Here is a 72,089-nt window from a genome sequence, read left to right as displayed (position 1 = left end):
GGGGGAAGGGGAGGATGGGACGAATTGGGAGATTAGGTTTGACATAAATACAGTACCATGCGTAAAATAGATAGCTAGTGGGAACTTGCTGTATAGCACAGGGAGATCAGCTTGGTGCTCTGTGACGACCTAGATGGGTGGGATAAGGTGGGGGGGGGGGAGGTCCAAGAGGGAGGGGATATAGGTATACATATAACTGATTCACTTCATTGTACAGCAGAAACTAACACAACATTGTAATGCAATTTTATTCCAATAAAAAAAAATAGAATGTTGCCTACAGCCTAAAATATACAGGATAGACCATTCCCAAGGCTCTGACCTTTAAGGGTATAACACTTTTCTATTCATATAGAGATAAAAAGTTGCAAAACAGAAAATAACATTTTTTTAATTTATTTTTTTACCTTAACATTTGTCTTGTTGGAGGTTTACAGGAAATCGTGACCTGACCTATGTGGACAGATGCAAGAACAAAGGATTCCGACATCAAGACGTTTGCAACAACTAACCACGCCCCTTCTTTACCTTGCCTTTAAAAGTGCTTTGCTGAGACCCTTCATGCGAGGCATGAGCCATCCATCTCCTTGCATGGCTCTGAAATGAACGTTTCTCTTCCCTAACCTCTGACATTTTGGTATTGTTTGGCCTCACTGTGCATCGGGCACAGGAACTTGCGTAAAACTTGCAGTAAAATCGTGGCAAAGAATTCCAGCTGCCTTCTGCTAAATAACTGGTAAAGGTAGAAAAAAATTCCTTCTTCAGTCAATATAAAAAGTTAGTCAGAACGCATCAACTAGTGAGATTTGCCCTAACATCTCATATTTGGAGACATCTGAGAGCATGCAAGAAAATTCTGAAACAGTCAGTTGGAGCTACCATTTTCAGACCTTGTGAATTTCTCAGTTTATGGTATCCTAAGAGATCACAGAAATATTTCTTTGGGGTAATCATTATACCTACATTTTTACAGAACTTTTCCAGTTTGCAAAGAGTTTGCATACTTATCCCCTTATTTAATCTTCACAACATCATGAACTATCAATTTTAAAGAAGAAACTGAGGGTCAGAAAATTTAAGTGGCTTTCCACTGGTCACAGAGCTGGGAAACAAGAGACACAGTTGAACCACGTGGAGTAGACTTCTGTCATGTTTTGCTTACAGCATTCACCATCCCTAAATGAGGAGGAATGCACTATTGTGAGTTTCTTGATAGAAGGTGTGGCCCCAATTCCCCAACTTTGTGCAGCATAGTGAAGTCACTAGAGAATTTTATATGTATCAGCATGCCATAAATGACAATGCCCTTTGCAAAGCTTATAAGAATTCCTTGCCTGGTTGGCCATCATATCTGATTACTGCCATCTTCCTCCTGCACTATCACCCTCTGGTCAAAGCCCTATCTCTCACATTGTTTAAGTAAATGTCTATAGTCATGGACACCAAGGAAGCAGAAGGGGGTTGATCTCCATCTCCCAGTTCTCTGGGATTAGGGTGCAGGTCCTTGACAAAGACTTAGGAATCGTAAGCTCCTCCTATGGCCCCTAAAACTTGAAGAAGGAATGAAAGGCAAAGGGAACATCACCAAGTACTCAGAGATGATGGAGAGCTCAGCACCCAGCACAGTAGTGGTGAGTGTTAGGTGGGGATATCTCCAATAACAGAGATGCATCCACCCAGATCCTTGGTGGAGGTTCCCTTGGCTACATCCATTGTGGAAGCTACCCAATAGCCCTTCTATAATTTCTTCTCTGCTAAGTTACAGGATCACTTTCTACTGCTTGTTGTTAAGAAGGCTGCATGACACCCAATTATCTAATTTTAATATCAGTGACATTTCCAACACCCTCAGCCTTTTATAGTGATTAAATTTGATGTCTGATAGGTTCCAATTACCTAATACACCCTTTCCTGAATATCAGAAAAAACTACAGTGTCATTATTGTAACCTGAAGTGTGTATACAGTAATTTTTTGTTCTCTACCATTACATAATATGGAGTTAATCCAAGAATAGGCTATAAGGAGCAGTTATTACTATTTTTTCACTAAAATTGTCCAAGACCACTCCAGCATACAGTAAGTACTTCCCCCCTGGAACTCAAAATACGTAACTTATATAGCACCATTTGGCAAGCAACCACCTATTGTCTTATAACAATTCTTGCATTAGTTGTTGTACCTTAAATATATCCTTAAATTTGGCTCTTAAATTTTTCATATACGTTGCCCAGTTTTCCTAATTAGAATTATGGAAACTGGAAGAAGGCAGTGACTGGATACTAATTTTTTTTGTATTTCCTACCAACTACATTATAAAAATCAAGAGCTTATGCCCATAAAAGATACCTACTCTTTTGTAAACTGAATGCAAAAATGTTTCCTCTACTTTGACACTAACCAATTATTTTGTTTATTTATATACTCTGCTTTTATATTTTCCTATCTACTAGTATAGTGACATATATAGTAAATGAGTAATAAATGAAAGTCAATGATTGATTGGTTTAGAATAGATCTCTGATATCAATGACTTCCCAATATTATTGAGGTGGTAATGACCAAAGAATGAAATGACTAAAGAGTAGAGAAAAAGGATAGCAATAATTATAGGCTAGATAGTAATTCTTATAATAGGATTTTGTTAAATATGAACACAGATGTACATATATAGTATATTTCTACATTTGAAATACTCAATGTCTTCACATTTTGTACGAAGAGATCCCCTTCCTCCTTGTCTCCCTGCCCCTGCCCCTGCCTATAAGAAGGGACCTAGTACAGAAAGCTGTGAGAGATTGTCATTTTTGCCATAGATCCAGCTTTTCTACTCATAATTATATCTAACAAAACAAGCCTCTTGAAAATGCAGACAGTAGAAGATAGGGAGAAAGGTTAGTGGGAAATTGGTGATGGTACATGCATATTTTTAAAACATTTCTTTCAACTGCCAGTCGCCTTGTCTAATCAGGGCACCGCTATTCTGAAGGAGCAAATATCAAAGTCAAGATGGAATATAAATGCAGCATTATAATATATGGCATGAAGAATGAAGATATGGAAAGGGTTGACATTGATGATGATTAAACCGTTTGGGAATTGGTCTTAGAGACACGAGGATGGAATCCATAATCACCAGCCCTCCTCTTCTCCTTACACAGTACCTGCTAATATACGCCAGCTTTGTAATTACCTACTAAAAGATAGGTGGGGAGTTCATTAACCACACTAATTACAAGAACAATTTATGCTAAATCATCAGCAGGAATGTTAAAAACACTCCTTGAAAACCAAAACAATGTAAAACCGACCTCAGCGGATACCGAACATCTGTTCTCTAGGGCAGAATAAAAGAGAAAATCACAAGAAAACAAAAAAGATGAGAGAGGAAAAATATTTTCTTTGTCATCCCCAACTGAATGACAGGTGCAAGTCTATTATGTGAAGAAAATGGTGTGTATTAGAGATGATGACCTCACAGGTAAAGAGGATCAGCGGCAGCTGCTAGCTCCTCAAGGCTTCACTTGTCACCTACTAGCCCAATTTGTTATTGCTCAGAGGGATGCCATCTCCTGCTTCCTCCTTTCTAAAATGTGAATCAGATGGAGGAGAACAATATTCCGAAAGTTTTTTGAGATGTGTTTTAAATGTCATGTCCATTTTTATGTCACTCTACCAGATGTTCCAAAACCAGAGAACAAAAGACAATTGCCAACTAATGACTTAACAGAGCCTGAGAGAGAAGTTTAATTGGGAAATTAACAAAAAAGATTATCGCGAAAGATATTTTAGAACATCATTTTAGTAAGTACATATCAGCATCAGGAGCTAAATTTGACTGAAGGATTTCTTTGAATCTAAGAGTTTTAGGGCTATTATTATTTCATGACTATGAAATAATTCCTTGTGATTAGGTAAGGTCAACTAAGGATTTTTTTTTTTTTTTTTGCAGAAGCCATCCATAACTAAATGTATATAATTACTTTTTTCCCTGCAGGAATAGAATTTTTAAAGGGAGAGCTGATTCAGATAATGTTTTAAGATCTCTTTAAAATGGAAATGCTTCTTTGGAAATGTTCCACATATTTGGCATCAGAAGTTTCCTGCGTGCGAGCTGCACTAATTAGAGGCCTGCACACATGGAGGTTGGGATGTAAGGTGTAAGGATAGAAACATTAATGACCCAGGCTGTGATATCATTTGTGAGAACTTCTTTGCAGTGATCTGACACCCATTGAAGTTCAGCTTTCAATTCTGTCTTTGAAGCCCAGATCAAGTGGTACCATGGACACGTCTTTTGTGTTACACACTCATGTGTTTTTTTTCCTAAATTGCTATGGACTACCTGTGAGAGAAGGCATCCACCCCCATGCTAACAGTGGACACCGTTTCAGATTCGTTTTCCATTTGACATAAAGTCTACTGTGGCAACTTGTGTGGCTTTTTAGTAGCCTTGGACAAGGTCACATCATAAGGGGAAAATATGGCCTTGGAAATGATAAACAATGACTAGAATATTCATTTTTACCCAACTCTCCTTTCTTTCCCCAACTCATGTTCTCCTTTGAAATAGACCAGCAGATGCGCCCAAGACTGGTAGACTCTGCTAAGCAATATGTATGATTCTAATACAACAGGTCATTAGAAAATTTACTGGGCGCATCAAGTTATTGCTGTTGCTTTCACTACAGAAAAAAAGGAATTGGTCATCTTTTGAAAAACCAAAGTGTTAGTCGCTGGCAATGCCCTGTCTTCTTGGTTGGCACCATTTCCATTTCAACATCCACCTGATCCCTAGACCCCTCTTACAGCCTGCTTTGCCTCTCTACTTATTTCAGTAAATGACTTTTGATGTAGAACAGACAGTCCCAAACCCCACAGATGGGAGCTTCTAAGAAATACCATTGCCTGGGCATCAATCTTTTTTAAAGATTTCTCCAGGGGATTTTAATGTCCAAATAAAATTTAAGAACCACTGGAAACTTGCTGCTGAAAGTATAGTCCCCAGAACCAAACACTAACGCGAGAGCTTGTTAGAAATGCAGAGTAGCTGACACCTCGCAGACCTACTGAATCTGAATCTTCATTTTCACAAGAAGTACTGCTCTAGAGCAAAGGGGCTTATTAAGTTAGTTACACGTAAGACTTCAAAGAAACCTGTGATCAGAATATTATGTTTGCATTCTTGCATTTTTTTTCCTGGGGAAATGTCCGGTGGTTCTCATGATATTCTTCAAAGACTTTGTGACTCAAATAAAGTGGAAAAAAAAATGCTAGAGCCTAAACCAGGACTCATAAACTTAAATACTGACAGGAGATAGCCAAAAGAAGTAAGAGTGATGTGGATGGGGAAATGTCAAATAAATATGTAGAAATATTTGGCACAAAAATGCCATACTCTTTCTAATTTTTTAAAACACACTGCCCTTTCTCTCCATCTTTAGTTTTACCACTTTGGGAAGAAACATGAGTTCAAAACAATAACTCTCTAAGGGGAAAAACGCACCTGTATGGTGGTACATGGCAATTGACACCACCTTGGAAGGCAACAGGACAAGATGAGGTTGTGGAACCTGGGAAAGCACGTGTCTGGCGTGAACCAGGAGGCAGTATAACTGTTCCCGCCAACCGCTGGCATGGAGAAAGGTCTAGATATTGTTGGATCTTCTGCCTTTTTTTTTTTTTTTTTTGCGGGACGCGGGCCTCTCACTGTTGTGGCCTCTCCCGTTGTGGAGCACAGGCTCCGGACGCGCAGACTCAGCGGCCATGGCTCACGGGCCCAGCCGCTCCGCGGCATGCGGGATCTTCCCGGATCGGGGCATGAACCCGCGTCCCCTGCACTGGCAGGCGGACTCCCAACCACTGCGCCACCAGGGAAGCCCAGGATCTTCTGACTTTTAAAGACAGTCCAGAACTCCAGATTTTTATGGAAAACAAAATCTTTAAATGTTGCATCAATATTTTTTGAGACTCAGTAGGCTAAATAAAACTCATTTATAATTATGGATAGTTATACATCCACTGGTACAGACCCATCTCTCATCTCTTACTTCCAAGGCACCACCTTTCTAGAGCTCATTCCAACCAGAATCAAATGTTATAAGCGAGATGCTGCCACCCCATCTTCTCATTTTCAGAATGAGAAGCCAGACAGCTGAGATGTCTTGACAAAGGTCACAGTGAATTAATCTTGGTTAATTCACTTGGTTAGCTTCCGGGTAGCAGTGAGAATTTGTTCAGGGAAGACTAAGACAATTTAAGCTTTTCAAGACAGAAAAGATTTAATACAGGGAAATGAGTGATGAAAAGAGCGAAACAGTGAATATCTGGGGAAACTGCTTCTAGTTCTCAGGTTGTTGCTAGCTTTCAGAACCAGGAAACTGCAAGAAACTGTAGTCCTACCAGGTATCAGGGGCAAGGGTGGGTGCATATATTCCAGGACACCTGAGGATACCCAAATCCACAGATGCTCAAGCTCCTTGTGTAAAATGTCTTCTAGCAGGCCTTCCCTAACTGCAAATGCGGAACCCGCAGATGCAGGACCCGTGGATGTGGTGGGCCAATTACCCTAGCAAGAGATCTCTGCCTGCAGCAATAAGGTAAGTGATTCATAGGGAAATGTCCAGAGGCATTTTCTGAATCCTACCTGCCAGTTCTCTGCTACCTGAGGAGCAATAGGATATTTTCTGCCTCTCTCCCACTTCTATAAATCTCTGGCTAGTGCCTCATTTGCAAAATCTAACCTAGGTAATGGGTTCTGAAGAAATGTAGTTCACAGGCTTTCAAAGCCTGCCATGCAGAACAGAGCACAGATGAGCAACCGAGATAGTGCTGAGTTGACAACTAACAACCGGGCACAGCTAACTAACCAGACATTTAATCTGTACTGATGTCTAACTTGCTACAAATTCATTGTAACATAGGTCGTCCAGAGATAAAACCCTAGCTGTCTGTTCATGGGAGGCTTAATAAATCTATTGTCAAGAACAAACTTTAAGGATGGATAGTTCAGGAAGCAAAGGAAAATCTTTATTCTATTCTCTTTGTAGCTGCAGAATAAAGAAAATATGATGGGTCAATTAAGAAATAGGTGGCGGGCTTCCCTAGTGGCGCAGTGGTTGAGAGTCCGCCTGCCGATGCAGGGGACACGGGTTCGTGCCCCAGTCCGGGAAGATCCCACATGCCGCGGAGCAGCTGGGCCCGTGAGCCATGGCCACTGAGCCTGCGTGTCCGGAGCCTGTGCTCCACAACGGGAGAGGCCACAACACTGAGAGGCCCACGTACTAAAAAAAAAAAAAAAAAAAAAAGAAAGAAATAGATGGTAAAAATAAATTTATCAATAGGAAAAATCTTAGGATGCATAACTATTTCCATCTTAATTTTAACCTCGTTACTAAGCTGCACCTTATGGACAGTCTGTATTTTGTGTCAAGGGAATAAATAAAAACATAGATGCATATGACTGTTAAGAAGTTAGAGCACAGGGGTAATAGATACAAATCAAGCTCAAGATAGTCAAAACACAGAAGCAGAATTTGTAGTTCTTAATGAGTTTTTTCTTTATATCACTTACATAAGTAGAACACCCTTTTTATTGCATTCCTAAACGAAAGCGAAAAAATAGTTTCATAGATTGATTGATTTCTTTAAATGGATATATTACTAACTCACCAAAAAGGTGCTCAACCTGATTGTATTAAAAGGCACCAAAAATAATAGGAAGAGCAGAGGGGTGAAGATTGACATTCCTTTAAGGTCACCATACTGAAAAGATGTCTGAACCCTGAGTCAAAGTTCTTTTCCCAATTCTGGCACAAATTCACTTTGTGTATTGACCTGCAAGTTCCCCTCAGGTAAAATGGGCACTAACCACAGATTGGTTATGGAATTATTGTAAAAACTGTCTGTATAATGAAGAGATAACAGGAATAGAGACATTCATAAGAGTCTCAGTGGACATAAGCCAGTAGTAAAACAACTGAAATCAGTGCTGTCAGGAGAAGTGCATTTTGTCTTATGCCAAATAAGAGCTTTGCTGAGCTGTACACGTTTGGGAAAAAGCAACCCAGAGACTGCTTCAGAAAGGCAGTGTGATACATAAACAACTTCTCAGTTTTCTGGTAGATTCAGCCCTTTTCTACTGAATAAGGAGACAGAGTGATAAAGGGTATCTGACCTAATGTCAAGCAGACACAGGATATTTGGGCGATTGAACAATAATAACTAACATTTTCTGCTGCTTACCAAGTTCCGGGCATTGTCCACTCAAGTATTAATTCATTTAAACCTCACAGCAACCTCCTGAAGGAGAGTCTATTTTTTTTTAATTGAAGTATAGTTGATTTACAATGTTGTTTTAGTTTTGGGTGTAGAGCAAAGTGATTCATATATATATATATATATATATATATATATATATTCAGGTAGATATCTAGTTCTAGGTATAGATATATTCTTTTTCAGACTCTTTTCCCTTACAGGTTATTACAAGATATTGAGTATAGTTCCCTGTGCTATATAGTAGGTCCTTGTTGGTTTTATCTATTTTATATATAGTAGTATGTATATGTTAAACCTAAAGTCCTAATTAGGAGAGTCTATTATGACCTCCATTTTATACGTGAAATAACCAAGGCATAAAGAGACCAAGTAAACTTCCCAAGTCACATAGCGAGAGAGTGACAGAGTCAGATTTGGAACAAAGTCTATGTTCTTAACCACTCAGCCATTCTGTCACTGACCATGTTTCAGTGGAGTTGTACCAGTTTAACCATTAGTGGAATTTTCCCCAAGGTTTTGGCAATTGTGAATCTTAGTTCTTAATTTTACTGTGGATTTCACCTTTTCTAATAGTGTGTATAGCTATTTTAACAGAAATTTTGAAGAAATTACTAGCCAGAAATCATTTTAAACAAAACCCCAACATTAAAACATCATGCCTTTTACTCCAGGCCAAACCTCTAGCATCCCTTACTTCCATTCAAAGATTCTGACCCACCCTTATAGCCACGGATATCGTACAAAGAATAATAGCTATCGACTCAATCAGACACGAAATGAAATATCTAAAAGATATGTCCTAGGGATTTTAGTAGGTCCCCACTCTGCAGATGCAAATGACCCTTTGTTTTCAGAAACAAATAGTTGTCCTGCAAATCCTGGCAGAAGAACATAATGAACAATTTGGGAGCATAAGTTCCCTTGTCAGTACAGAAGACAAAAGAATGCACAGAAAAAATGAAAACATCCATGTGATTGGAAATACCATTGGAAACACTAAGAGCATCACTTCTAGGTACCCAGATCAACTTAACCACAAACATTTTCAAGGTGGGAAGATAAGGACTCTTGACTATTTTTTAATCTCTTTCTAAGCTGAAGTGATCCTGATTTGCAGACTGCGTTACCAACATGAAAATGCTTAAATCAAGGTTCATCAGGGATATTTGATTACTCTCTCACACAAAATTATTTTTTAGAATAATATATATGTATATACATATATATGTTAACAGTATATTTTGAAGATATTGAGAATGTATTTTAAAGGAAATGCATTTATTCACCTATATAAAAAAATTCAGCCTTCTGAATTTCAGAAGGCTACTGCTTTCAGCCATTACTTCCAGGCACGGCACATGTTTGTAAAAGCTCTAGCTGAGGTTTTCAAGAATCTCTGATACTCTCAGAAAACCATTCCTTTGGTCTATAAAGTGGGAATATTTTAAATCAGGGATAAATCACAAATCAGAGGTGGAATTTGTACCCATATGCCATCTATGTTCCAGAATTTACAGGGTCAACTGTTATCTGCCTGACCCCTTTGATCAGAACAGAATTCACGTTCAGAGGAAAAAAGAGAACTGTGTTTAGAAGATGCTTCACCCCAAATCACACAAGTAAAAGCCACTTCAGTCTTTTCACCTGCTTTCAAATCCTTCAGCTAAAAATCATTAGGGAAGGCTAAGAGATAACATACACAAAACCAACATCTCCAGTTGAAAGAGCCTTACTCTAAGGAATATTTTTTGCTTCCAGTTTCCAAAATCAGTAATCCAAAGAACAGAGAAATCGATTCAGAGTAAAAAAAGATTGGATTTAAATTATAAAGTTCAAAATTTACCAAACCCTGTGGATACCAGTCCTAATAATACTGAAAGCAAGCAGAAAAACAGTTATATAAAGTCTATTTTGGTCATATTGCTGCCAAAGAATTCACTATTTTTATTTTCACAAGTTGAGGTAAAAGATTATTTTTATTTAGCAAAAAAAACATGTATAGAACACCTCCAACTTATATAAATGAATAGGTAACTAAATAACCATAAAACCATGATTTCAAAAAATAAGAGTTTTTCTAATGATGTAGCTCTAAGGGAAACATATTTTAAAGAAAAAATTAATAAACATTTATTAAAGACTATCAAACAAAGAATAAACATTTTTTAAAAATCAGAGTTTCCTAGTATCTTGATTTTGAATGATTTTCTGGAAATACTTTAAGAGTTCAATACCTATTCCTATTTTCAACTCATCAGGGTAATTCAGACGGGCCTTTTTGTAAAAAAAAAGAAAAAAAAAAGAAAAGGTATACTTCCCTTAAATTACTGGATAAATGGTAATTTAAGGGAAATAAAAGCAAAACAAACCAAAAAATCTGTTTGGAGGCCTAAACCATCCTATATCTCTAACATTGCATCTATGTCATACAGAGCAAAGGAGAAGTTTGTTAGCCACCTAATTTATTTAAGCTCTGTTAACAGCTCAAACAAATATTTCAATTGCAAAATTGAAAATTCCTCAAAACTTATTTGGAGCAGAATTGTTTAGATTAGTTATTTAGAACTATGAAATAACAAAATGACTAAACCTCATCATCACATTCCATTTGCAAAATATGCCAGAGGAGAGGAATTAATTGAAAAAAAAAAATCTGAGAAGCTCAATTTGACACACAGCAAATGTAAAATTCTACTTTTACACATGCAAAAGCAGGGAGATATAAGCATTATATTCTTCAGGGAAAACCACAGCCAACTCTGTAGCTATGAACTGAATCCTCATTCAGGCCACTCTATAGGGCAGTGCCAAAAATATAATTTTGCTTTACATAACCAATTTTGGGGAGAACCAAGATTTTTGGCCTCATTTTTATGGATCAGTGTCTCAAGTCTCCATTCTGGTTTGCCGTTATAGACCCCTAATTTAGGTGTGTGTTGGGGGGGGGGAAGAGAGCACATGAAGGCACATGAAACTATTCTGCTGAAATGTATTATTTTTGAAGGTGGCTGAACTTGTAGGCAGTGGGCTTTAGTCTTCTGGATAGTTAGAAAATGTCTACTTTTCTTCATTTTATGTTTCAACTCTAGTTGAAGAAATAGGAAAAATAGCTTATTGATCAATTGTTAATGACATTCATCATAGGCTGAACATATCAGCAGAATGACTAAAAATCCTGCTCTCCTCTCTTTGGCTCTGATTCCTTTGCTTAGACCTACTCCTTTGATTAGGTTTACTGATTTTCGTACTGAAAGTAGACTCATTTTTTTGTAGAAATGCACTGAACTCCTCTGGGGAAGTTTTACATATTTACATATTGGTTTCTTCTGTTATTCACAATGTAACATCTTAAATGCATCACCAAAGCATCCATTTATTTCCAAACTGCACCCATTCATTGACACAATCCCAAGCCTGGTTGCCTCCCAACATTGTTTGAATGATTTGTATTGCTCTCAACAGTACAAAATTAATCCCATAAAAAATGTTTTCACAAGTAATGAAAAAACGTCTTCTTCCCCATTGCCTCAGCCTCAAAGTTGATACCTGTGTAAAGATGCCCCAGCTGCCCAGGTAAGCTCAAGACATCTTCCTTACATCCTGTTACCTGGGAACATCTTGTTCTCATCACTGGTTTCCAGGGAGAGGGATTTTTCCTGTGATAATAACTGCCCTTTTTATTCCCTCCACCAACAGAGGAAATAAAGGGACCTGATTGTTAAATCTGGGAGAAATAACAGGCTTGTTTAGCTTGCTTCCGCCAACATTCTTACTCATTGGAGGAAGCTTCAACTTAGAGCGAGCAGACTTTCCACAGCCCCTCCAGAGGCTCCGTCCTATTGGAGTGGGGAGGCCTGCCCTGGACCAGTGTGCTGTGATGGATGGCTGAGTCTGCCTAATTCCATTAGCTAATTCGTTTGGCAAATAAACCTAAAGTCACATCCCTCAGCCTCTACCAATAATAAAGGGATATTTTAGCCCCTACTTGCCAGTCTTAGATTTACAGCTCCATTTGTTCAGGAGGAGATGAAGATTCTGCTTTGTAAAGGCCCCTTCAAAGAATTCCCCCAACACAACCTGCAGCTGGTAATTGCATCTCCTACTGAGACTGCCCACAGCACTTGTCCATCTCTCACACATGGTACTGCCTGTCTTCTGCATCAAATCACAAGCACCATCTCACAGTCGTTTATGAACCTAAGCTCTGGGGCCAGCCTGCTGCCCTCCCTTCTTTCCATGCAAATTTGGGCATGTTTCACTCTCCCTAAATCTGTTTCCTTCTGTATCAAATGAGGAATATAATCTCTTACCCACTGTTATTATGTAGGTTAAATAAATTAATCTGTATAAAACACTAAGTTTCAGGCCCAATACTTAGGAAACATTAAATAAATATTTATTATTATCATTGTTATGGTCTGAACTGTGCCCCCCTAATTCATATGTTGAAGCCTTAACCCCCAATGTGACTGTATTTGGAGATAGGGCCTTTAAAGAGGTAATGAACGCTAAATGAGATTGCAAGGATGGGGCCTTAAATACAATAGAACTTGGATCCTTATAAGAAGAATAGGAGACACCAGGGCAATGTAGACAGAAAGAAAAGGCCACTTGAGCACATAGCAAGAAAAGGGCCAATTGCAAGCCAAGAAGAGAGGCCTCAGGAAAACCAAACTTGCCAATTCTTTGATCCTGGGCTTCCAGCCTCCAGAACTGTGAGAAATAAATGTCTGTTGTTTAAGCCACCCCATCTATGATATTTTGTTATGGCAGCCCTAGCAGACTAATACAGTCACTGTTGCCATTGATGTTATTATTACTCTTCATTCACTTTCAAAACAACTAGGCAAAACACAGTTCAACTGATTCTTTCATTCAGATCATCCATAATTACTTTGTGAATAAGGTCAATATCTAAAATGTTGTGAAGATGATCAGCCTTACTAAAGGAACATGATGCAATAATTTCAGGGTCCTCACACAGTTAACATAATTCTATTCTACTTACTTCTACCCTTTCTACATTTTCTCCCACTTATAGATCCTGACGGGTGAAATTTTCCAATGCAGAGGTGATTTGTTGCCAATATCTCAGTTATCCCTTCCATTCATAGGAATAGAACCACTATTTTTTTAGACATACGTCCACCTGCAATCAAGGTTGTATTCCTCAGAATGTTTTATATAAGGATGTAGCCATGTAACTGAGTTCTGGCCGATTAGATATAGATGGAAATATTTTGTTGTTCCAGAATATCTCCTTAAAAGAGAAAGACAGGTCTTCTTTGTCCCTTCCTAAATTCTACCCCCTGGGATACAGAGATGATTACTAAAGCTTTAGCAGTCATTTTGGATTTTGAAAATGATCCCACCCTAGAGATGGCAAAACAGTGGACTGGGAAGAACTTGGGCATCTGGGGATTGTGAAGATTCCAAAATAAGTCCTGGACTGTCTACTTCTGGACTTCTGGATTTATGTGAAAGTAGCCCTCTGCCCTTCCAAAGCAATGTTATTTTCTAGCTTACTCTTTATAATAACAGCCTTGGTAGATAGTTTCCCACCCAGCAGCCTGTGTTTCTACCTATCTAAGGCCTTTCTCTGGCCCCATGGAAACTCCTTCATGGGTACAGTTCAGTACCTGTGAGGCATTAGCATCCTTGGGGGCAAATGTCCACTAATGAGGAACAGTCCCTGTCTTTCCAGGAGACAATTTCAAGGCTGTTCTTCTTCATTTCTTGGAGGTTTCTAGTGGACTTGGTTCCAGGTACCCAAAGAAGTAATCCACTCTTTAATATACACTTTACTGGTTTTTCTCTCTTCCCTGTCTTACTCTCTTTCCCACCTCACTTATGCTGCCTAGAATCACTAGAGTCCTGATCCTGGGATCTACCTTTGGAGGAAATTAGCTAACATACTATGGCTTGTAGTCTAACCAAATTCTAATTGCTACACCTTGGCTAAGAATAACTCAGATATGGCTGTACAAATACCAGGCCCAACTTGGCAGAATACAAGAATTTCAGTTAAAAACAATTAGAAATTGATGCAAATGTTTGGGTATTAGAAGCTCAATCTGAGAGCCAAAGGGAATAAATGATGTGTATATGGGAGACTAACATCATCCTTGACTGAGTTTGATCTTGTTCACTGGCCAGTTCTTGACAATATATAAACAAGGGAGATGGTTCTTCTTCTGCAGGAACCATCACATCTCCTCAAATGGGTTCAATTCATTCTCACTCAGACAACATGGACAAGAACAGCATTTTTATTTGCATACCAAGCAGAAATGGGACTATGATTCTCAGTATGGCCTAAAAGGAAATTTCTACACAATGGCAATATTCAGATAGAAACTCAGGATAATTATCAGATTTTCCAAATAAATGAAACTTTAATTCAATGATTCACAACTTTATTGTAATGCATTTCAATAATCAAACTCTCTTTCTCCATAATAAATTTTCCATAACATTAAGACTCACTTTTTCATATGCTGGCTGATAGTTTTGACGTAGGCAAAATGTTTTCAGAGAAAAATGCTGTTATGAATCCAGTGATTCATTGGAACATCATTCTAAGAATTAGTTCTTTCAAAATTGTGTTTTTCAAGGAAATGTATGTTTTCAAAATAATTGTTCTTGGATCACTAAATCTGGATACGTAACATCCTCCCTGCCACAAGGCTGAGAGATTTTAATGTTGTGAAAGGAACTGGTGACAGTGGTAAAGTTAATAGGGTCCTACTTAAGAAATAACTGGACAGCTCTCTTGTTTTATGAGGCAATAATTTTACTCCCTAGTGAATAAAGACTGGAAAAAATTGGATCACTGCCAAAAATATAACCTACACTGTATCAGAGAGTGCCATTACATTTCTCTTAACTGCCTCCTGGAGGTCATATGGCTGCTTACAGGGGAGGCTTTTCTGATTTTCCTGCAAAATCACATTAAACAAATACCAGCCTAACAATGCAAAGATGTCATTCTCAGTCTTCCATAGAAGACTTATGTAGCTGACTTTCCAGCTTCCAAAATTCATTGCCCTCTTTATTGCCATACTGTATCATTGCCTCCAATGTAAATAATCTAGGAAACATCCAAGTCATTTATACCATTGTTTGTAAACAGCAATACAGGAAATCATAGAGGAGGTTTGGGATTCCTGACCTGAAAAGAGAATAGCTTCTATTGAAAAGAAGGGATTACCATGCATTTGTTCTGTGTTACTCCAAATGAATAAGCATTAAAAGGAAGTATTTCAAAAGTCAATGAATCAAGTGTATTAACAAATACATTTCTCACCCAAATACAAATCCTAAGAGAATCCTTCTTAGAAATCAGCTATTGGATTTGTTTCTGCTTATCTGACTTAAAACCACTAACCTGCCCACATTAAAAAAAAAAAAAAAAAAAGAATTGATGATAAAGAAACAGGCCTTAAAAAGTATACAATAAAGTGGCATGATCTAATAAAGCCAGTGGCCAAGTCTGTCCCCTAGAGAGGGATTTTGTGCTCTCCCTTAACAACTTGTTCCTAGGAGACTTCCCCTAGTCACTCTCAAGTTTTCTGATTTGATTTGTTGACTCTAACCTTAGAAACATCATCACCAAATTTCTAAAGTAGCAGAAAATTCCATCAGTAAAGGAAGTTTACCTTATATGTAAGTAGCCCATCTTACTCAGAATAGAGAAATCAACTCATTTGAACCAGGCTATATCTGGGCTTAAAATAACTGCTAAAAATGTTCAATATGAATTAATTTTGCCCACAAGGATATTCTATGGGTAATTGTGAGTCTCTAATTATAGTGGCATGCTTTGAATTTGCTGATTGACATAAATTTAAACTCATGTAACAGTTTTAACTCATTTGCCCTATCAAATAGGTTGGGGGTTGATATTATTATACTCCTACATGTCTAAATACTTGGTGCTGCCGAAAGGTTAAGTAACTTCATCACCAACTCTTTAGTTTCATTCAAGCCCATTCTCCTTCTGCACCTAGAGTGAATTTCACTCTCTTCTATGTAGCAACTGTGTCTCAATGCCCACCCTCAATCTGGACTCAAAGAGCACCCTGGTCCATGTCTGTATTGCCAATAGAAGGAGAATCTGGGCATTTCTTAGAAACTCAGAGTGGATGCTGCCAGAGAATCCAGGAGGCTTTACGTCACTCTGCCCATGACACCCCCATTTTGTAGCAGGAAAGTCCTCTAACACTGAGCCTTGAGAGAGCCCATCCTTTTTCTGCTCTCCCTCTAGCCCACCATTTCCATTATTACTGTAAACTCACAGAAATGCCCAGAACGAGGCCAAACCAGGAAGGTGATGGCATCATTTTGGGGATGCTCTTAACTCTCCTTCTGCTGCCTGTACTTTCCCAACAAAACTTCCTTTTCTCTCCCTTACTCAAAAATGCACTCTATCTTGTTTCCAATGCTTTTAGTATAGATGTTACTTTAAGGTATTTTGTAGTTGTCATTAACATCCATAATCAGTTGACGTTCAGTAAAAGAGATTACCTTTAAGAATGTGGACGAGTCTTATCTAATTAGTTGAATTAGCCTCATCTAGCCTGCTGCTCTGTCCCAAACTTGCCAGCCCCAGCAATCCTGTAATCCAATTCTCAGTGTTTTTAAATGTCTCTTTACATGTGTGTGTGTGTGTGTGTGTGTGTGTGTGTGTGTGTGTGTATGGTGTCCTATTGGTTCTATGTCTCTGACTGACAGAAAACTAACATGGTTGGAACATCTACCATGTGTCAGGAAGCACGTTCATCAAGTTATATATATCAACTCATTTGTGGAGGCAAAACGTTCCATAACAACCATGCAAAAGAGCCTGATATATATTTTTCAGTTGCCATTCACAACGGATTATTCCAAACATCCCTCATCCATCTCCCATCCCTCCTCACTAACGCTGCATGATGTGGTGGCCAATCATAAATGCTGCTGCTGCCCTAGGGGAAGAGTTCAAAGACAGCAGTGGGCAGATGAATAACACAAGCCCATAAACATTTGAGGCCAACTATAAAAATAAAAAAGGCAACTCTCTGATAGTCTCCGATAAACACAATATTCAGGAGTGAAACATAAAAAGTAAACACTGTGTACTGCTAAATATTTTAAAAGATAAAAAGTGGCTCCACAGATTCCATTTTAGGAAGTGCAATTTTATACTTTTTAGAGGGAAAAATAGGAATAATGTAAAATGCTAGATTAAAAAAGGAGGCATTTTGCAATTTATGTATTCTCTGAGGTCAATTCCTATTACTTCCAAGAAAAGAAACAGTCTCAGTGCCTAGTTAGAAAAGAAACTAAAGATGTGGAGTGGTTTGCATGCTGTTATATATGTGCCTGAAGCATAAACTACATTTGACTTTATTCCAGGGAGAATAAAGCCTGGAGAAAGGATACAGATGAAAGATTGTAAAATCAACAGCGTAATTGGGATGTATCTTGGTGAATTTTTTCCAGTGAAATAGAGATACATTTTTCCTAATACAGGCTGTTTGACCCCAGGCAGTGCCCCCTTTATAATTTTTTCTTAAGTACAAGACAGCAACTAGCAACAGGCACAATAATACCAACGACCACAACAAAACAATGACAATATCAGTAAGAATAATAACTTCTACCATTTATTGAGGGATTGTTTTGTGGACTCAATTTCATTGTCTTAAAATTTCTACAAAGCAATAAAGTATAAACTCCAATAAAAAGTGGGGAAAGGACATTAAAAATGCAGAAAGAAAATACAATTGCCTATAAAATTAGAAAAAGAGTGTTCAACATTGCTAATAAATACAGGAATGTGAATTAAGGCAAGACTCCATTTTCACTGTATTTGTTAGTTAATGAAAATATACAGTGTGGGTGAGGATGCAGGGAAACGGGTGATTTCATCCATCACTGAGTGTTGGAAACTGCTAAGACCTTTCTAGAGGACCACTTGGCAACCGAGATTAAACCCTTAGATAATGTGTATACCCTTTGTTGCAGAAATCCCTTTTCTTGAAACTGATCCTCAGTAATGATAAATATGTATACAAAGGTTTATGTATAAGAATATTTATCACAGTATTCATAGAATTGAAAATATGAATATAAATTAATGTGCCCAAAAGGGATTCAGTTTAATTAGGCCACATCCATATGATAGAATACCCTACAGACTAAAACAATGTGCTTCAGCAAAATATTTAGCAAAACAGAAAAATATTAAAACATTTTCAAGGAATAAAACAAATTTTAAAAGATATGTTGTTACAGTGAGTATGGCTTTGCACACCACACTTAACCTTCCCTGGGCCCCTATTTCATTACCTTTGAAATGAGAAAGTTGAACTGAATAATAACTGGATCTCTTTTCTAATGCTATAACTGGATTTACAGTTATATGATTCAAAATGTTTTGGGTTTGACCTGGAAAGTTTTCCCTTACATTTAAGAGATAGCCAATAGTTTCTGGCACTTTTAGCTCTAAATCAGATCGATGATTACTCCAATTACTCCATCAATATATGCTGTTGTGCAAATTTCACTCCAGGTGAGAGCCGGTTTGAACAGGTGGTACTAAGCAGCACCATCCATTCACCGTGAAGGCAAATTTAAGTTTCTCTTCAAAAAAGTTGGTACCATTTCACAAATGGTGTTGAGACCCCCATTTAGCTATGGGTCAATCATATCACCATGCAAATAACTTGAAAGAGCTTGGATCGGTAGGGTTCCCTAGAAACACTGAACTGGTGAGAGAGAAAGAGAAAGAGAAAATGATTTATGTGTTTTGGGGGGAGCAAGCAAGTCCAAACTCTCTGGGGTAGACCAGCAGGCTAGAAACTCATCAGGAAATGATGTTGTAGTCTGGGGACAGAATTTCTTCCTCTTCCAGTAAACCTATTTTTGCTTTTAAGGACTTTCAACTGATTCTAAGAGACACACCCACATTATCTACAGTAATCTCCTTTATAAGTCACTGATTGTAGATGCTAACCACATCTACAAAATACTCTCACAGTGACACCTAGATTAGGATTTGATTAAATAATTTGGAGCTATATAGCCTAGCTCAGCTAACATAGAAAACTAACCATCAAAGAGCTTGTATGAGTGTTTCCCTTCTAACCAGACTACAATCAATCTCTCTAAAAAAACAAATAAAAATATTGCTTGGACTTGCAAGTAAGCAAAGATTGGAGAGAAGTAGAGGCCTTAGCACATATCTGGACCAAGACTCTCAAGCTATCTATCTCATCAGAAATCTCTCTCCATTTCTCACCTCTGATGTCTTTACCTAAGATTTACTTTCAGACAGTTCCTTGTAAGTGGTGACTGATAGTAAAATTACCATGTAGGGAGGCAGACGAAGGAGGCCAGTGTGGAGATCTACACAGATAAACATGCATAAGCGGAACATTTTCTTACCTTGTGTCTGTAGCCATTGCAGGGTCTAGAGCTATTTCCCACTTTGTTTCTATTACCAAAAATGGGACTTTGTCTAAAGAGTACCACCCTGGTTGTGGCACATTAAGACCAGGCATTTGCTCTGGTTTTCCCTGGCTTTTCTAAATCCATATACATGGGCATATGAACCAATGTATTTATTTCAGGAAGCTGTTATTTGAGAATGATGTACATAGTTTAAAAATGCAGTTTAGAACAATGAGAATGGTCTGAATTCTTAGAAACTTGTCTTACTAAGACAATTGCTGTCACTTATCTCTAGTTTTTCTAATCCAACAGATGGGAGGTTATTCAGCTTTCAAAAGTCTCATGCTGTAAAAAAAAAAAAAGTCTCATGCTGTAGTTTGGTTACCTTGGCACTAGGTGAAAGACATTTTTAACAATAATGATCATACTGTGCAAACCATAAAACATAAGCCCTCGTGAATTTTGCTGATATCTCAGAATGGATCCTGTGATCAAACTTTGAAGTTAATCATTCAATGTCTTCCCTTTAAAATATATATATACATATATATGCACATATATATACATATTTTATATATATATATACATATATATTATATATAGTTGATTCCCTTACTTACTAAATAACCAATAAATTAAGAAAATAAAGTCAGAGGCTCCTAGATTTGATCATTTCCTCACTATTTCTTACCTGTCTTACAATTTGGATGATTTTCTAGAAATTTGAGTTAATTTAACTTAAAGAGGTAAGTTGATGAAGAGAGATCAAAGGAGGCAGATTTTCTCAACTAGAAATGAAAGATTGACAGAGAAGATTCCCAGTTAATAAACATGGCCACCCAGAAAGGAGAACACATACAGGTGATCAATTTAATGATGAAACAGAAATCATGGAATTGACCTTCTTGAGCTGTCACTAGTGTAACTTGCCTTGCAAATGATTACTAATACTATTTCAGCCCAGTCACTTTTCTGGGCCACAGTATATTCATTGATTGGTCTTACTCTTATTGACATGACAAGAATATAGCATCTTCTACAATAACTACTGAGTCCTCCCCATGAACAATTTCCTGGTGGACAGACGGTGTTGGGCTTTCTAAGCTCATGCCTATCTGTCATTATGTTCACTTTGAATAATTTAGGTGCTGGACTCAAGGTTTACTTCCATGGGTAACTTAGATTATACCTTCACACATTAGGTGTTTCCAAACTGAACTGTATTAAATTGATTTCTCACCACTTCTCATGAATTTTTATTCATTCAAAGAAAAGGCTAATGTTTAACAGGATTTAAAGTAGACTGTGAGTTGCAGTGACTAAGTAACAAATTAATAGAATGTCACATAAAACTTTTCCTTCAACAGAACAAAATTTCCCTAGAATAAAACTATTTCTCCCTGTTGCCCTTGGCAATACAGATAGGAAAACTGAGGTAGTGGACACACGAAACATTTAATTTATTCGTGCTCTGTTGAAGGTTGTCAGGAGGTAGGTAAAACTTGTCTGCAAAACATGGGGAGATCCCATGCCATCAAAGCAAGTTTATTCTTCTCTTCATGATTTTATCTGTGTCTGACACATAAACTCATCCAAATTTCTCCCCAGACCTCACCCCCATTCTTCCCCATCATTGGAGGTTGCTCCACTTCAAACAACTACTTACTTTATTTGCACATTTTAAAAACATTTTTATTGGGGTAGAGTTGATTTACAATGTTGTGTTAGTTTCAGGTGTACAGCAAAGTGAATCTGTTATCCATATACATATATCCACTCTTTTTTAGATTGTTTTCCCATATAGGTCATTACAGAGTATTGAGCAGAGTTCCCTGTGCTATACAGTAGGTGTTTATTAGTCATCTATATATATAGTATATATAGTAGTTTATATATAGTAGTGTGTATGTGTCAATCACAATCTTCCAATTTATCTCTCTTCCCTCAACCCCCAGTACCTGTGTTTATTCTCTACATCTGTAACTCTATTTCTGTTTTGCAGATAAGTTCATTTGTAGCCTGTTTTTAGATTCCACATATAAGTGACATCATAGGATATGTGTCCCTCTCTGCCTGACCCACTCCACGCAGCATGACAATCTCTAGGTCCAACCACACTGCTGCAAATGGCATCATATCGTCCTTTTTCGTGGCTGAGTAGTATTCCACCACACACATGTACCACATCTTCCCCATCCATTCTTCTGTCAATGGACATTTAGGCTGCCTCCTTGTCCTGGTCACTGCAAATAGCACTGCAATGAACATCAGGTGCACAACATCTTAGTGCCATGAGCACCCAGAAGATGGAACCATAGTTCAGATCAGCTAGGATCTCAGCTTTGCCTGGATGTACTCCAAATGTGTGCTTCTAGTGCATTTCCTCCTGCAGTTGCAAAAATACAAATATCCTTTATGCTTTTTCTTCTCCTTATTAAATCTATTTCTTCCCAAGTGCCAATGGACCAGCACTTTTCCTAAAATTGACCCACTTAGCTCAGTTTATTTCCACCAGCTATGCTTGATCATTTCTGCTCACCCAGCACAGCAGCTTTCCTCGTTTCAGCCATATTGACATTCACTGCTTGCAGACATAGCAATTAATATACTATTTCCCAAATAAAATACTGGAAATGTTAACATGTGTTCTGGGGGAAGGAAGAAGTGTTTGTTTTTTTTAAAAGTTTGCAAAGTGCTGGGTTAAAGATTTTTAAATGCCTTCACTGCAGGTCTTTTCAGAGTTTTTAAGCTGTAATGTGTACAGTAAAACCCCTAAAAAGTGGAATAGAAAATCTATAACTCCATGTACTATATGACCTAGTTCTTAACTTCATTTACTATCAGAGAAGCATTGCATATAGAAAATAGAGTACTAAGTTCAGCAGCAGTTAATTCAGGATTACTAAGCAACACTCCTTAAATTAGCTTCATTAATGACCTGTATGACAGCATTTTTTGCTGTGGTTATTATATTTATTTATACTATGCCTTCCTTATACCAAAAGAATTTATTATGACTTCAAAAGTACTTTAAAATACCAAAAAATATAAATTAAATGAAAGGAGAAATCAGAGTGGAAAAAAAAAAAAAGAATGTTAAAATAAAACCAGAGTTTAAAAAAAAGCATAGTGGGTCCAAACCCAGCTACACATTAATAGTCAATTGGAAAGGTTTGTAAAATACATCTTCCCAGCCCCCACCACAGAGCTACTGAATTAATATTTTTAATAAGGTCCCTAGGTGATTTTTCAACCAATCTGGGAGATCAGAAATCAGAAATTCCTGTTTTGATAGACAGCATCCTTAACAATGTTCTTGTTAAAGTTATTTGAGCAGCTGCTTTAGCCCAAGATTCCACCTCCACAAGGAAATATATACTTGGTCAATTACTTGAAGATATTTCTTTAATGTATTTTCAATTGTCTCCCTATTCAATTACAGGAATTTCCTATAAATAAATATTATATTTGAGCTCTACGTCTCTGAAAGCCTGTGATTCTATTACCCAATTGACATATTCAATACAGTCAGTGAATATTTATTTGGAAAACACTGAACTACAATAAAACACAACTTAAAAACAAAAACTTTCATTTATAAGCATACCCCCTTCTCTCTAACTCAAAACCATCAGCATTAATTGGTGACAGAATTCTCCACTTCTGAAAGCTATATAAACAAACACAGATGTCAAACAAGAAACAGATTGATAGGATACACAAAATTATCTCAGTTGTCTTACAAGGAGACACTGAATATATTAAACAAGAGTTGGAAAGAAAATTTAATTTACAAATCTCACGGGAATATTGGCTTCATACAGTAACAGTTAGTTCTTATACTATGAATTTTCCCTCAAGGAGGGAACACCAATGAAGATTAATCTCTAGAAATGTTCACATTCTAGTACAAAACAATAAAACAGATCAGAAATTATCTAATCAATGTTGGAAGAAATGTCAAAATAAAAGCACAGATTTGCATTCCTTCTGGGGCTGCTTACAATTGCTTAGTTTTGAAAGAGGAGGAGTTGAGGTTTTTTAAGGATGTGCTCAACAGACAGGAATAAGAAAAGAATGGCTTCAAAGAGTGACGAGAGCTCTATCAGCTTGGGGTCGGGAGGGCTTGTCACCGCAAGTGGCTGCTGCTTATTGGAAATGTTAAGGACCACAAGGACATGGTTTTTCTTTGTTATCTCAGGTCCAAGAAGAGCAAGGAAAGGAAAAGCCAACAATGGTGAAAGGGACGGGAAAATAAAATGTGGCTCAGTGAAAGGAAGAACTCTATGACAATTAGAAGCTAAAGTGAGTTACCTGACAGTAGACAAGTACAGAAAGAAGGTATTGGACCATTTGACTGTGTCAACTGAAAAAAAAGAAAGCACAGACTAAAAGCTGAGGATTATGATTTATTCGGTGGACTTACTGAGGACTTAAACTTAGAATACAGTCTTCCAGGTAGCTCTGAGGGACTATTCTGAAGAGGTAAGGGACGGCCCAAGATATACAGGAATTTTTGTAAAACGAACAAAAAACAGTCAAACATCAAAAGGTTACTGCTAATTAAAGAAAACAAGACATGGCAAATTAATGAATTTTGTACTCTTCTGTAATTGGGAAGATGCAAGAGTCTGGGCGTATTGAAATTATTCCTTTGATATGCACCTTAACTATCTAGGGCCAGTATTCTGGTTTCCTCCATCCTCAGGGTGCACCACTGAGTGTGGCTGTGGTGGCTGATAGCTTGGTGGCCCCAGCATCTTTTGTTTACTGAAATGGCAGGTGACATTCTTTGTCCATGACTGGCATGTTGTGGAGCAGTAGATTTCAAACTCCAGAGTGTATCTGAATCACTGAGAAACCTTGATAAAACAATCTGCTGGACCATAGTTTCAGAGTTTCCAATTCAGTAGATCTAGAATGAGGCCCAAGAGTTTACATTTGTAAAATCCCCAGGTGGTGCAAACTCTGTTGGTCCAGGGCCACACTTTGAGAATCTTCCCTTGTAGAGTATGGGCAACAAATTCCCATGCCTAGAGTATCCAGATAAGGTGACTCTGTTGGGACTGATTGCTGCCCTGGGTGTACACAGGTTAAGTGTTCTTGTTTCTCAACCTCAATCAGAATGTTAAATTTCTATAACAAACCTCTTGATTTTTAAATACTAGCAACTGATTTTTTTTTTTAATTTTGAAAACTAAGTGAGCTAAAAAACATGTATCCATAGGCCAAATGAAGCCTGTGTACTCAGAGTTTGAAGTCTTTTGCAGAGGAATTCCTGCAGCAAGTAAGAGATTTTGTTTTAAAAATGTATAGATTTAGAATGACTCTTCAAAACTAAAGGTGAAGTTCAAAGACCCAAGTTGTCCAAAATAAGAAGTACAACAAAGTGTCAAATAGTAAAAAATGCACCAACAATATCTTATTTTTTCCAGTGTCCTAAGTACTTTTATGTATTACCTCATTTTAGCTTTAAACTTATAAATGAAGTGAGGAATTTATTGTCATCTCCATTTTCCAGGTTAAGAACCTGAGACTCAGAGAAGTAGAATGTCCAGAATTTTAAAACCCTATTGTGAAACATTTGTACTATTTTCCTATAGCAGTAGCTGATGCTTTTAAAGGTTATTCACAGCCATGTCTACTTATAACACTTGAGGAAACACCTCTTTTAAAAGTTTAGGTGTAGATTGGGATGGGATCCATGTTGGCTCAAGAGCAGGTAGGCTGGGCAACCACCAAGATAACCATTATCAACAAGAAGTAATTATGAACAGTACTAAATTCAAAGTACTGTTCTTACTAAAATAACATCTGTGGAACCTATAAAAAATATAAATGCCCAGGCCCTAGTCCTGAGTATTCTATTCTAGAATGTCAGAGGTCAATGGGAAGGAATGACTTTCCACTATCACTTTCCATTTAATGCTTAATTGTTTCCCAAGAGGTTGGATTTTAATTGAAATGTTTTTACCCAGCTCTTTTCTTTTGATAAAAATTGTGACCATAAACAGAAAAGCTAATTCGTTATAAAGATATTCAAGGAAGAAAGTACTAAATTGTTCCAACGAATAAAAATCCATTTTCTTCTTCCAGATAACCAGAGAAAGGAGATGATTCCGTTCTTTTGATAAGATATTTTATATTCAATAATTTTCAGTTCAGGAACTTATTTTCTTCCTGGCTAAAGCCTTCAGTCTGGAGCCTCTGTCATCTATGTGTTCTTAATTCATGACCAATGGCACTTTGTCTTTTGTCTAGACCCTTTATGTAATATATTACATACCACAGCCCAAGGTCTATGTGATTAGTAAAGTTTCTTAAGTATGATCTAAGAGAAAAAGCAAAATAAAACAAAAAACATAGAAAAGGAGGAACGGCCATGTTTTTCCAAACAAAGCAAAAGGATAGAAATAAAAGTTTTCCAACTACTTAAAGTTAAAACCACCCTAGAAATGCATAGCTGTCTGGTCATTCGATATAAATATGAGCGCCCATATGTATAAATCTATTGATAACACATACCAGCTCAACCTCCATTCTTTCAGTCTGAGACTTCAATGGAATAGAGTAGTCATCTTATACCTGTGGTTTTGCTTTCCAACAGTTTCAGTTGCCCAAGGTCAACCACAGTCTGAAAATATTAAATGAAAAAATTCCAGAAATATACAATGCATAAGTTTTAAGTTTCATGTGGTTTTGAGTAGTGTGATGAAATCTCGTGCCATCCTGCCCCATCCTACCAGGAATGTGAATCATTCCTTTGTCCATCATATCCAGGCTGTACATGCTACCCTCCTGCTAGTATAGGAAAAAACAGTATATATAGGATTTGGTACTACTCATGGTTTCAGGCATCCACTGGGAGTCTTGGAGCATGCCCCCTGGTGGATAAGGGGGCAACTACTATAATTATCTCCCTGCTCCCAATGAGGGGGAAAGAGGAAAATCATGGGCTTTAGAACTGTACTTGGTGAGTCAAGTGACTTTTTAGTACATCACTTAACTTTTCTGCATCTTAGATTCCTCCTTTGACTGAAGAAAAAAATAAAAGCAAGAACAATTATACTTATTTATTGATAGTTTTATGAGGGGTTAAGTGAAAGAAATGACATACGTGACTAGGGATATGGAGCCTGTAGTAATTTCCCAATTTATTTTTATTTCTTTTCTGTCTTCTTTTTTGTCTTCCACCTTCAGCATTTACTTCTGAGTATGGTTGGTGTAAATCAGGCTCTCTCAACCTCTGCACTCATGATCTTAAGACCAGATCGTTCTTTGTCATGGGAACTATAATGTACATATACATATGTATAATGTACAAGCTGTTTAGTAACATCCCCATTCACTACCAACTAGGTGTCAGTAACAGCCCACACACATACACACACACACACACACACACACACACACACACACACACACACACACACGGTGACACCAAGAAAGTCAGCAGATACCACCAATTACCTCTTGAGAGTAGGAGGGAATCATGCTTAGGTGAGAACCACTGTGTAAATACAGGGACAGCTGTAAGAAATAGACCCAGATTTGCTTGTGCTTCTGACCACTCCACTGAGAGGGAGGAAATTAAGCCTGTGAACAGGCTTAAATCTCTCTATCTTTAAGCCTTAGTGTGAGAGGATAGGAAGCGGAATCATCAAAGTAATGAATGACTCCTTCACTAAGGTATTGTTTATGTGAGAAACACAAAGGCAAAAAAGAAAGAGCAAATCGCGTCTCTGAAAGCCTTCCATATTCAGGCAGACTTTTAGATTATAATCCCAGGGAAAAGTAATTTCTCTCTCTGTCTCCCTCTCCCCCTCTCCCTCCCTGCCTTTCTGCCCCTCCCAGCCTCAAGTACGCTTTTGGCCTCAATAAATTAGTGTAATAAAAACAATACTAAAATATATAGTATTCTTGAGGATATTTCCAAAGTACAGTATTAGAGAGAGAGAATCTTGAATAAATAGATTGTTGTTTTAAACTGAATTCATGATACTATTAAGTTTTCAACCTCGTAGTCTGGAGAGGAGGATTTCAAAGATAAATTATCTTGATATTTTCATTTCAGAAACAGGTAATAAGTGGAACACAACAATTTCCAGAGTCTTCCAGACACACATAATCTACTTTATGCAACCAGTCACCAGTCTGAGGCTTCTCAAAGAGGTTTACTTCACAGTCAGTCGGAGAAACAGCAGGATTTGTGGTGACGGCACTGCCTACTTGGTCAAGATGGATTATCTGATGAATAAATTCAGAGAGAAGGGGATGGAGGGAAGGACAAGGTGAAGTTCAGAACTAAAATTAAAAGATAAAATAGGTAAAGTGAAACATAGTCAAGTTAGGAAGCAAGGGGAAAAAAGCAGACATAATGTTCCATTTTCATGTACCGAATATTTGGATACACTATATTTCTGAGAAAATGTGATTGTGAAAATATAAAATATTTGCTTCTCCTCAGAATGTATTCCTCCTCGCTCTCATATCTTGTTTTATAGGCAACAAATGTCCTCAAAGATATACAACACTGATCTCTCCTGACTACTGTTTATGAGACACATGCCTTTTCAGAGCCAGCATCAGGAAGTGTCTCTTGTACCATGGGAACCCGATGTAATAGGAAGGGAGAAAATTGTTTCTATCACTCCTGTATGAATAAGGAAATTGAAGATTAAACAGGGTACTGCTTGTGCTCTGAAACTTGTGGTTAATTTAATCAGATACCCTGGTGGTTCAGGGTCTTAATAACAAAAAAACAATTTCCCTTGATAATGGATCTTCCTTTTTTTTTTTTTTTTTTTGTAAAGTTAAAGAATTGAGGGCTGGAAAGATGCAGAAGAAAATGCACCTTACATGAGGAAAGGATGCTATATGACAAGGTAGCAGTAGCACTTGGAGATTATTTAAGAGCACTATAGAGTTTTTGACGCTTGTGTAGCATCTTACATTAGAAAACATGTACACAGAGCTCTGGCGTGGAAGACTGGAGAACAAGAGAGGGAAGAAGTCTCTTCCTAGCACTGGTCTTAGAGATAGGAAAGGTCTCTTGCACCCAGTGCTCCTTGTGTTCAAGAAAAGGAACAGTAAAGGAGCCGGTGTGTAGATCCCCAGGCCCTGAGGTCTAGGATTTGAGTATAGATTAGGGAAGTGAGCTAGAACAGCCAGCTCAGGGGTACTGGGGCTGCCCCTGCCTAGGCCCTGTCAATCAAGCCCTCACCAACATTTGACATCTCACCTCCTGTCATGTATATGAGTGATAACATCTGAGTTAAAGAATAATTTGTGGTGCAAGGAGTCCACGTCTCAGTCACAGCCATGCCTCAAGATGCTGCAGCACCCAGATGGCTCCTGATCATTTTTCTTCTTTGGACTCTCACTGCCCTCTACCCTCCAGTCAGGCCTTACAGAGTCTCACATGGCAAAATACCATCAGCAACTGAGCTCGCCAGTGCAAAACCTTCACGACAACAAAAGACAACTGATTTGATATTCAAAACACATTAGGGCACCTGGAGTCAAGTCTCTTGAGTCAGTGCCCTTTGCTTAGCTCCCTGATCTCTCTATTTCTTTGGTGAACCAACAAATGCAGATTCCTGCTGCCTTGACGCTCCTCAGACAAGCCAGCATGGGCAGAACTGTCTTGCTTTGCTGTTTGCTGAAATAGAGGCCGCAGGAAAGATGGATTTTCCTTAAACCACGAACTAAATTAGAGGTTTAAAACACCCTCTATGGATTACACTATGGAACTGTCCTTTTCAAAATGCTGGTTCCTCAAGCATTTTTCCAACTATGAGGAATCTACCATTGACTTACTATCTCAGAAATGAAGGCATAGGGTGTCAAGACAGAGGAGGGTAAAAAGTGAAGTGCCAAGAAGTAGCCAAAGGTGTTAACTAGCATAAACAAGTGTCTCTTGCATACAAATTCCAGTGGCTTATGCTGAGGAAGGCACTAAGATGTTGCCCCATAGAATCATAGCTCTTCAAACTCTCAAGAGCCTTAAGGGTAGTCTGGTCTAACTCACATCCTATTTCTTAGAAAAAGTATGAAACAACAGACCCACAGTGGATGGGTGCACTGGTCAAAATCAACCAAGTTATATTATATTTATCTTCTCATTAGCAAGAACTTTGAAGAAGCTGAGATTTTTTTATCCTACTTGCAAGCTAACAAGTTAGTGTATCCCAGTATCACAGATACTGGCAGAAGACACGAGACTCCCGGTTCAGAGACAAAGGTCTTTATTGCTCACAGCAGTAACAGTAGCCAGAGAATCAATATTTTCTTGTGCCAGTTCCCTGATCCCCAGTTTCCATGAGGAGATTTGAAGAGAACAAGATGACAGCCTCATGTGCAGGAGAGAAGCCCCAAGTTTAGGGAATCTAATTTTTTTATAATGGACCAGAAGCACAACTGCCCTTTGCTCTAGGGAAATAGTCATTATTTTCAGGAAACTATAGTCAAGATAGTCCAGAAAAAAGACAGTCGGTGCCTCTGCTTGCAGGTTGTACAGAAATATCAGAAACCCATGGGATTCACTTCCAACATCATCCTTTCTACATCATCTGGGCTTTCAGCAGATTTTTCTGACTACACCACTCAGTCACTCTGATACATCTTACCGACTGAGGCTGTGACCAAACCTGTCAGTTTGCCTCATATGGCATCATAGTAAGGCTACTATCAATAGGACTCTAAGCAGTGGGATGAGGCCAACCTGCAGTGTTGACCTCAGTCATGCCTCCCCAACTCCAGGTCCCAGACCAACCAATGGAACAAACCCCATAAGCCATCAGGATCTACCTTAGGAAGCAAGTTGATTTCTCCTTCTGTTTTGATATCACCCTCCCCCGCCCCCATTAGGTCCAAGGTATTAGTTCAGGTACAGCACAATATATTTGTGATTGCACGGACTCCACTTTGGTCCACAAGGAAGAAATCTAGGGCAATTTTATAATGCATAATAATCCAGGCCAGCGTGTGGAAGCTGATCTGAAAGTTTACCAGGGTAAGGGGCTAAAGACCAACTCCTACTATGAATGACTTCCATTGTAAGGATAACTGCCCGCAGAGTGTATTTAAATAACAAGTCAGTTATCCCCCTGGGAAGAGTAGAAGTGGTTTGTGCCAATTTCAACCTGGAGCCTTCAGGAGGGTGAATGTGCCTCCTCCATGTTCTTCCTACTTCTGCCAGCTGCATACAGTCCATGAAGAGCTGGAGATGCTGTTGGAAGGAGGCTGAGTCCCTAAGTTCCCTCACTGAGGAGACCCATCCACTGACATAGCACCCGCTCTGGGCTGTTATGTGAGCAAGAAGTGTACTTCTGCCTTGAGGCCATCACATGTTTGCTGACTTTCAGCAGCAGAGCCTACATGAAATCATGACTCAGCAATTCCACTTTCAAGCATTCTCCCCAAAGAAGCGTGCACATGTGCCAAAGTAGCTTTACTGATAGAAAACAAATGAGCCAAAATAAACCATGATTGACTCAGACAATGAAATGCTAAACAACAATTAAGTGAGTATATTATACAATTAAAGTGAAGATACTCAATTTACACGCATCATGGTAGTCTCAAAAACATAATTGCTGACTACAAAAGCAAGGTGACATACACTCTGATGTCCTTTACGTAAAATCATATACCACATGAATAACAGCATATTTTGTTCCTTCATATCTACATAGATGTTAAACATATAAGTATTCATGGAGATAATACAGTTCAACTTCAGAATAACAACTACTTCTGGAGACAAGGAGGAAGTGATGCAACAGGGAAGCTTCAGTTGTACTGATAATTTTTTTTAAGGAGAGAGATATCTGAAGAAAAAATTATGGCAAAATGTTAACATCTATTAAATCTAGGTGAAGGGTGAATGGCCTTTATTAGATTATTTTCTATGCTTTTCTGCATGTTTGAAATATCCCATAATAAAAAATAATCTTTAAAGCAATATAGGAATATTTCTCTATCCCCAGAGGTCTGTCACTATGAACTCCTACAGTTTATCTAATCTATTTGCATGTGAAAATCTTTGGGAAAGAGGCATAATTTGACTAAAAGCAGGATGTTACAGAATTCTTGCTCTCTAGGGAAATAAACAACTCACAGTAAGCTGCTTTAGATGCATAGTCAACAGGGAGTCATCCAATTTTTCTCATCTTCGGCAAATGCAAGGAATCAAATGCAAAATTTAACACTCTGGGGCTATGTTGTGAAGCCATAGCATTCCCTGGAGGTCTTCAGGTACATGAAATAATTAATGGACTATGCTCACCCATAACTAATTTTCTTATCTTTAAAAGAATGTATGGGAAATTCGTGTAATTCATGTAATAATCAGAGTATACCAGTACAAATCAAAATATTTCTTGGGGTTTCCCCGGTGGCGCAGTGGTTGAGAGTCAGCCTGCCGATCCAGGGGACACGGGTTCGTCCCCCGTCTGGGAAGATCCCACATGCCGCGGAGTGGCTGGGCCCGTGAGCCATGGTCGCTGGGCCTGCGCGTCAGGAGCCTGTGCTCTGTAGCGGGAGAGGCCACAACAGTGAGAGGCCCGCGTACGGCAAAAAAAAAAAAAAATTTTCTTATATTTTTAACAGTCTCATATCACTGTTCAAACAATAGGTTAAGTGGATTGTAACAGTTTATGACTAAGACATAGGAGTGAAGAAGCACGTGCCTGTCAACACTGGCCAAGTTCTACCACCTCCTTCAAAGGCATTCCCTGATTAGCCAAGTTCATAGAAAGCTCCCCTCTTCTGACCTCTTAAATGCCATATTATGTCTACTCTCAGTTTCTGCTCATGTGATTAATGAACATTTACTGCACATTTGTTTCAATCAATTGTATATGCCTTGTTTGATGTATTTTTGTATCCTCCATAGCACCTAGTACTGAACATTACAAAAATTAGATGTGGGGGGAAAGATGCTTGTTGATTAGCTGATAACTGCACTATGCAACCCAAGTTTGATTTTAAGATTCAATTAGATGTCCCTTGGATTGAGCCTTCTAATCCTTCCTCACCTTATCTTCCATCCCAACATCTAGCCTCTGGTACATGGCAAGTGTTTCTACATAAATCAGTCAATCAAATGAATCAGTAAATAAATCCAAATGTTTTACACAGTACAGTGAAAGGAAACATATTCCTTGTAATTTCAAATGTTGAGGTTAGGGGTGGAAATTGATTATTTTTACATTTAACCTCCTTTATCTTTTCCCTCTGTCACTTCTACAATGAAATCAGATTGACCATTTGTAGCTATGTTCCAGAACAAACTGATTGCTCCTTACCTATATACTTAAAATGACAGAAGATTTTGAAAAGTCTTGCCTGGAGAGCAAATTAAGAGGTTACAGGATGTGTTCCATTCTTTACCTGAGGGAAGAAAAGAAATGTAGTCAAAGGCCATAGCTTTATAACAAGCTTAGGCTTCACAAGAAAGGTGTATATCATCTCAAGAATTATGTCACTATATTCTACGGCAGGTAAGCATTTCTTAGGCAGTTGAGACATATTTACTCTGACACATCCATTATTATCCAATGACAAAATAACAAAACGCTTATAAAAGAAACTGAAGAACTAACACCTCTAGACTAATGAGCACAGCATCTCCAGAGGACATCTAACCAGGCATAAGTCAGGATCTGTACTTCATCACAGTCTCACACCCACAAGTCAACATTTTTCTTTTGCCTGTGGTAATTGTGAACATGAATAATGTGGACAATGGAGTCTAATATACAAATAATTATAATGGTGAATTTTAACCAAAGATTTGCACTTCCTTCTCTCCCTCTACAAATTATGTGCCCGAATTACCAAATATGTTGATTTCAGCTTGGACAATGGTGCTCCCCTTCTTTAGAAGTCATCAAAATTTCCTAATTCCTAGGAATAAGGTTCATACTTCCTAGCAAGACATTTAAAAAGTTCTTCATGTTCAGATCCCAATTTATACTTAGAGGCCTCTATCCTACTGCATCCCTCCATTTACTCTGTAAATTGACACACCAATCAATTTGATAACCCAAATACAACATTCTTCCACTTGGTGTCTCTACTTAAGCAGTACCTTGAGGTTGAAAGGTTTCTTCCATTCCTTAGTCACACATTCAAAGTTCTACACATCTTCTAAGACCCAACTCAGATGGTGCCTCTTCTGTGAAGCCTTCCCTGATCCTCCCAGGCAAATTAAATGTTTTACAGTGGAGGGCTTCCCTGGTGGCGCAGTGGTTGAGAGTCCGCCTGCCGATGCATGGGACGCGGGTTCGTGCCCCGGTCCGGGAGGATCCCACATGCCGTGGAGCGGCTGGGCCCGTGAGCCATGACCGCTAAGCCTGTGCGTCCGGAGCCTGTGCTCTGCAACGTGAGAGGCCCGCGTACCGCAAAAAAAAAAAAAAAAAAAAAAATGTTTTACAGTGGAATCACAGTAAATTTCTTGCACATTGATTTAACTCTATTAACAGTGTCTCTTGTGTAAGTAAAGGCTATTTGAATGTCTTTATCACTTCCTATATTATACATCCCCTATGGTCTGGATCCATGTCATGAGTCATAGCGCTTAGCACACTGCTTTGCACTTGATGTGCCGATGCATATTGGTTTCATGAGTAAATGAACAAATGAAAATATACAGTGGTTTAGCTTACATTTATAACTTGCAATGTCCTAATACATAGAGTCCGATAAACTATAAACTCATAACAACCAAAGGGAGTAGTAAGAGGAGGAATCTACAGTGTAGACTTTAAACAGGGCAGAAGAGTAGCATAAAGAGGTTAGGGCGTCTTTAGTGTAAAATTCATGTGGCAGTGACATATAAGGGGAAGAAGACTCATTTGGAGGCCAGGAGATCTGAACTCATACTCTTACTCCACCACTTAACTCATCTGAGTCTGTTTTTTCATTTAGCTAATGGAAGTAGAAATCTCTACCAGTCAGTGCTATTGCAAGGGTCAAATGAGAAAACACGTGTGCATTGAGGGGCAGGGGGAGAGAGGTGGCGAAGACTATTATGAGATATTAACCCAAGGCCTTTGCCTGTATTAATGTAAACTCTTGTCTGCTAGGTGTTTGTTGCCTCAAGGAAGGCATGAGACAGAAAAACAAGAGTAAACAGGTATCAGCTCTTGGGTTTAGAGTTTTAAGAGTCTAAAGTTCAGCAAGGAAAGAAGGCATGTGTATCTATCATCAACTTTGAAAAATATGTGATAAGTACAAATAAACTTTCCTTTTTCCCACTCCTGAGACCCCAACTCCTGATTGGACAGAATTCTCCAGGTTGGACGATGGAGGACAGGTAGAGCGGAATACAAATTGACTGGATGATGCAGCTCTGGGAAAGGAGAACCGGCTGTGGGGACCTACCCCAGGCTGAACTCTGGGAAGAATGGAGTGAGTCAATGGAGAGGTTTCTGGGATTTGAGACCAAAGGAGGCCTGTGCCTCATTTCTCAGGAAGCAACAAGACCCCTGTGGAGAAGTGTTTGAGAAGTGAGCAGAAAGGGCCTTACACAGCTTCACTCACTTCCTGTGACCCCACTGGCCAAGAAGCAGTAGAAGCATTGCATATACCTACAGGAACGTGGAGGCTGATGAGGCTCCCGCCACCTCTCAGAGGTCCTATAACCCCAGCACCAGATAAGAGATTTATCACATTTTCTGTAAGCCCCACAGCGTCAGAGAAGATGCAAAGAGAGGCATATCCAAAGGGGCCTTCAGAATGGGAAGAAGCAGCAATTGTAGCAGGACTTTCATGATTGAGTGCCGATTACCTGACAGGAGTGAGGTTGATGACAGTGACCAGGTGCAGTTCAGCCCAGCCAATATCTTGGCACTGCTCACTTCCCCTCACCCAGAGCTCAGATAAAATCCCAGGGGAGGGAGATGAGAGAACACCAAACTGACTAAGATTAAGTTTCTGACATCCAAAAGGTGGGATTTTATACTAGAAATTACATTAAGCTTTAGGGAAAAAAATGAGGGAAGTTACATTTCTTACTCCCCTGAGTTTATAGACCTGGGTTTTACTCATGTAAAGTACCCAGCCCAGAGTTTGCATAAGGTGCTCAATGAATGTCAGTCCCTTCCTCTCCTCCTCTCACCTCCTAGATCAACACAATCAGAATTTTGAATGGATATTTAATATCACCTACTAGATACAGAAGCTGGCAAACATTTTCTGTAAGGGCAAATAGTAAATATTTTAGGTTCTGCAGGCCACCCTGTCTGTTGCAACCACTCTCCTTTGCCCTTGTAACATAAAATCAGCCACAGACAATACGTAAATAGATGAGTATGGCCATGTTCCAATAAAACTTTATTTACAAAAACAAACAATGGCCTGGATTTGGCCAGCAGGCCATATTTGCTGACCCTGGGACTAGAAAAAGTGAAAGTGACTTAAAGCACTGTTAAAATAATGATGAGAGAATATAGGCCTGAGCTAAGAAGGAAGCATAAGAATGGAAAGGTGTAAGTACTGGAGGGAAGAGGAGGCAAACAGCTAAGAAAGAGGGATAGGGGAACAATTCAAAATGGTTTCTCCCCTAGTAGACTGAAAGAATGGGGCGTTACTGATGAAAATGGAGTACTTGGAAAAAGTTTGGAATCTGGAGAGAGAGGAGGGACTTCCCTCGTGGTCCAGTGTTAAAGAATCCGCCTTCCAATGCAGGGGACACAGGTTCTATCCCTGGTCAGGGAACTAAGATCCCACATTCTGTGGGGCAACTAAGCCTACACACCACAACTCCTGAGCTCGTGTGCCTCAGTGAGAGAGACCACGTGCCACAAACTACAGAGCCCACGCGATCTGGAGCCTGTGTGCCACAACTAGAGAGAGAAGAACTCGCATGACACAACTAGAGGGAAGCCCGCGTGCCTCAACTAAGAGCCAACGCAGCCAAAAATAAATTAAATAAATAATAATTTATTTTAATTACAAAAAAAAAAAACAAAACAAAGAGAGAGGATACTATAAATCCCTCCCTTATCACAAAGGGTCTTGATGCCCCAATGTATGTATAAAATTCAGAGGCAGAAAGAGGCTAGAAAAATGACAGTTTCTGCAGATTCAAGCTCCAACATTCCAATAGTCAGAAAGGTGGAATATAATATTCCACAAGTTCTGTCTTGACTCTATTTTAAAGTCATGGCTAAAAAGTCTTGATATCCTTTTTTGAACAATTTGCTAAGTCCCACCCCAACCAATTGCCTTATTGAACTCATACTCTCCAGGACCACTAGGCAAACACCCCAATTCCCCCAGGGCTAAGGGTACCAAACAACTAGGGGCAGCATCTGTGCTCCAGACTCAGCAGAATATTCAAATTAACCAATCCCCAGGGATCCCAGGAAACCCAACTACCCACCCCACCCCCACTTGCTATACATAAGCCACCTTCTACATTTTCAACCTGCGGTGACCTTGTCCCCAGGTGCAACCCCTCGCGTGTTAGACTTCTTTCCTCTAGAGCTGTAAATAACACAGAGTTCTGGCTTTCATTGATCTGAGTGTAACTGCGCTGTGTTCCACCATCAAAAGAATCTGTAAATCTTATAAAGCAGACAGTTACCTTAAAATGTTGATGTGAAGGGTGGTAAGAGCAGAAAACTCCAAATCTGATTTCCCTCCAATGTCTATTTCAGTCAAATAGTGGATACCCAACCCTGCATGCATGACACAGCACTTGCCCAAACCTTTCCAACGGCTCTCCAAAGCAGACACAAACATTTGGAGAGAAAACTGAGAAACGGAATTTGCCATTAGATTATCACAGTACATCTGTTTTTTTAAAATCATTGCCACAATGTTCCTATCAGGAGGCTGGTGTGCTTCACCTGAAATGCAATCAGCAAATCATGCCAAAAGGGTTAACAGACTCTCCTTGCTGGAAACTGGAGGGAACTTTGTTAGTGGGTACTTTCTGCCCATGACTGTCACACGTAAATCACTGATGAGGGCGGTGAAGTCCCCTGCAAGTAAATTTGAGTGCTGTCCCTGCAGGATAACTGTTCCACAGGCATTTGTGATTTGCTCTCTGTAAAACTTGCTTCTTGCCACCTGTTCCAAATTTGTCACCCTTAGTTTACATTGCCTAAAACTGTAAATTAGATTGACATTAAGCATGCAAGTTAAGATTTTACTTCCATCAATAAATTCCCTCGTAACCACCAATCTAGACATTATGTAGCTTCTGCCTGCCGTCCGTCACCTGCCTCCTTTAATAATGCTCTGGCTGCCCCTCACTTCTGTTTCCTAAGCAATGATTGAAATCTCCTTCATATTCTGTCCTATCCTGTCCCTGTGAACATGATGCTGTCCTCTGTTTACCAGCTTTTACTTCCAGTTCATTTTCTGACCTTTTCCTTTACTGATGCCATCTTGGTGTTTTCTTCCTTCCATATTTAGGGTATTCAAACACACGTCTCATTGTTTGACCTCTTCACTAAAATAACTCCCCAAATGGTGATACCTGGGCCCCCCCTCACATCCTAGAAATGAAAGATTTTATCTTAAGAACTAACAGAAAGAAGATGAACATTAGAATCCTGACCCTATTATTTATCAGCTTAATAGCCTTGGCCAAGTCACTCTAAGTCTCAGTTTCATCTATAAAATGGGAATAAGAAAAGTTACCTACTGTGTAGAATTAATTAAAGGATTAATTGAGACGTAAAGCAACTAACATAATGTCACGTGTGTAATTGGTACCCAATCAATGTTATTTATTGTAAATAGTTATTTATAAACTAATCTATGTTCTAATTTAGTTTAAATTATGGCTTATTTACCATTTACAGAAAGGATTCTCAATACTGTTATTTTTCCCAAAGAATTATTTTATTACTCCATCATATTATTTTATATCCACATGTGTGATTTGAATATATGTTGAAAATCATAGTAATTATAAGGCCAGGGGTAGAAAAAGAAGAAAGCTCTTTAATGTGAAGAGACAACACACAAGCTGGACCACAAACTGGGATCTTTTAGTAACCACCAGTTGAAAGCTAATTTGGAAATCCTGATAAATTATACTGCATTTTGACTCTTCTTGGGGAACTTCAGCCTGAGTTCAGAAGCTGCTGATTCAGCTACAGTGAAGGTGTGAATTTACACTTAGTTTGGAGAGTAGAAAACATCCTTGAGATTATTTGTGTTGTATGAAGCAATGTGGGATCAATAGTATTTAATCTAGAATAGTTTATTGCCCCAGGTGAGCCATCACTGAGGACCCACAGGTGGCTGCAGCCAAGACGTGCTGCCCTTCACTCAAGACAGCCTGCTCACAGCCTGTGAACATATGATCCAAAAGCCCTCTTCTTGGGGCTCAACAGGAGAAAATTTATTTCTACCTTTCCCAAGGCCTATTGACTGCCTAGATTCACTCAGGACTGAAGCTTTGATTTTAAAAAATCACAGTCATTTGTCTTTTGTTAAAAAATCCATATCTTACAACTCTAAGATTTAACCCTAAACCCCAATGTAAATTATGGACTTTGAGGAATAATTATGTGCCAGCAAAGTTTATCAATTTTAACAAAGGTACCACTCTAGTGGGAGATATTGATAAGGAAGAAGACTATGTATGAGTGGGCTCAGGGGTATATAGGAAATCTCTGTACCTTCCACTCAGTTTTCCTGTAAACCTAAAACTGCTCTAAAAAATCAAGTCTATATATATATATATATGAAAATACATATAAAAACGTATCAGTCCATAACAGAGCCCTAATACAATAATTGATTCAGGCAAGGACCATCAACAATGAACAATCCAAAAAAGGAAATTAAGAAAAGAAATCTCATTATAATAGCATCCAAATGAATAAAATACTTGGAATAAACTTAACCAAGGTGAAAGACTTATACACTGAAAATGATAAAACATTGCTGAAAGAAATTAAAGAAGACACACATAAATAGAAAGATATCCCATATTCATGAATTAGAAGATTCAATATTGTTAAAATGTCCATAATACCCAAGGCAATCTACAGATTCAGTGCAATCCCTGTCAAACTCACAATGGCACTTTTTGCAGGAATAGGAAAAACAATCCCCAAATTCATATAAATTCATATGAGATCACAAGGGACTTCTAATAGCCAAAACAATTTTGAGAAAGAACAAAACTGGAGGCCTCATACTTCCTGACTTCAAAACATATCACAAAGCTACATTAATAAAAAGAGTACGGTACTGACATAAAAGTAGACATACATAGCCAGAGGAATAGAATAGACAGCCAGAAATAAACTTAAGCATAAACAGTCAAATGATCTTTGATAAGTGTCAGGACTACACAATGGAGACAGGAAAATCTCTTAAAAAAACTGGACATTCACATGCAAAAGAATTAAATTGCATCCTATCTTACACTATACACAAAAACCAACTTAAAATGAATTAAAGACTTAAGCATAAGACCTGAAACTATAAAACTCCTAGAAGAAAGCATAGGTGAAATGCTTCATAACATTGGTCTTGGCAATGATTTCTTGGCTATGACACCAAAAACACAGGCCACAAAAGCAAAAATAGACAAGTGATACATGAAACTGGAAAACAGAAAAGGACACAATCAATAGAATGAAAAGGCAACTGGTGAAATTGAATATTTGTATCCAAAATGCATAAAGAACTCCCACAACTCAACAGTGAAAAAGCAAGTAACATGTATAAAAAATGGGCAAAGGACTTGAATAGATTTTTCTCCAAAGAAGACATAAAAATGGCCAATAGATATATGAAAAGACACTCAACAATTTTAATCACCAGAGAAATGCAGATCAAAAATCACAGTAGTGAGATATCATCTCATACCTGTTAGGATGGCCATTATCAAAACAAAACAAACAAACAAACAAAAAACAGAAAATAAGTGTTTGTGAGAATGTGAAGAAATTGGAAACTTTGTGCACTTTTGGCAGGAATTTAAAGTGGTGCAGGGATTTCCCTGGTCATCCAGTGGTTAAGACTCCATGCTCCCAATGCAAGGGGCCTGGGTTTGATCCCTGGTCAGGGAACTAGATCCCACATGCCGCAGCTAAGACCTGGTGCAACAAATAAATAAATAAATATTTTTAAAAATAAATAAATAAAAATAAAGTGATGCAGCTGTTATGAACAGCAGTACAGAGGTTCTTCAAAAAATTTTAAAAAAACAACTACTCTATGATCCAGGAATCCCACTTATGGGTATTTATCTAAAAGAATTGAAAACAAGATCTTGAGATATTTGCACTCCCATGTTTATTGCAGCATTATTCCAAATAACCAAGATGTAGAAACAAACAAATGTCTATCAAGAGATGGATGGATAAAGATAATGTGGCATATATTTACAATGGAATATCATTCAGCCTTAAATAAAAGGATATCCTTTCATATGCTACAACATGGATAAACTTTGAGGAAATCATTCTAAGTGAAATAGGTCAGTCATCAAAGGACAGATACTGCATGATTCCACTTATATGAGGTATCTAAAGTAGTCAGACTCATAGAAGCAGAAAAGAGAATGGTGGCTGCTGGGAGCTAGGGGAAAGGAGAAAGAGGAGTTGCTGTTCAATGGGTATAGAGTTTCAGTTATGCAAGATGAAAAAGTTCTAGAGATCTATACAAAAATGTGAATAATTAAAATACTATACTGTACACTTAATTTAAAGGAGTAGATTTCATGTCATGTGTCTTTTACAACAATAAGTTTAAAAAGGTAGGCACAGTTGCTGTCTCATTTAGCTCTTTTGTGTAATATTTAACTATAAAATCTCAGTGACAGGCAACAAAATTATACATGCTGCTTACACATCTGCATATTGGCTGGAATTCTGCTGATCTAGGCAACGCTTGGTCAGGCGGTGGTTTCAAATCAGTTAGAGCTATACATCCCTCAGTTTTCTGAGACCCAGGAAATATTCTTCTCATGTTAACGTCAGAAGCACCAGAGGACAAGCCCAACTGTTCGTGAAGTATCTGCTAACACCCCATTTCCTCAACAAATTACATGGCCAAACTCTAGGACTTGGGTAGGAAATACACTCTGTTAGCTAAGAAATGTTGGTAAGGGGGAAGAGAAGAGTAGTGAAATTTTTCTGGATAATAATTAATTTACCACACTCATCTTTTGTAATATTTCTTCCAAACAAAGGTCTAATTTGATTCTAACCATAAGTAAACAGGCAAATCCATAATAAACAACATTCTACAAGACATCTAGCTTAGATTCTCAAAAAAATCTTCAACACAGAAAACAAACAAACAAAATAAAAAGATGAGGGAATTTTTTCTAAATGAATAAAGACAAAATGCAAAACCTGAAACTAGTTTGGATCCTGGAATTAATTCTTTAAAACACTATGAATGGCATTTTTAGGACAACTCAGGAAATTTGAAAATGGACTAGACATAAAATAATAGCATGTGACTCTTATTAAATACTTTGAGTGTGATAATGATATGGTGGTTAATGGCAAAATATCTTTATCCTTAGGAAATCAATGCTAAATATTTTACGAGTGAAATGTCGTAGTATCGATGTCTGCAATTTATTTTAAAGGGTTCATCAAAAATATATGTATTTATGGATAGAGAAAGGTAAACAAAGGTATATTGACAATTGATTAATATTAGCAACTGATTAATCCAAGTAAAATATGCACATAATCATTGTACTATTTTTTTCTCCTTTGTTGTAGTTTACTACTATCTATATTTATAAAATTTATAAATATATATATTTATAATATATATATTTTTTTAATGTTAAAAGAAAAACAAAGAAAGGGTTGAATTCATTACTTTGAGAATTCATGGAAAATTTAAGTTATGTTGAGAAAAAACCAGGGCCATTACATTGAATTGAACAGATAGAGGGTGGAATTCCCTGGTGGTCCAGTGGTTAGGACTCAGTGCCTCCACTGCCAGGGGTCCCGGTTTGATCCCCGCTCAGGGAACTTAGATGCCACAAGCCTCAAAGCACAGAAGAAAAAAAAAAAAACATTAAACAGAAGATTGGGGGCGATAAGGATTATGTTCACCAGAGGACTGCTTAGTGGACCATTTAGTTTATCCCACGCTGGTTGTGAGGTACTCAATAAACCTGAAAGCAGTGAGGCTTGACACAGAACATGGCCAATTGGAACAATTATTTAGTGATGGGATTAATTTGATTTGGAGGAATAATTACTAATGATAGAGATAACTAAATATTAGAGAAAGAATTGTAGTTAGAAATATTTGTCTAAGAATCCCAACGAGGGAGAAAAATAACTTCTAGGCCATAGAAGGCAGAGCTTTGGGGACCACAGCTATCCCACACCTCCTGGTAATTCTGACCCCTGGGAACCCCTGAGGAGTGCTTTCATACGGTCATACCTCCACCCCATGTTACACTGTCTGGAAATAAAGACTCCTGGTTTCTATGAATTACTTCTCTTAGCAAAGGCACCCTTGAGTCAACTCGAGTTTGTCACCAAGTCCCCAAGAAACCACAGCTCATGTTTCTTGTAAATAAGTTTGATAAGGCTCATTAAGAATTTGATCCTTTTTAAGTATTAAATTCTCACTTTGCTTCTGATCCCAGAAGAGTTTATCTCGTGGCCCTGGGTCCCTGCTCAGGGAGGAGCAGGTGCAAAACAAGAGAGAAGCGGAGCAAATGCAACCTTGGCTGTTAGCAAGTGCATCCCTTGGGTGACTATTTTCTCATCTACATCCAAGAAATTCAGCAAGTGTTTTCTGTCCTGCATGCTCTTCGGGGTTCGAACTGCCGTCTGTCCTGATGCGGCATCTGCTCATTAATAAGGAAGGAGAGTTTAAAGATATTGTATTGTTTCATTCCCATTTTTCTGCAAATGGAGAACACCAGGATTCTAAAGAAGGACAAGCAGAGAATACGTTTTACCTCAAGTCTGCTGGTTAGAAAACTCAGGAGCTTCCCAGATGAAATCTGAAACTGGTCCCCATACACGGAGGGCAAGGAGAGACAGAGGCAGATCACACCAGATTGGTAGGTGGCAGTTTGCACAAGCAAGGGAACTTACATACCAGGCTTGCTTTGGGTGCCGCAAGATGAGTAGATCTCTGCAACCGCCCTCCAGACTCTTCAAAGTTTATACAGGGTCCTGGGTTCAGCCTTGTATACCATCCAGTTAGTCTCAACAGCACATGACTATCTCAAGGCTATGTCCTTGAAACGACTCCTCCTGTGTGAATGATGAGCAGAACATACATTCCAAGGAAAGGGGAGGGGGTGGGGGGCCCCCAGTTGCCTGGTCTAGCTCTCAGATCTACAGGTCATGTCCTCTTGATGACCTCCTCCAACACCCTCCCTCCCCGTGACCGGCTCTGACAATCTTTCTTCTGAAATGGACCCTGAGTGCTCAGCTAGGCGTTTCATTAGTGTGGAAGCGGCTGGTTTGGTGGCTCTTTGGCTCCACCAGAGGGTAGACGTCACAGCAACTATATAGGCACGTGCAAGAGAAAACACAGACTAAGATAATGATTCCCAAAATAAATAACAAGATCCCTGTGATCCAAACCCCTGATTTATCAAGTCCCCTAGGCTGGGGGTGAGATCACTCAGGGCGTTCCCTTGTGTCCTATTCGTACCTGAGCAGACACATCGTGTATGAACACACAACATTCTGTGTGGATACTGGCACAGGTGCCTCCTTGTGAGGCGGTAATAGCATCCAAGGCCATCCTGTTTTGGAGGACAGCTTTTTTCATCAGGGGTTTCTGTGTTCAGTAAAGACAGGCTTTGGTGGCTACTATTTAAGGCTTGCTGGGGGAACGTGGTGAGGGCTGATATGTGTGCTATAACGTCCTCCAGGCCAATAGAGGGGCCAAAGGCAGCAGCCAAATGATCCTACCCGTGGAAAATTGAACGTGACCATCATGAAGAAAGGGGGGTTGGCAACTTTTTTTACTGTGCAGTGGATTTTTCCCTATGCCCAGGGAAAACTCAGGGTGCAGTGGCCCAACCGCCCAAGTGGAAGCCATGGCCAAAGATTGGTGCCATACAACCACTGAGTTCCACTCAGGGCCACCTAGTAAATACCCGGGTGGGGTGAACAGTCAGTGCCACGCCAGTCGTTATCCTTGAATATGACAGAATGACTCCATAGATCTGGTGATACTCATCCCACCTCCCTGGTGCAATTGGCTTCATTCTGTTTAGAGTCATTTTTCTGTTACCAGCGTAGGGGTGCCCAGGTGCTCAAATATTCATAAACCAGGGTGAGCCACGTGAACACATCCCAAATTTGAGCATAACCACCCATGGCTCTGATGGTATTTTTAGGACTTTCCTGCTCATCAGTTTGATGGCTGCCTGTGTAATTTGATTGACAGAAAAAGAATACTCATGCCCAGTGCGGTTGATAGTGTGTGTCACGGGCCAGGCTTCTGGATCAGTGTTGGTAATGTCAGATGAATTCAGACTACTTGTCCTAGCTTGCTCTTCCTTAAGGTACTACTTCAGGGCTTTCCAATCCCACCCGCTGGAGTAGGGATACCCAGCATGGCAGTCCTGATGAGCTAGAGTGGGGCAGCTGCCCACCTACCCAGCAGCTGGATTGATTTCTTTGCTGGACATCTAAGTCAGGTGCCAATCTCATGACTGGATACCACAGAAGCAACAGAAGTGTAAGGTTGAAAAGACAGATACTTAGTAGGAACTTGTATGGGAAGGTCTCCCCATTTTATAAGAATTACACTTGTGGCCTGATCCTTAGATGTTAATGTGGCCGCAGCTTTAGGACCTTGTGCATATCATTACATGTTGGCTGGAGGTGGCAGCACTCTCAGACATGAGGAGATGCCCTGGGAGTGGGAAATGCCAGACCAGGATCCCCACCTTCTTCCCTCTTTCAATGGTGCCTCTTCAATTCCAGGTATAGTGTGTTTCAACAGCTGGACAACAGGATCCCAATGGAGACTGAGCAATTCCCCTCACCCAGGGGTAGAAATAACTCACCCATCCCAGTGGGACATCCCATTGCAAATACCAGTAGATAATGCCTCTTCCAGGCATGATGGATGTTCTCAGCAGCCTAGTGCACTGATCCATGATGAGAGTCAGGGCAATGGCTGTCTTAACAGTACTGGGTATCTCAGTGAGGTCACTACTCTGGCATATGGGACAACAGACCCTACTAGTTGATCATTCAAATATATTAAAACCTGGGATAGGACTTCCCAGCCAAGATGGTTTTGCCTGTTGGTAATTTAATCTGCTGCTTTAATATTACATTTTTCCTTTCTACCAACTCTGCTGTTGTGGGTTATAGAGAGATGGAACCTCCATTCAATGTCATGTTATTTTGCCCAGTCTTGCAAGTCATGACCTTTGAAATGTGACCCCATCTTTGTCTATTTGATGAGGGTATCCATACATGGTTCTTAGCCTCTCTAATTACTGAATGGTGGCAGCCTGGTTTGTGTGGCAACAGGGCAAAGCTTGAGATAGGCCAGATGCAGTATCCACACAAACTAAGGTCTATTTAGCACCCTCACATGCAAAGAGGGGGCCAGTATAATCAAGTTGTCAATCATCCACCTGTTGGTAACTCTCGTGCATGGCGCCAGATCCTTTGGCAGTAGCCTTGGATGTTGTTTAGAACATACAGGACATGCTGTTACTACATCAACCAAGACACTGTATTTCAAGGGCAATCCAGAATCCTTGGCAATATGCCATCCCACCCAGGGAATATATGGTTGCTCTTTCTATGCACTCAATCTGCTGTATCTACTGATGGGTAAATTGCTAGGGCTGGTACCTGAGCTAGGACATCAGCTTCCTGCTTGCTGAAGAGTGTCAGTGCATTATGAGCTGGGACGTGGAAGAATATGCCTCAGGCTCTTGCAGGCCACCCCAAATGTCTGTCCACATATCCTGAACCCACAAGGACTTATTCATGATCATTCATCCTTGGCTTCCCATTGCCCTAGCCTCAGGGTTAATCCCTTATCACCAGCCAAACCTCTCTGAGTTCAGCGCACTGGCTGCTGTGGTTCATTCCTGTTTCCATCCAGATGGTGCCAGTGTTGGGCTGAATAGTGACACAGTTCATGTGGACCAGACCCATCTGTACACCAGGCATCAGTGGGCTGCCACAACAATAGGGGTGGGGGCATTTGGAGGATCTGCACCTGCATTTCTAGAGGCTAGTGGATGGGATGCTCCTCTGCTACAAGCAGGCACGTCACTTAGTCAAAGTGGGTTTGAACCATAACAGAGATGGATTGACAAAACATATTCTCAACCCACCCCTTGATGGGAAGGCAAGTTCTTATTATGACATGCTTGTCCTTTGTGAGAGGTCCTGTTTGGAGGAGCAGTGCCGTGTGCATTGTTAGGAACTGTTGCTCTACAGGGGTGTATCAAGTTTCTACTCCATTCCAGAGTGGGACCAAAATCTTAGGGGTACTATCTCCTTCTGTTGTCTCTGCCACAGTGACTAACCCAAACCTTCCAGAGGCACAGGAGCATCTAAGTCAAATGATAACCCTGCTTTGGAGATGCCCAGAGCTTTAATCTTCTTCATGAGCATTTTTGCTTCTCAAAGGCTGCTCTGATGCCCAGTCCTCATATGTTCACGTTAGATCATCAATGTAATAGACCCATTTCATTCATGTGGGGAAGGAACACATCTCACGCTCCCATCCCACGACATACTATGGGGCTGTGCAGGTAACCTTGGGGATTCACTTGAAAGGTCCATTGTTTCCCCTACCAGGTGAAGGCAAATTGATCATGTGAGATGGTATACTAAAATAAATGTATTTGCTAAGTCCAGTACGGCATGGCATATACCAAGGTGTCATGTTGGGCAGAGCGCATAGATGGAGGACACCACCTTGTTCAATTCTCCATAGTCCATGGTCACCTGCCATGAGCCATCTGGCTTTTTTTCCAGCCATACCAGGCTGTTGAAAGCGCTGTGGGAAGAGTGTACAATACCCACTTGGTGCAGTACTTGGATAGTTTCTCCTATTTATTCATGCCCCCCGCCAGGCAATATTATTTGACAGTTACCACTCTTTGTGGAGGCTGCCAATTTAATAGTTCCCGATTTGCATTTCCCCTCAGCACTGGTTCGATTACCCTAACTCCGACGTGGAATTCACCAACACAGGCATGCAGAGTTTGACTTTGTAAGATAGCAAGGCCCAATATGTTCTCTGGTATTGGAGAGATAAAAACCTCGTATTCTCGTGGGGGAGAATGCCCAATCTGCAGTGTCAAAGAGACCTTCGTGGCCACAACCATTTTCCCTCTGTAACCATCAATAATGCTGAAGGGGCCAGAAAACCTCCGAGGGTCACCATGTATTAAAGCTCCGGTGTCAACCAGAGGCATCACCTGTTGTTTATTCATGGGGGAATCAGTGAATAGTGGGCTCAGCATGAGGCCTCCCATCACCTCCAAGGTCCTCACCTGGATGAATCTGGGCCTACATCTTATATCCAGAGGCTGGGAGGCATCCACCCCTAATAAGACTGTTTCCCGGAGGCCTCTGCTGAAGCAGGGGGGCAGCAGGGATGGTAGGAGCTGGTGGGGCAGGTCTGAACTTCTGTTCAGGTTTTAAGGCTCTCCACGGACCCGCCAACAGTTAGGTTGTGGGTCTATCTTTTCAGGTGAGGTCCCGCAACAATGAGGTCAAACCACATTTGCTTCCAGGTCACATCTACGAGACCATTTACAGCAGATTGGAAAAACCTTTTGGCTCCCCAAGCTCCCTCTCTGTCTTGGGTATTTCCCTACCACCCATATCCATTCCCAGGATTTGTCAGTTTCCCCCAGAGCAGCAGTGGATTGCCCAGCATCATACATGTCTTGCCTACCACTGGGCTCAGCATGGGTATCAGCATTGCACATCAGGGCTGGGGAAGACTGGAGTGCCTTGGTTTTCATTCCTGCAGTGAATGTGGCCCAATCATGGCTTCAACGATGGGGTCGTAGATGGCCTGTCTCATTACCAATTCCCTAAGAAGTTGCTGCAGTCTCTTCTATAGATTTCCAAGGTCCCTTGTAACCCCCAAGCCCACGTCACGCTGCCGGAGGGCAGGCTGTGTGGTGATGTTTCCTTTTTCTCTGCCTCCTGCCTGGTCAGAGAAATGCCATCACCCCCAAATCCCATAGCCACACTAACCATGCCTGGATACTTTCCCTGGACTTCTGCTGGAACTTGGCAGCTCTCTCAATCAGCTCAGCAAGACTACATTCTCTCCTCGTGAACGTTTTCTGAACTGGGGGCTGCCTGCTAGATGGGGTTATTGCTGCTGCACTTTCCTTTATGTTACGGGGCCAAGACTGCACAAAGCATTTTGTCTGTTTTACTGTCAATCACCACATTCTCCCCTTCCCTCTCCTCCCTTTCCCAGGGCTTCCACCTGCCCCTCCCATCACAGATGCCCTGTCTGCTCCAGCAGAGGCCTACAGGGAAACAGTTCTATTTGGGATGGGTGCCTCCCATGCTCCAGGAATAGAATGCAGTCCAAGATTGCCTCCAGGCGAGGGCCATTGGAGGGAATGGGATGCCTCACCTAGAGCTCACTATCTACTGGTCCCCCAGAAATAAACAAAAGATGATGTGATGTTTCTGATTGACAGTGGAGCCAAACGTACCCTAGCACATGAGGACCCTCAGAGGTTTTCTGGTCCTCTCAGCCATCAGTGACTTCCCCCAGCAGTCACCACATTGTGGTTTGTTTATGCTCTGGTAGTGAAATCACTTTAAAGCACTTATTTAACATAACCTTTGGTTTCAAAGGCACTTGAACTATACAACCAACTTATGAGACACACCCACGTGGTCAGAAATCTGGGTTTATCTATAAAGTGAATTTGGACCACTTCTGCCTTTTTCATTTCTTGATTCTTTTCATCCCTTATTCATCCATTCGTTTATTGCACATCCTTCTATCCAAAACATTTTTATTAGTTTCAGGTAGTCTCTGATGGTGATTCTATAAACCATAGTTTTCAAAAAAAGAATCAAGTTTCTCTCTCAAATAGGACTAGAAGCAACAAAATCCTCCCTCCTCTCTCTGTCTCTCTCTGTGCCTCTCTCTGTCTCTGTCTCTGTCTCTGTCTCTCTCTCTCACTCTCTCACACACACACACACACACACACACACACACACACACACACACACCTTCTAAGGGTTTCCTTGATTGACAAGCCAGCCAAGTCTCTCTACACAACTCCTCCTGGGGCATGCACCATGTTCTTCTAGATCAGTGCCAACACTTATCCCAAAGTGCAAGGTTTTAGAGTCTTCACCACTACTTTCTGGCCCTAAGAAATAGGACTAGGAAATCTTACTTGGTATAAGAGACACTTAACCTGGCAATATTTAACTTCAGTGGAGAGATCTAAAGTCCCCTGTGGAAGACCCAGTGTCACTCAACATCTTAGAGAAGTGTATTGTGTCTGTTTTATGGACAAAATAAGTCTTACTTCTCAAGACCAGGAGCAGACATATAAAAGCTTGGTGGATCCAGAAGGGGCATGGAAATCAAAATGAACTTGCCCCCACCAAGCCTGAAAGCAAAGGCCCTCCCATGATCCATCAGGAAGGAAACTGTAGTCAGAGAGACCCTGGGTAAAGGAATTGTGTATAAAGCAACTGGAAGAAAACTGTCCTGTGCTCAATCATTCTTAAGTTATAGGGGAGAAAGGGCAAAGGGCTTGGGTTCATAAAATTACTGGACAGCAAAGTTAAGATTACAATTGAGAGCTCATGTTTTTACTCCATAGTTTTACCTACTTTTTCTACATTTTTATGCTTTACCCTCCATTTTAGGTATATCTATGGCAAAACCAAAAAGAAACCTAGTATCAATCAATATGTAAGAGTTTGACCTTCTGCCCCCATTCATTCCTTTTCATTCTTTTACAATTGTTTCTTCAAATCTTGAACACTTTTCAACATCTATAAAAAATGGCTTGATTTGAATTGCTCTGATTTCTATAATAAACCTCTACTGTCATCTCCCTCTAAATCAAATGTTCTTCAGACCAAATATTGATAGTTTGTCCCTTATTTAAACCATCCACACCGCTAATCATTTTTTCAATAAACAAAGGACACAGCAAAAAAGTATTTTCCTTAGGTCTTCTATTTTAGGAATATCTGAGATTTCACATAATCAAACTGACTTGTTGCTATAATATTATTAAGAATTCTTCTTAATAAACATAATAAAAGAGAGGGAACTTTATATAAATGTCTGTGTATATGTGAGAGGTGTATGTAGATGTTATAGGCAGATACATACACATACACATGCTATATGAAAAACCATACTTTATAAGATTTGTGGATAAAAATAAGCAACAATAAAAAGCAAAAAGGATATCATGGCATCACTACTTTCTTACTATTTTTACCACTCAGAACACCAAAAATAAAGAAATGAACACTTGATTAAAATATTGAGTTTTAAATTCTACTAGTTACTATTTAGTACCACATATTTGTAAGGTATCTGTGTATATAAGACACTGTTTTTAATATATCAAATATACTTTAATTCATAAAACTGCAGCATAAACTCAGCCTACCTAAGAAATATTATTCTGAGACCCTGAGGTTTCTGATTAAAAACTGTAGGTAGTTGAAGCCATAGCTGCTTTGAGACCTCCTGCAAAGTAACTACATAGGTGAAAAGAGGGCAAAGGAGTGTTTCCAACACAAAAGAACCCCTCTGAAAATAGCTCTCTAAAAATATATGAAAAGCATTCCAGGCTTATGCAGACAATGGAATGCTGATTTAGAAAATATAAGTGTAAGAAAGGACAATGACAGATTAAAGTTCATTAAAATTAAATCAGCTCATTGTATATCCTTAGCTAAAAGGAAAATTATTCTTTTATAAAAACATGTAGGCTCCAACTTACTACTATATGTATTTAAAGTACTCTCTTCAGAATCTTCCTTACTTAAGTTGTGAGGAAGATAATGTTCCTTACTAATCTTCTTCCTTACTCATCTTCATTTGTTTTAAACTAAGAGCATAAGTGCAAATTCTTAACTAGATCAATGCCCTTCTAGACTTTGAGTAAATTTCAGACTCAACCCAAAATTTCAGTCCTGTGATCTGCTGTGGTCACTGCCATATCTTCAGCCCAGAATACAAAGTCCGGCATACAAAAAATATTTACTGAATAAATTAATGAATGATGGAAAAAAAAACACATGCAGGCTCCTTTTTTTCCCCCTTTATATGCAGTAGTCCAGCAAGACACTTCTCAGATATATTAGTGTCTGTTCCTATTTCTACACTGTTGTAGTCTACAGAAAAAAAAAAAAAATGCCAAGGCATCCAGCCATCCAGGACATATGAAAAACTTTGAGATTTTGACCATCAGCCACTAGGCTGAAGAAAAAAGCAGGCAAAACTGTCATCATGGTCTCTGTGGGAGTTTTATGTGGAATTCTAATTAACCAACCTTCATTTTCTTTTCAGATGTCGAAAAAAACAATCTGACTAAGGTTCCTAAGGAATTTGGAGGGAAAATATGAATTTATATTTCGCATACATTAAAGGCGCCTCCCTGCAGAGTCTTTGGGAGACGATTCGAGCATCTGTTTAAAACATTTTTCTTTAAGTCTTGAAATTGAAATGCCACTCATCAGAAATCAAACCCCCTGGAAAATATCGACTTACAAAACAGAAAACTGTAGCATTTCACTGTCTTGGGGTGGATCAGAATAAAGTCTGGATGATAAATTTTTGAAGCACAAATCCCCTTTGTAAGTCCCTATTTCATGGCCATCCCCTCGTGAACTGTAAGCTCCAGGAAGGACCTGTTAGTGTTGGCTTGGTCACTGCTCTTTCCCAAGAGTTAGTGGGGTGGCTAGTACTCAGGAGGAAGCCAGTAAATATGTTAAGTTTCTCCTAGTAACTTCTTCCTAGACATAGCAAGAAACGGAGAAATGAACAAGATCGGCAAACCCCAACGGAGGATTAAGAGGCTTTTGACAGAGGAGCAGAAAGAGAAAGAAGAGAAGTAAATCATCATCCCTCTGCTACTGCTGCCTAGATTTTTCTTTCTTCTCTGAAAACACACACACAAAACAAAACAAAAAACCCTCATGATAATAATGGTAGTAAGACTGGCATAAAATGAGATAACACACAGATCCATTTCCCAGGTTTCTTTTGATCTTTAATAAAGCATCACATTTGTGTGATTTGATTTAGGTGTCAATAATCTGCTGGAGAATCTCTGAATCACTTATCTGTGGATTTTGGAAAAATTCATAAGCAATCAGTCAACACAATGATGGGCATCAGAATGCAGTGCTTCTTGCTCAATTGTTTGTCAGTACTCATGCTTTAAAACCTATAAAGTCTGCTTAAAAATTTGAAACCTGTGCAGATGTCCACACACAGGATGAGAAGGATGCAATGTAAGAGCCAACAGAACCGATGTTTCGATTTTAGACACCTGTTCATTTGGAAAACATCTGTGGCAACCAACATGGGTGAAAAACAGAAGCCCCAAAGCCTCCCAGACAGACTGGTGCCTGTTCCTGCCTGTGAATGATTGATTCCGAGCTAGGATCTTGATGTTAACATGCTTTCTCCAGCTTTGGTAATTATTCCACTAGGCTGCGTAAAGCCTGTTTTCACACAGGAACACAATTACCATAGGTAATTGCGTGTAAGCAAATATCTACCTTTCTATTGGGTAGTCACAGTATCACGCATGTTCCAAAGCACCAAATTCTCTTTGCAGTAATACACTTGACATGTCATCATTGATGTAATTAGCATGCTTAGGGTTTTTTAAAAATGTATAAATGCATCAAATTTTCACTAGAGACTTTTGTTCTTATCAAAGTCTCTACGATAACAACCTGTGAATTACAATAGAAGGTAATTGGAACACAGTGTTCAATAGGAACATGTTGAAATACAGAGCTATCACTCTACAGCATTAACTAGGGAGACAGGTGCAGATTTCCAAGCTCTCTCTGCCATTTCCTGAGTTTCTGTTCACACTGTAACTAAAGAAGTTCAAGTGCAGGAGCCTGAACTAGTCACAATGGAATGATGACACAAACACATTAAAAGCAAGGAGCGTTCCACATAATTCAGACAAAGCAATTCAAAGCACAATACAGAATTCAGAGACTTGCAGCGCTCACTTGTCTGCACTGAAAGCAGCAAAAGCAATATCGATTTTATTTATTTATTTGCATCTTGATCCAAACATTATAAATGCACCTCCCAAAACACAATAATACAATAGAGTTTCTAAAAAGCAGCTTCAGAACTCCAAGGAACAAAGAAGAAGAATAAAATGAGGTCAGAGGTGAAATTAACACACAAAATGCATACCACAAAGTCTAAATGTGGCACTGAGCTTGGCAGTAACACAAAGACTATGCATGATGCCCTTGTTCAGGAGAAGCACAACAATTCCTGGTAAGCAGATGGATGGCTACCAAATTAATTCAATCTGGATTAGAAAGGTACCTTGTGATTTATATTCTCCACTGGATTTACTTTCCTAGTAAAAGTAGACTAGTGTTATTCAGATTTTGAATTGCCCAATAGTATGTTATAAAATCACATTTTTGGTCATGACCAACAACTGGTTTTAGAATAGAAATTATTAAAATGCATTGCACATTGGATAATTATGGCTTCATGAAATTTTTATTTTAATTATACACTATATATAGTATATATGTATATGGATGTGTATATATATATATATATATATATATATATATACAGGGTTGTGAAATTTTTTAATTTCTTTCTTATTATGGGTTATGGTCAAAAAAATGTTGAAAACCCCTGAGCTAGTCTGATGAAGTCTCTTCTTCCTTTCACTGGGCAACAACAGGAAAGCAGACATGAAAAATGCACAGAACTGAGATGAGGGAGAGAGGTCTGTGCTTCTGTGCCCTGATCGGTGAGGAAAGCAGCTGTACGTTTGAGGCAAGTTCTCTGGAGAGTTCTGAGTGAGGCTTTATAGCCGCAGCAAGTCCCAAAAGACAATTATCTTCAACTGCTCTCTTCCTATTACTTTTGATGAATTTTAATTAGTAGTATTAAGAAGGTAATAGATATTAAAGTTACTTTTAAATCACAAGTTAGTGATAATACTGACACCTGCTTCAGAGCCCAGCTCAGGAGAATCTGGAACTGGGTAACTGCTCACCCACAACCCTCCCAGGCACAATCAACTCCCTCAGCCCATCCTCCGTGCCTCCTTTGTGGTCCGGACAAAATCCTCTTATGCACATCCATCTCCCTCGCTAGACTGAGAACCTTCAGAGGCAGAGACTGTGTCTTTCCACCAGCGATAACACTGCCTGGCACTTTGTAAACACTCAAAGAGTATTTGTGGAGGGGTTGAAGGCATGGATGAGTCACTGGATAGTTGCTGTCACTCCTGTATTTCTCTGATGCAATCAAAATTTGTTTTCATAATGAGGAATCCCTGATATTCCAAGATTCTACAATGTTTTCAGAATTGAGAGAGAAAGGGGGCTTTCATGTTAATTTCGTCTATTCTAATTTTTAAAATTTGTCATTTACACTAATCAAGGATGGCAGATGAGTTTCAAGTCACATGCTGACCCTTGCGGACTGGCGGCAGCTCCTGGAGTGCTATGTGAGAAAGGATTCCCAGGCTGGCTCGGGGCCAAGCTGGCCGAAGTGAACATCAGAACTGTGGAGCCCGTGAAAAGATGACAACCGCCCACATGTCACATCTGCCATCTCCAAATACCTAATCAGAAGACCCAAATATTCATCTGTAACAGGTACTGAAAACTGGTTTTGTTTAAAGTAGCACTCCCAATCTTCCCAGCTCCTCCCAGGAAACAGCTGACTATAAGAAGTTTGGGAAAAAGCAAGGTAACGTCATGATTACTTCACTCCAGTTTCAGTATTGACACTACTAGATGGTACAAATCATTAGTTCCAAAGCGGGAGAGATGACCATGGAATTTATTATATCACAATCTCTTCTCCCTGGAATGGGATAGAGGAAGAGAAAGAGAAGGCACCTAAAGGCTGTAACTTCTAAAACAAGTACTTCATAATTGCTACTTACTAGCAATTTTTAAAAATGAAATGAGCAGCTGTGGGAATTACAAGAGACTTGTCAAAACTTTTCAGTGTTTGTTATTTCTTGATAGGCAGCCACCCTCTATCTCCTCCAGGATCTTCGGGGTTGAAACAGGGTAACTGGCCATCTTAAATGCTCCACGAGATATACATTTCAAAGAGGGACTTTTGTTTCACTTCATTTTTCTTAGATCCATGTTTATATCCAAGATCTCTGTGAAGTAGAAAGCAATGCACTCTAGAGGAAATTGTTTGCAAACCAAAGAGAGAATTAAGAATTACAGGTCAGAGCCATTTGCTTGCAGTTATAATGAAAGTTCATGGTTAGATTTCAGAACACTGCTTGATCATTACAGCATTGTTTGTGGTGTGTTAGCTGAGAAATTAGAGAATGGATTCTTCGTCTCACTCATACCTCTGAGTAGTTTTGAACAAAGGTGATTTGGCAACATTCAGAGGAGGGCTGCTAAAGTCCTCTGGGGTGCAGAGAAGCTTCTGGATAGAAAATGGGCAACAGCAGAAGCTGTTACACCCCACCATGGGATTCAGCTATGTTAGGGAGAACATTGTTTCAGAACAGCATTATTCCCAAAAAGCACATTAAAGCCCACGTGATGGCAAGCATCCTGCTCCAGAGAGAGAGGACCTTTTGTACAGAAAATATAAAGAAATCTTTAAAAAAGAAAGAAAGAAATTGCAAAACCCATTCAGGGCTTCATTTAGTCGTACAAGAACTTTCCACCTGTCCCACCTCCTTGGCCTCAGACTACAAGGAATGTGTAGAAAGCAACACTCAGGCAGCAAACTGTAGCTGATAGAAGGAAGGCTAACTGGTTCTGGGAAGGAGAGGATGGATAAATAAAAGATCTGGGTGGAGCCCATCGGGTTAAACACAGGTAGAGTGGAAAGGAACAGCTGGTAACAATGCAAACATGCAGCAGTCAAAAGGAAAGAAAGAAAGAGAAGAGATCATAAGATGCAAAGGCAAAATCAGAACCGAGACTGGCAGTTTAGAAGAAAAAAAAATAGCATTAAAATCAGGAGCTATTGGAAAATGCATTATTAAAAAAGTAATAACACAACATCTGTAAAACAAAAGTCCAAACTAAAGTGATAAACACCAACCACAAAATGAAATTAAAAGGACCATAATAGATAAATTAAAAATTAGAAAAAGAAAGTGGACATAACTAAAAATCAAATTAATCACTCAGAGCAGGGGTCTTCAAACTTTCCTGTAAAGGGCTCGACAGTAAATATGTTAAGCTTTGCAAGCCACACAGTTTCTGTCACAGCTCTTCATCTCTGCTGTAATAGATTATATATGTAATATATTAACAGTCACGGAGTGTTTAGAATAGGGCCTAGGCACAGTCATTGGCTGTTATTATCAGTAGTAACAAGACACATCCAAATCAAGGTATGGAACTTCAAAGATAAAGAGAAACAAATCACTCCCATATGGAAGCAGAAAAAGTTACTCAGAGTGGGGGAAATCAGGCTGGCCTCATGCCTTTTCACTGTAATATTCAATTCCAGAAATCGACAGAACAGTGTCTATAACAATGAAGAAGCAACATGTATGACCAAGAGTAGTACACCCAGCCAAGCTGTGCATGCTTGAAGGCAATAGGCAGTATTCTCAAATATGAAAGAACTCTGAGAAGTAGGAATTTATAACCCCTTTGCTAAAAAATAAAGTAAATAAAAATTTTAAAACTAAATGACAATAAAATCCAACCAACCAAGTGATAAATTAAAAAGCAAACAGTAATGGCAAAGTCACGGCAAAAGAACTAGTGCTGAGCATTGCTTCCATCTAAATAGAGAACTCAGAATGGTTAACAGAGGGACTCATGTTTGCAGAATAAAATGTAATGCTACAATGCTGACAAAGAAAAATAATCTGAAACAAAAATCAGGAGGTAGAGTGAGGGAAGGAAAAGTGAAAAGAAAAAGAGTCCTTATCACTTCACCTTTCCCATCAGTTTGCCTATCAAATACTATTTAAAGTTGAAATATATAATTTAAAAAGGTTATGATTCCAATCTTGTAAAAACTTTTCTACCATTAGTGGAATGACATCAGAATTATTATTCTTGTTGATTAGAAACAGTGGCAATTCCTTAAGTTTCACTTTAGCTTCTTTTTCTTCTAAAATGTAAATAAATTTAAATAAAATTAAATGTGGTATTTAAACAGAGGATGACTGCATTATTTCAAAATTATTTTTTGTTTATCCATTTGACCATTTGTCTATCCACACTGTATACGTCCAGAAAAATATGTGTACAATGATATTCACCAAATTATTTTCAGGTGGTTCAACTTAGGGTGATTCTTGATTTCTTCTTTGTACTTTATTCAATTATGTTTTTTGACAAGCAAAACGTGGAACTCCTAGGTGCCCACCAAAATGTCTTCATACTTCCTGTCTGCACCCACGGCTAAGCTACAGTTGCCAAACTCTCTTGCAGCTACCTGTAACCATGTGCCTAAGTTTTCTTGGATAGAATGTGAGCAGAAGTAATGTTCAACTTCTATCTGGCATGACCATTGACTTCTTTCTTCTCCTTCCTGCCTGGTAATCAGATCCAATTTAGAAAGCATGTATTGTAGATGGCAGATGTGTCAGGACATATGTCTGAAAAAGTGTATGGAACAGAGGCACTGAACAGCCAGGAGCGTTCACTGCAGTTGTGTTACATGAGAGAAGTAAAAATGTTGTGTTCTTTGGGCCACGTTTTTATGCGTCCCATTTCAGAGCATCCTATGTATTTTTTTTGGTATAATTAATGTAAGCATGTGTTATTTTAATCAGAAAATAAATAAGAGGCCCCCAATCTAAAAATACAATCAAACTAATCTAATAATAAATAAAATCCAGGTGAAACTCCCAACACAGAGTCACAGATTCCAATTAGTCTGGCAATTGTGTGAGAACAAATGTGGCTGCCGCCATCATGACTGAGGACAACTGAGGATGGACATTTTGACAGCTGGGAGACCTAGTGTTCATGGAACTTCGTGCTCTCATGGATCTTCTGAATTGAATTCATCTCTGAGACTTGTTTTTTTTTGTTTGTTTTTTGGAGATAGCCTGCTTTATGATGTTTCAGATTCTTTGAGAATATGTTTCCTCTAAATTCAGAAGGATTTTAATAAACTCGAATATTATGCTTGCTACTCAGTTAGATATTTCACTTGGTTCTATGTAAGCAGTTGGATCCAGACAAACCTGTGTTCTCTAAATACTATTTCACCATATTTTGAAAATTAATTTTGATGTAGATCCATGGATTAATTAAATTCACGTACAGAACATAGTTTGGGGAACATTACCAATACACCATTCATTGTGTTTTGACATGCAATAAGAAACTACAGTTCCATGTCAGTGTATAGGGCTATTGAAGGCCAGTGAAATTATTTAGATCATTTGGATATTAATCCTGGAATCAAGATATTTATAGAAAAAAAATCTGAAAACTGGAAGGGGCCTCAAGAGGCCATTTCATCCAGGTTCTTCCAAGTAAAGTATCAAATATCTTTTGTAAACTTTTTAATTAAGCTGCAAGATGACAGTTTTCCAGCTTTTATTTATCACCAGAGAAATGGGTTTCAAAGAATCACTGAGGAGAGGAACGTGGGAGGTTCAAATAAAAACTCTCATTTAGTTCTCTTCATACATCTGTCCCTGAAAAGTCTTTTTTGAAGTCCAAGAAAATTTTTTTTTAATTTTATGAAAGAACAAATTGGAATATGAAAGGCATGAGAATCCTAAATGTCTGGCTCATTTCCTCTCAAGAAATAGAAATCTTTCAACAACGTGTTTATAAGTTACAAGCCAGACACAAACACTAATTTCTCAGTCCAGAGATATCCAATTTCCATTATAATGCACTTAAATCTCTGCAAACTGGAGTGTTTTTAGAAACCATGCCAGTCTAAGATGTCTGAAACAATGTCACCTGATTCTTTTCCGAAGTTAGCTTTCTACCAATTAGCTATTATTTCTAGCGAGTACTCAGCCCCCTCAAAGGTAACCATTCTATTCCCTTTATTCCTATCTTATTAATTTTGACATTTTTCCTTTTATACATTAAGGTGGCAATAGCAGCATGATCAAATTCATCAAGCAGAGAAAGATACTTCCAACTTGAAATCTAATTAATTTTTCACGTTCATTATCTTTTGAGTGTTTCTTGCAAAAGGACATTATCTGCTCCTCTTTTCATGATAATTGATGCAGTTCTTTCCCCACCTTTTTATTTTTTCTAATAGGTGAGGAAAGACCTTTAATACTTATACTTACAATCTTGCCAGTAAATTTTTAAAGGATAAGTACTAAATATGTCATTCAAGATGCATAATGTGTTACAAAAATCAGATCCATTTGAATAAGAAACTCATTAAAGGGTAAGTTTAAAGAGTTTACAGAAGTACACCATTCCTTTATGAAGCACTGAATTACTAATATGAAACATGGTGACATCCATTACCCTCACATTTTTAAGAACTCATATAAACAAGAAAATTATTTTAGTGAAACTATAACAAACAATACACTGAGTAATTTTAAACCCTGGCTCCCACTTAGATATAATAAGCTAATTTAAAGGAAAAATGAATGTTAGGAGAAGAAAGGTGAGTGTGTTTGCCTGTGTTTTAGCAAAGAAAGGGAAATATTCTGAACAATCAAAGCTACTTCATGTACCTAAAGAACTAGATGTACATTGAAAAGAAATAAATAGTAAACAAATACAAGTCTTCCTTGACCTACCATGAGGTTACATCCCAATAAACCGTTATACATTGAAAGTGTCATACCTCAAAAATGGGTTGAATACACCTAAATATACCAAACATCATAGCCTAGCCTATCTAAACATTCTCAGAACACTTACATTGGCCCACAGATGGCAAAATCATCTAACGCAAAGCCTATTTTATAATAAAGAGGTGAATATCTCACATGCGTTATTGAATATTATACTAAAAGTGAAAAGCAGAATTGGTCGTATGGATGCAGAATGGTTGTAAGTGAGTCAGTTTTTTACCCTCATGATCACGTGGCTGACCAGGAAGGGCTGCCACTGCCCAGCACGATGAATAAGTATCAGACCGCATATCACTGGGCTGGCAAAAGATCACAATTCAAAGTATGGTTTCTACTAAATGCACATCACTTTCACACTGCCATAAAGCTGAAAAATTATAAGTCGGACCCTGTCTGTATTTTATAAAAACTTTTACGATTTTTTAATGTTGGCATAAAAAAAGTAGAAGTGAGGGAAAGTTTGCCATTTGACATTGGAAAACAATTCTTTGTAATATACATACCTACTAAGTATGTCTGCTAAAGGTATGTCTGAGACTGTTAGAGAGTCCCAGCATCCATCCTCAGCTGACCTACCCTGATGGGCCAGAAAGATACAGGTCACTAATAGGGAGAGGGCACGCATATGTTTTCAATGAAAAGGAAAGAGACTTTTCTATACCCAGAGAGAAAGGAGTAACGTATAAGTCAGCAAAAGTTAAGGGAATCCCAACTAGTGGGCCAGCAGGTCCCTTAAACAATGTCTAGGCTAAAGAAAAGGGGAGACTGGCAGGGAGGGATGGGCACGTACCAGAGGAGGCAACTGATTTTCGAACATGAACTCATCATGGTGACTTTCCTCTTCCAGGTATGGATTCACTGGGCCTCAGAGAAATGATTAGTCCAGGTCAATCCAGGCTGCCTCACAAGTCAGAATTAAAGAGAAGGTCCAAATGGAAGCTTGGTAAGACTGACTACAGCCCAGACTACAGTTTTCTTCACTTTTCATGCTCACTCTTCTTGAATTAACTGTGAGGTTGTATGTGCTAATCCTTTCCTTCCTCCATCAGAAGTTGTTGCCTTGAGCTATCTTCTCAACAATGGAAGCACACAGAACATACTAGCAAATTGAAACCGTAGCTTTCACCTAATAAATGGAATTCTTCTCTGTGACAATCCTGCTACGTCATTAACTAGGATCGAACCATACACTCAGCTTCATTAGGCACATGTCTATTCAACTGAAATATCCAGCCCCCAAGACACTGAAATGCATGTAATATGTACAGAGCAATTCTGAGGATTCACAGAAACATATACTTTGGCTTCTCTGTTCAGGTATAGATTTTAAAATAGTAAAGAGGATATCAAAGGGAACAAGATTACTGCTAACAATAAGAAAAAGGAAAAATGGCAAAAGGAAATTAGAGAATTTGAAAAATTTACCTGAATTCATCCAAGTCTCACCACTGAAGAAGAACAGGGTGCGGGCAGTTTTCTGGAGAATTTACACGGCAACCCCTGCTGGATAATCCACCGTCCCATGCCTAAGAATTCACATCAAAAACAAAACAGGCTCTCAGCAGGTATAACTGCATTTGAAGCTGATTTAAGATGTAATTTGAATGCTTTCTGAAATTATACAGTTTTTTTAATGCATTCGTTCTATCTCTAACTCCTTACATCTCAATTCTTTTTCTTTATTGTAGGGAAAATAATGTAAGCAAAATTCGAAGAAGGAGGTTAAGAGGTGAGCTGTGTTGCAGAGATAAATAAGCTAACATTCCCCTGGCCATGACTTCCTGTGCTGTACAATTTGAAGAGAGAATAAAATGTCTCATCTTCTACAGCTGAGTCTTCAGTTGCACTCCGAATAAACCCAATCACAACACCATCATCTTCTCCATTTAGTCTTCAATTAGATGCATACTCTCTCCCTGTAAGAAATACAATTTCCTATCTGTGTTTTGCTGTTACCTTCTTCAGGGGAGCTCATTTCTGTGTCCTACAAAAGTGGTTCCGCTTGCTGATCACTAGCATCATTAAGCATTTATGAAGCACTTTAGACTTATTTACTAGAGCTCATAATATCCCTATAAGATAGGTTGGTATGGTCTTGTTATAAATGAGAAAACAGTGGTTTAGTAACTTAGCCAAGGTCACACAGATAATTTAGATAAAAGACTCAAAGTCCCTGACTTACTGTTTAGTACATAAGGGAACTCTTAAGTGGTATAAAAAGTTATGTTTCAAAACTTTATACCTCAACTGTTACTAACATAAGTAACAAGAAAGATTGTTTTTTGCTCTAACCTGTTGGTTGATGGCATTATTTTGGTGGATCCCTGATGCCAGGGCCAATATCTCTGTAGTTCTCTTGGTATCTCCTTCTTGGTCCCAAGATTACAGCTCCAGCTCCAGGAATATGTCTGCATTCAAGGCAGTAGGAACAGGAGAAAGTATTTCACCAGCCCTGTCTATCCCCAGCAGGAAAGCAAAAGTTTTCTCAGAAAATCCCCAGTACAATTTCACTTACAGGACTTTGTCAAGGGAAGCTGATATGAACATTTAGCGTTCTACTGTCTTTCATGAAAGACAATAAAAACGAAGGGCAATTGTGCCAGCCAACCAACGGGATCTACCACAGTTTGCATAATTTTCTGTTGAAAATGCATTTGCTAAGCATCGTTTGGTTCCATTACATGCTAGCATTTGTTAACAGAGCACTGGGAGCCAGCCTCTGTTTAAAAAAAAAAAAAAACTGGGACAAAACTTGTAAGTTGAGAAAATTTTATCCATGGACTTAATTTGGTGTAAGGGGAGGGGGGGATTTTATAATAATAGGCAAAATTGATTTAGGGGCTTAAATCTATGGTCTAGTGTACTGTATTCTAAGGAAATGGTTTGAAAATTGCTATTTTAGTACAGATGGGCACACATTTTCCAGAATCATGCCTCTCCTTTGTTTGTGTCAATCCCCAACGGATGTGTCTCCTTCATTCTCCTGTTTATCTAAATCTTATCACAACGCATGGCTCAATCATTTATTTGGCATACTTTGCAAGTTGGCCTTGCTGGGACATTCACCACTTGCTGTGGGAGTATTTACTGTCTATGAAGAGTCATGATGTAATTTTTCTCTTATGTTTGTCTCACATGCCCAAGGATTGTGGCCTCTCTTCTGCTTTGTATCTAAACAGTGAAATATATAGAACAACAGCCAATATTATCAAGCACTTAGTCTGTGTCAGTTAAATAATTTACATATATGATCTTACTTAATTCTTACAACAATCCTGCAGGACCAATACAATCATTATCCCCATTTCACAGATGAGATCATTGAGTTTAGAGAGGTTAAGCAACTCACTCAAAGACACACAGGTAGTAAGTGATGCAGCTGAGATGCAAATCCAGGCAATCACCCTTCATCATTCGATTGACATATAAGATGTATGTTTAAGGTGTACAATGTGATGATTGGATACACGTTTAATTTGCAAAATGATTACCACAATAAGGTTAGTTAACACTTCAATCCCCTTTCATAATTACTGCATGTGTGTGTGTGTGTGTGTGTGTGTGTGTGTGTGTGTGTGTGGTGTGTGTGGTGATAACATTTAAGATCTACTTTCTTAACAACTTCCAAGAATATACTATACAATGGCTGGGTGGAGAAGAGAATTCATGAAGTAGGACCCCTGGATGGGCCAGACCCCAGGAGCAACTAGTGGTTTTCCAGTAGAAGGCAGAGTAGAGAGAACCAAGAGACCTAGGAATGAGATGTCAGCTGAATTTTACTAGATTTGTCCAAATGAAAAGAATTTTAATTGCTTATGTTAACTGAATGTGTGTCATGGACCAGATGTTAGGCTAAGCACCTTACCAACATAATTGCATTTAATGCTCACAACACTTTGAAGTGTAAACATTATTTCCATCTTACAAGTTGAGAAAATTCAGGCCTAGAAAAGTTAGGAAATATGCCCAAGGTCATGGAGATGGTACTTGGTGGAATTTTTAGGGTGGTCCTTCTGAACACAAAGTTCAGGTTCTTTAAAACTACATCGTAATACCTACTATTAAAAAAATAAATATTCAACTCTAACTCAAATTAAAGGCAAATAACTTGTATTTGGAGTTTTGCTCACTTTCAGCTGCAGATAGGATGTCGTTCCACCTCTTTTCATTTTTCTGCCTTTTGCATTCACCCACGTACATCTATGTCTGCAGGGAAGGCATTTCACTGTCTTACTTCCTCAAGTAGAAAACATTATAATAGTCTATTCTGACTCCTTTCTTTCTTTCAGGTTTATTGTTAGAAAAGAACATCCAGGTCATGGTACCAGTCTCCTAAATTAATGCTCCAGCCAAAATCTAGAATCAGCTCTTGACTGTATTTTGTATCCCCTTCTCAGAAGGTAATGAGCTTGGGTTCTATCAACAAACATCCAGTGACTTTCAGCATTCCCTAAAATTCATGTATCAAGTCATTTATTGTAGACAACGCCTCGGGATGCAGATTGGAGATAACTGTGTCGTTGTTTAAATCTCAGTATCTTAGCAGTTTACACACATTACAAAAAGAGCTAAGTCCCTAATGTCCATTAGGAACTAATGGCCCACAGAGTTTCTTATCTTGGCTTGAAACTGTGCTTGAGTTAGAAGCCACTAGATTTCTCTTTTCTATAACTTAAATTATACAAAATTGACATTATATCATTTTTACCATATAATACGTGGATTATCTTCCAAGCAGAAACTATTTACAAATTTTAACTTTAAAAGAAATTTAACAAACCTGGACAAATTATAAACTCTTGAAGTAGAGAGTTCTTCTCCAAGATTCTGGTGAATTCTGACCTAATTATTATGACCTTTTAGAATACATTTAAGATTGTACTAAATGGTGAGTGTATTTCCTAACATATGACTAACAGGTGTGATTCTAGGCTTCCCTGTTATTTCAGACATTAACACTGCCAGAGCTCATGTGAAGCGGGTAATGTGTAGAGGTTCCAGATCCGGGATGAAGCAAGCCAAGGCAGAGAATGTGTGTCCTGAGCACAGAGCAGTGGTCCCTGGGCTGCTTTGGTCTTGGATCTGTGAGAAAGTGAATGGAACTGTTTTAGGTCCTTCTGCTTGGAATCAGATAGTTCTCACATTGACCTTGAGTAGGCTACTTCACCTCTGGGAATTTCAGTTCCTCATCTGTAAAATGGAGATCATGATGTCCACTTGCACTGTCAGTTGAGCACTAAACATGCTATGTTTAAAGCACAGAGCCATGGATTATCCTATGGGGCACCTCTTCTTGAATGTTCCTCAGGCACTTAAGACGAAAAGCATCCCGAAAGTAAGCCCATCAATTCTTCATCTTCCACCACCATTTCTGCCACAATCCAGTTATTCAAATGGAAATCATAGGGATCATCCCTGACTCCCCTTTCTCCCTCAGTTTCCATATTTAAGTGGACCTACAAATGCGTCAAAACTGTCTCCTTGACATATCCAGCCTCATACAAAGATGGGGCAGATTTTCATATGATGCTAAGGGCTTCCTAGAAAAAATGTAACATCAGCTCCATCTCTTGGTCCCTTTTTCTCATCCTCTAAAAGCTCAGGAGCCCAAGGTCTGCCACTTCCATTGATACCCCAGTACAAAATTTCACTGATTGAATTATTACCTTAAAATGCCCCCTAGTGACAATGCAAGAAAATGATAAGGCAACTTTCAAGTTCATTTAAAGCCATCAAAAAATAGTCATCCACAGAGCACAGAAGCACAGACAGCTTCCTCACTTCATCCTAGCACACAGATATAAAGTCGTGGGATAACAGGAATATCTTGAAATGCTTACCAATGTATTTTCCCTCCTTGGTAATCATTTTGGGTTGAATTGTGCCCCTCCCCATTCATTTGTTTACATCCTAATCCCTAGAACCTCAGAATGTGAACTTATTTGGAGACTGGGCCATTACAGAAGTAATCAAGTTAGAACGAGGTCTTTAGGGTGGGTCCTAATCCAATACAATTTGTGTCCTAATAAGAAGAGGAAATTTGGACACAGACACACACAGAGGGAAGATGATGTGAAGCTACAGGGAGAAGATGGCCATCTATAAGCCTGGAACAGGTTCTCCCTCACAGCCTTCAAAAGGAACCAACCCTGCCAACACCTTGATTTCAGACTTCTGGCTCTAGAATTGTGTGACAACACATTTCTGTTGTTTAAGCCCCTTAGTTTGTGGTACTTTGCTATGGCAGCCCTAAGAAACTACACAGTAATCCAGATTCTTTCCTGACACTCCTTTCACCATTCCTTGCAGCCAGGGAAGGGATAGATGAGGACTTCCTAGGGAAGGAGAAGGATGAGATTGAGGGTGCCTCTTGTCAGGTTGAAAGGGGGTGGAGGACCCTTCAAGAGTCATGGGAGAGAGCTGAGTTAGTATACAGAGACAGGGAGGAAGAGGAAGAAAGAAAAGAGAGAAGAGAAAACAAGAAAGGAGAGAAGAATCAGGACCATCTTACATTTCTACCATCCCTAACCTCAGAGTTGAACTTCCGTGGAAGGAATGCAGTAGAGAACCCCCCTTTACAAGTGTCACTCCTTACGTCTCTGGAAATTTGCAAGCCCCTTAGACAAGTCCTGAGTTGCTCATGACGCCAGTGCACTATGGTCCCAAATGGGACTGGAGTAAGAGTGGAATTGACTAGGGTAGCTGTCTAGGTGGATGGAAGGAGCTAGCACTCCTGATTCTGCACAGTCCAACATCCGGAACCCCTCATATGCTCTCGTGGGTGATATGCGAGTGCTGTGCAAAGTTGTGGAGCAGAAGAGGCCTGGGTCAGGACAGAGCACACAGGGTGGGGAAACTCATGACCAGAGGCAATCACCCCCAACTCGAGCAGCAGCTTCTGGTAAAAAATCCACAGCACAAGACAGGACCCCCACTTGCTTCAGGGCACCCACATTCTTGCTCAGAGATCAGATGAAATGAGACATCGCAGGGAATGCAGACAAAATCCCAGAATACAATAGGTAAAAAACAAAGGTCCTTCCCCTGCTCCCACATGGACACAAGCATCAGGTGGCACCTGTATGGGATTTGAAAAGATCAGAAGAAGCCCTCTGTGTGGAGAGGAACAGACAGGAAGTTTGAACTTTGGACTAAGTGTTTACAACATAAATCCTAGCAAACTGGTACAGTAATCCAGATTCATTTGCTACAGAAGATACTGAGCTGTATGTAACTGGCAAACTGAAGGTTTTGCAGCCACCATTAGGATGGGGACTTCCAGGTAAGGCAAGTTTGGTTAGAAGACGGTCACTATTTTTATCTTGCACATCTGAATTATGGTGAGTCAATTTCTATCCCACCCCCGACACCCCATTAGATAATGAGTTGGGCGTGAGAATCAGGTAGCTAAAATTAAAAAAAAAAGAAATTCACACTAGAATGAGTGACTCCATTCATTCATTCAATGTAGTGCTACAATGTGGCAAGGAGATGCTACACTAGGCTCTATAGGGGATGAAAAGATGCCTAAAGGAGCAGACCTGGAAGGCTGGCCAAGCCCCAAGGTCATCGTTTTTCAGTGGGTTTCCAGAGCGAAGTTTCCCACCGCAGAAGGTGACACTCTTCATCATCCTCCAACTGGCACCTCTTTTGTAGAGCAGTGTTTTTTAGAATCCGGAATCCCTCTTTCAGGCTTTCAACAACAGGCTGGAAAGAGAAGTCCCCTGTCCTGGGGTTGCAGCGGGAGGGAGCAGAGGGCGGGAGGGTGGGATAAATCTTCCATGGGATAATCTCCACTTTCAGAATCGATGAAGCTTATGGTTTACAACCCTGTCTGAGCTCTCTGTGCAGCAAGCCCCCATCTCCTAATCTATATTCAGGCAGTGATTTTGAGTATTATGTAGCTTGAAAACTTGAAGTGAATTTTCTGGGTGGTTAATAAGCTATCTGTACGAGTATTAATGAACAGTGACCTTGCACTGAAACAAATGCTCCCTAAGTGTTTGTCTCTTCATTACCCCTCTAATATCAGAGTGTTTTGCCTCCTTAGTTCCCTAGATGATTATTTTAACCAATGTTTCTACCTTACAAACTCAGGCAGGCTAAGTGGGTATACCAGATGTGTACCCACATGTCCTTCAGAGGCCAACCCTAAAGGATGGGAACAGACCTCTGAGATGTTCTCTTTAACTTTCATCACTGCCCAATACGTACTCACAGAGTCAGGAATATTTGTGTAGGTGTGGAGATTTTCAGTAGATGAATCTGATTGCTTTGTTGAGCAGTTAATATGTTCCATGCACTGTCCTAAAGGCCAACACAATGGAAAATGATGGAGAACTATGTAGCGCTTGTCCTTAAAAGTTATTTACAGAAAATTCTGAATATGCTATGTTTATAAGAGATTGACATTTAATAAAAATAGTTAGACTATGCAATGCAAATATATAACATGAACATAAACATTCAAACACTATTAATAATAACAGCTAACTTTTATTAAGTGCCCTATTCCTTGATGTGATTGGGCTGAATTCGTTTTTTTAACAACCGATCTGCTCAGCTATCCTATTCATTATGTAGCAGTATGAACTCCATCTTACAGATGAGGCTATAAGAAAGGTGCCTAAAGTCATACTGCAGTTGAAAATGTGGTGAAACTACTATTCAAACCCAGGACTATCTAACCAACATCAAAAGAAACACTCTTACCCCTCGTACACTTCTGGTTTTGAAAATACTGCACAAGAGACTCTGTCATAGAGTATAACCTAGACTTGAAGCCAGCTAATTATGAGAATTATCTGAGAAGCTTTGTAAAAACACACATACCTGGGCTTAACTCCTAGAGATCCTTACTTGATAGACCTGAACTGGGCTTGCAAATTAGTATTTTTATAAAGTCATCCACCCAATTCTACTGACCATTCAAGTTCAGAAGTCATTGCTTTAAAAGCTATAGAGACAGGATCTACACAGACCAATGAGTGGAAGTGCTAGAAAATATCCACATTATTTAGGATCTTTAAACAATTAATTCAGAACAAAAACACACACACAAAAGTCTAGAATCCTCAAATACCTTGATTAATCAAATTTTTTAGGGAAAAAAAAAGTCCCCTAGACAATATGTTGTATTAACCAGAGAATTACTGAAAACACTTTGGCTCTTGAGTTATGAAAATAGCTGACCTCTTTTTGCATTAAAAATTAAAAGGTATAGGCTTGTCACATGGGCTTTTTCCTAAATGGGTTTTCCCTGTGATTATCCTGCTGAGTTCAGGTGTCCAAGACTGAAATTAACTTTAAGACAGTCAATAAGGACAAGACTCTGCCTTGAGTTATAATCACACAAGTGCTTGTGCTACTGTGTCAGCCTACAAGGAGAGCAAGGATTGCCTTTTATATCCTTTTACTTCCCTTCAAGTGTCTCCAGTCATGCCCTGCCTATGATGAGCACTAAAAAATACATGTGCATTTAGAGCTTCACCTTCTCTTGCTTCCCTTGAAATTCATCCTCCTGAATCCACAACTTCTCCCATCAAAGACTAGAGTTACAGTCTATGAAGATGAATGATTGATTACCCAAGATTAAGACAACATGATTCTTTCTTAGTCTCTGGTTTATTAACTATGTCCAGTCCCTACCCACAGTCTTGCCCTTACATCCCAGGATAACTTGGCATGTGTTCAAATCATTTCAGGAGTGGGAGGCAGACTCCAGTAGCTTAATTATGTAGGTAGAAAAGGTATCAAAAGTCCCTCAGTGTTGTCTATCATGTACCTAAAAGTAAGAAAATGAAATGAGTTTGTTGTCATAGACACTGCCATGAGGAACAGATTTCTCTCCACCTGTCTCAGGAAGACAAGAGAAAAGCAAAAAAGTGTAAAGGTATTTTGAGTCTTTAGTTGAACTTAACTTGAATGCTATTGTTTCTCCACTCAAACATGTCATTAACAAAAGCACTGTAAACCTCAAATGTCAACTTTGACAACTGTTATACAAGCACCAGACATCATTGTTTTAACTTTGCCTAGGCTTGCCAAACTTAGAAACTCTCTCACTTACTGACTTGCTATTTTCTCTCTGTGTCATTTGTAATTTCTTGGCTAAGGGAGATGATTGGCTATGAGGAAGTACACTCCCAAGTGTCAGAAGGAGATGAGAAAGAAAGCTATCGTGCACACACACATCATTTTTGTGCAGTGTCACTTGTCACAGTAAAGGACCTCTCTTCCATTTATAGGATGCCTCTGTCCCTCTCTTCTCTCCACTTACTTGACTTTCAGTGCTGCCCAGTTTTCCCAGTAAGACTGCAGAGGTCAGGGAGACAGAACACAGTGACTATACTGTAACAGAAAGTGAATTTCTGAGACTAGATAGCTTGGAAGATAGGTAATGGGTTGTAGAATCAGCTGTGCCATAGGTCAGTCACCAGATCCTTTCAGGGGTGTCTGGCAACATCCATGCAACATCACCAGATGTGAAGCCATGGGCTGAAGTAATTTTCTAGATAACATAGTTGCCCTTTGGAGGAAAAAAATAAATCATTTTATATTAGAGAATAATATCACATTTGAGTTAAGTGGATTACTATCCCAATCTTCTGTTTCACAAGGCAAGAATCTGTATTGACAGCATTACCTCTGGGTGACTCTATGCCGATTGCTCTTGTTCGGATATGCTGTGCATCCACATATAAACGGACTGATGCCCTCACCTAGCATTGTGTGGCAGGGTGGAAAGAAGGCACCCGTTTCAACAGGTATAATTCATTGCAAAAGGAAAGATCTACAACTATCATCTCTGGCCCTAAGAATATTTTAAGATTCACGCCAGAGTTTATCACTCAACAAACATCTATTGAGAGCCTAAGATGGCTAGGAAATGTGCTGCTGGGCTACAGCAGTCATTAATGTAGAATAAACAGCATCCTTGTCCTCCTGGGGTGCACAGTCTAACACTGGAGAAAGACAACCTCGTAAATAACAAAGGTCAAGTGTGATGTGTGTTGTGATGGCAAGTTGAGGGAGTTCCAGGTACAAATGGCGAGGAGCTAACCACAGCCTGAGGTGAGCGGAATCTCCCAGCAGAAATGACACCCACGCTGGGACCTGACATAAGAGTTTGCTTGGTGCAAAGGAAATAGCTGTGAAGGCCCAGAGGTCAGAGAGCTGGCTGTATCCGAGGACCCAGAGAAACCCAGTGTGGCTGGGCAAGAAGCGTGAGGGAAGGGTAGATGGCCAAGAAGCTGGCAAGGTCAGCGGGGCCGCCTGGTGAGGGTGACATCACCACCGATTGAAATTCTTCCCCATTTGTTTCCCATCCCCGCTGTTCCACGTCACTTCCCCACATCCCAACCTCTGTCTCCTCCTCCTTTACTGAGGTGTTTCCCTCG

Source organism: Globicephala melas, chromosome 18 (assembly GCF_963455315.2).
Source record: "Globicephala melas chromosome 18, mGloMel1.2, whole genome shotgun sequence".
Lineage (NCBI taxonomy): Eukaryota > Metazoa > Chordata > Mammalia > Artiodactyla > Delphinidae > Globicephala > Globicephala melas.
This window is presented reverse-complemented; position numbering follows the sequence as displayed.